General features: G+C 36.0%; 3 protein-coding genes across 5 annotated transcripts in view; 1 reads left to right on the top strand and 2 right to left on the bottom strand.

Annotated features, from left to right (window-relative positions):
- The window catches only part of LOC129263517 (carbohydrate sulfotransferase 3-like), a 7,516-nt gene extending 2,125 nt beyond the window's left edge, over positions 1–5,391 (bottom strand). The window contains exon 1 of the mRNA XM_064103897.1: positions 1–5,391. This exon is cut by the window's left edge and continues 2,125 nt beyond it. Within this exon, the coding sequence (XP_063959967.1) occupies positions 998–2,488 (1,491 nt within the window). The 5' untranslated portion in view covers positions 2,489–5,391 and the 3' untranslated portion in view covers positions 1–997.
- Positions 5,392–13,065: 7,674 nt separating this feature from the next.
- Positions 13,066–22,190, top strand: LOC129253957 (solute carrier organic anion transporter family member 4A1-like). The gene is made up of 10 exons (XM_064103865.1): positions 13,066–13,701; positions 14,616–14,712; positions 15,492–15,613; positions 15,812–15,967; positions 17,007–17,111; positions 18,490–18,688; positions 19,535–19,691; positions 20,388–20,569; positions 21,016–21,080; positions 21,601–22,190. Exons 1-10 carry the CDS (start codon positions 13,215–13,217, stop codon positions 22,005–22,007), a joined length of 1,977 nt encoding a protein of 658 aa, XP_063959935.1. The 5' UTR covers positions 13,066–13,214; the 3' UTR covers positions 22,008–22,190.
- A 9,996-nt stretch (positions 22,191–32,186) lies between these two features.
- Positions 32,187–66,039, bottom strand: LOC129263477 (acyl-coenzyme A diphosphatase NUDT19-like). 3 transcript variants are annotated; one of them, XM_064103872.1, is made up of 5 exons: positions 65,911–66,039; positions 54,657–55,361; positions 47,613–47,704; positions 42,431–42,546; positions 32,187–36,767 (listed from the first exon to the last, which is right to left on the bottom strand). In XM_064103872.1, exons 1-5 carry the CDS (start codon positions 65,992–65,994, stop codon positions 36,535–36,537), a joined length of 1,230 nt encoding a protein of 409 aa, XP_063959942.1. In that variant the 5' UTR covers positions 65,995–66,039; the 3' UTR covers positions 32,187–36,534. The 3 variants fall into 3 exon arrangements, with proteins under 3 accessions (XP_063959942.1, XP_063959951.1, XP_063959957.1); XM_064103881.1 differs by lacking the exon at positions 65,911–66,039 and adding an exon at positions 65,600–65,741; XM_064103887.1 differs by lacking the exon at positions 65,911–66,039 and adding an exon at positions 65,170–65,373.
- Between the last annotated feature and the right edge of the window lie 6,050 nt (positions 66,040–72,089).

Here is a 72,089-nt window from a genome sequence, read left to right as displayed (position 1 = left end):
TTAATTTTGTTTTCTATTCATTATCGGGTGTGAAATCATTTGTCTATTGATATACAAAAGGTACAGTGAAAACCATTCTCAATTTTCTAAGAAAATGACATTTCATTGAATTTTTACCATTCGCTATGTAGGAATGCTGCTCGCATATGACGTCACAAATCAAATAATTGAAATTCTATTAACTTTTTAATCATTTGATGAATTTTTCTCAAACCTTCGGCAATATTTTCTATTATTTTTTCTGCTATTTTTACAATAAAGTTTTTGTCAGGGTGAACTTCCCCTTTAAGCGACTCTTTTTTTAACACGTACACACGTTCGTATCAATAATGCATGGAGCATTTTCATTTAGTTGATGCAAGATAAAAAAGCATTGTAGATAATGAATGCCTTTCAGGGAATCAATCCCCGGACATTCATCGTGTAGTCGGGCGCCTTAGACCACGTGGCTTTGAAATGCCCTTATTTTCTTATCCGATTGTGCTAAATTTTTCAGCGTTATGTTTGATTTTCCTCCTTATATTCAAATCAACTTTTATTGGGAGGACCTTTAATAATCTTCATATTAGCTATTCGCATGGTTTATCGTTCTATACATGGGCCATATGAAGAAATTTGTACTTAAAAGCAATTCAAAGAATCGAAGTCCTAATTGCGCCTTCTGATTGGTTGGAAATAAAGTGTCGTTTGACTTAAGAAGGGGTTACGTAGTTCAACTTGCAGGCCCCAGATGCTGGCCAGTCACTCGAGTCTCGAACACTAAATGAGCATTAGTTTGCAAACAAGAGAACTGATCAATAGGCCTACATCTTAATAATATTTTGCTTTTATTGGTAGGATCTAGGGATATAGAAGTTTTTGGAACATAATCTTTGAAACCGCAGCAGTAGCAGATCGACAACATAATGCTCGTAGCCAATTATACAGAAAAGTTGATGAAATAGTAGATTATTTCGTATAAATATTGAATAAATAACTATTTTACACAAGCCTACCATCAATGCTGTAAATTATCATAAAGCTCATAACCTAATATTTTCATTACATCTGAGCATTCAGCTTCGATCTGCTGGATCTCAATATAACCTAGATCATGCATCCAATGTGTCGCTGTAAGATTTGAATTTTTCTTCATGGCGAATGTTCCTTGAGCACTACTTTTCGCCTGCGTGTTTTGGGAGACCCATTTTTTCACGCTGTGCGGGAGTTTAAGTCCTGCGAAATTGTACAGGTCTTCGGTTACTCTAATCGGATCATTTGCAAAATCCTCGTACTTCAACAGATAGTAGCGGTCAATGAGCCAGTCAGATGTCTTTGCAGAAGTGTTTGTCGTCTCCCGCAACCATCTACACATGCCTATGATGGAGTCGCTGTGCATTATATCAAAGTTAAAAAGTTGGAGCGGCTCTAGGCGACCGACTTTAGAGTATTTGGGATGGGCCTTTTCGTTCTTTGCGATGTTATACAGGTAATTTATTCGAGATGCTGCAGAGCCGCGAGGATCACGAACTAGATGGATCACTTTCACGTTGACGTGGTCGTCTACGATGAGGGGTTTAATGGTGTCGAAGTCACCACGGATCAGCTTAGCAGCAAGATGACCTTCGAAACTCTTACAGACGTTACTCAACCACTCTGCATTAGGGATTTTACACCCGTTACCTGTTCTCTTGCAAATTGCACGGTTGAGCATCTTTCCTCCCCAGTGGTTCGTCAGGTTAACAACACCGATGAATTCATCGCTAAAATCACACTTGGCGAAGTCTCTCATGACCTTCGTCTGGTAGAAATAGGTTTCCGGAGCAAATGGCCCAGGTAAACGCCATAGTGTCACCATCTTCTCCACCACCCATAGCGGTTCAAACATAAAGAAAATACCAGGGTTCTGGTTGAAGAGCTCACCGATGACACTTGAGCCGAATCTCCACTGGGCGAGGATGATAATTACAACGAGTTCGCTACGGGATGAAACCGAAACCGTCCTGTGAATAACGCCACTAGAATTTCCGCCCCTCGGATTTTCTTCTACCCGTCTTCCTTCAGGTGCCCGATCAGTACCATTCTCTGCACTTTCTGTCTCGTATGCGTCGTTCCATTCACTGTCACTTTCCGTATCATTCTCCCAGACAGAAGAAAATACACTGTCATTATCTACAGAATCACTGCGATGAGTTTTTACGCGTATCTCGCCTTTATACATCCACACAGCGTTCCTAGTTTTCGTATACTCTTCCAGAAATCTGGCATTGTTTAAGGTGTAGTACACCAGAGCCAACAGAATTCCACATAGCAGTAGGTTAATCCGGGTTTTTAATTTCATAATGGCCTTTAGCGTGGTTCCTTCAGATCCGGCAACTGGTTGGTGGTGGTAAGAAACACAAAGTATATTCGCGTGCTTTACACTTTCATGGTGCACATTACACTGTAAGACGCTTGCCTTTGCAAGCAATTCCCTGTCTTGATACACTGTTGACTGGTAATTGTCCATGTCTTTATTTGTTTAAGACCGATCCGTGACCCCGAATAACACATTTCTTAGTATTCACTTTCTCCTAGAGCAAACATTCTCTCCCGTGCTACAGGTAAAACACTGCCATTTCAATAAGCCATCGAAATAAAGAAAACGAGTGTCGGAGAAAGCAAGGACTCCATAATAAAGAGTAGACCGCGATTGATTGTTGTATACCATTACGTAATCGTTTTGAACCACTCATCCGTACAGTCATCTCACTAGGTGTCACGCGCGTAAGACATTCCCCATAGACTTGTGTGTTAAAATCAATGGCACTTATGAAAAATTCATAGAAAATAAACGTGAAATAAGAGGGTCGAATGTTTACTACCATTAGATAGGATATATATGTGACATTCCATATCTGACCAGGGAAGGGTATCGTAGCCAGCTCATTTTAAAGATAAATCGCAATATGAAGATAACTATGATTGGATCAAATTTATCAACTAAAACAATAAAATAGCCCTAATTCTTCCGCCAGTCAAAAATATTTCCAGTCATTTTATGCAAGCAGTAAATGTTAATATTCAGACCATAAAACAGAAATTGTTACAGAGCACTGTTTAAAAATCAATTTGTAAATCAAACTAAATAATGAAAGTTCGATTTCGAGCTGAAATATGTTTTGTATATTGACTTCAAAATTGGATATTTTAAGCTCCATATTGAGCAAGATATGTAAATCACCTAAAAGGCAGTGCGAGCGCGAAGCGCGAGCGAAAATTTTATAGTGACATGAAAGATTTTGAAAATTATTTTCCAAGTCTTCCCCTCATCTTATTTTAATCACTCGTCTCCTTCCTTTTATGTTTCCACTTCTTTTTTCTCCTCTCTTTTCCCTTCTTTTTCTTTTTTTCTTTCTTTCCCCGTTTTCTTTTTTTTTGCTCCGCCAATGGGGGTGGGGGGGGGGTGGGGCTCGGCCCCCCTTGGATCCGTCTATGGGGTTCTACTTTTAACCAATCAAACATCAGAATCCGTCGCTGTGATTTAAGAGTACATGTAGTCGGAATTGGCAAACATGCTTCAAAATGGCTGATTTAGTGGATAACTCCATTTTTTATACACAAATTTTTAGATTTCCCCTTTATTTTTTTTACGTATTTCACATTATCTCCTCCTGACCTTGACATATGTGGTATGAATTATATTTTCCCATGACATATGTTGTGCTCAGAAGGAGGCAAGATGCAATTTGAAAGATAATGAGGAAAATCTGAAAATTTGTGTACAAAACAAATGGAAAGTTGTCCACAAAATCAGTCATTTTGAAGCATTTTTGCCAATTTGAGGATCCCCATGGAAAGTACAAGACTTTTTAAACGTCCATAACTTGCTTATTTCATAACCGATTTTGATGAAACTCTTTTTAAATTGTTCCTCTCATTTTACTCTTTCCAATAAGATTGCTTCTCTTCTTGGGTTTTGGTTTCCTTAAAATTGTGATTGTGACGTCAAATGTACTTATGTCTGCCTGCGATTTCAGGAATTAGGCTTGGCAACAGGGTTGAGCTCAATTACTTTCTTTAGTTATAATTACCCGGGTTTTGTTTTCAATTACAATTACCAATTACTTTTGTCAATTTTATTTCCTTTATATAAAGTCATAAATTAAATCAATTTGTATTTCGAACGTAGAGCCACTTACCTCAACATAAATCGAAGTTAGAGAGAAACTGACAAGGTGAAGGTTTGTTAATTTAGAGGGCACTGATCCTGCTTATCATTTCCTTTAATATTAAATAAATTGACATTATCATTAATGTGTAAATCTGCATGCTCTCTTCATTTATAGAAAACATGACATACATGTAAACTCAACTTGTGACCTCCTTCATCAGGGGGCCGTTTATTAAAGCTCTTCGTATAATTGAGATAAGAGCGACTTCAAGACGACAAATGGCCCAAGCCACTGAAAAATACAATAAAAAACGGGTATTTTTGCTAATGTGTTGATTGCATTGAGATGTTCTTTACAAGAAATAGCAAACTTGTTCTAATTTTGAAATAATATAGCTGAATGCTTCTAGTAGATGGAAATTCATATAAAAGGCAGTGAGATCTCCTAGAAGGGACATTACAAATTAAGAAGTAACCTCCGTGTGAAATCTGTGGAAATGACCTCTTGATTTAACCAGCTGTTTGCCATTTAAAAACGACGGCAATTATCAGATCTCATCAAGACCTGTTTTGTCTAGAACATTTTCAATAATCATTGCGAGAACCGTTTGTCATCACAAAATTTATAATCTACAAGACTACAATATTTTAACCTATCTTTACAATTGAAATGAAATGAAAAAAAAAAACCACAATTATATCCATTACTTGCAGGAGATTCAAAATTGAATCATATAACATAACGTAATCAAATTTAAATGAAAGTTTTTTCAAAATTTTGAATGTTCCATCATCTCTAAAAATAATTATTCACAGTCTTTCCTTTCAGTGAAATTTTGTTTCCTTTGCATTTGCGAGTTTATGTGATATTGCAACGGTTTATTTTTGTCTGTGATGGCTTATAGTATTTCTTTAATCTCATCTCACCTCAACCCAGTGTGTAAAATAGTTTTCATTGAATAAATCTCGATTCATTCCTCGTTTTGATGTGACAATTTATTTTTTTCTTATTACCATTCTTCTAAAGTTTCTTTTCGTTATTGATACATCTCATTTTTCTCTTATTTCAAATGACTGAAGCGACTTTTTTCAAGGCTCGTTCACTACGCTCACTCGTCGCAGGCTTTCACTTTCTCCCGTACTTGAAAGATGTTTTTGGATACCATTTCGTCTTCTAACTTTTGAAAATTTGCTCACTTGCTTCGCTCACTCGCATATATATACGCACTGTAATTGTCCAGTCTAATCAAGTTGTTTATATCACCAAAAAAAAAAACATCACACCAGCCATCAAAAAAGAAAATTTTGATAGGCCTGTTATGTCATCCCAAAATGGATATTATGAACAAGTTTTATGTACCCCGTCGTGTACATAATCCTTTGATTAGGGAGATGCCCCCAAAATTTGAGGTTTAGGTCAATATATTCCTGTAACCCCCCCCCCCCCTGCTCGGATTATACTTACGCCACTGGCATACGTTATACAGAATAACATCGAAGATGTAATCTCTCTCGTGTACCTTTTTCCCCTGCTTTTTCTTTCTACATTTTTTGTCAGGGCTTTTTAATTCACAATAATATATAATATACTGCAAGAAAAACACGCGCTTGTATTTGCGTCAATTACTCGTGAGAAGGTAAGTAACACATGATAACATTGTCATGATATAATTGATAGGTAGAAATTATTATCCATGTAAAATTAGTGTTTTGGAACATAAAGCAGGATATGCTTTATTACTGATTCAGACCAAGCTTCTTGTTTAGACTAATGCCAACAATATTTCCACGAATTAGTGATTTATGCAGATTATAATCCTAAAACTGGTAAAGGCTTGTGGGCAATTTCAATTTTATGCCTGTAAACAAAATACACATAGCTATACAAAACTCCTCAATGTTTTCACGAAGTTGAATAAACCACTTTATTAATTCGTAATTTATAAAAAGGAAACGAATTTTCAAGCCTTGAATTGTCACTAAGAAATAAAATATAATTTCTAAACCGTATTTATGTGAAAATAAATATGATCCATGATCCCAGACATGTATTTCGTTTAAATTCACATGAATCGCCCGGCGTCGTAGGCCTATAGTGGCTGTCCGCCACCGGTGATATTATAGTACTCCATTTGTTACACTATTGTAATTGTATTTTGTAATTGAAAAAAATTAAAGGGAAAGTAATTGTAATTGGATTAAATTTATGTCAATTATTTTTAATTACATTCAATTACTTTACTCACTTTACTTAATTTATTATGTAATTTACTCTGAATTGCTTATTTTTCTTTCCCTTTAGCTATCTATCCTGCATGGCTGATTTTGTGGACAACTCTCCATTTATTTTGTACACAATTTTTTAGATTTTTCCTATTGTCTTTTAAATTGCATATTGCCTCATTCCGAGCATAACATATGTCAAGGCCAGGAGGAGATGATGTGAAATAATGTAAAATAATGGGGAAAATCTAAAAATTTGTATACAAAACAAATGGAGGGTTGTCCACAAAATCAGCCATTTTAAAGCATGTTTGCCAATTTGAGGATCCCCATAGAAAGTACAACAAGACTGTTTGAACGTCAATAACTTGCCTATTTCATAACCGATTTCGATGACCCCCCCCCAAAAAAAAAAAAAAAAAAATTAATAAAATAAAAAAGTCAACCATTCTGGCTCAATTTAATATTATCTAGGCCTAATGTGTTTACTATAATAATGAATGGATATTAAACAAATAATGATGATGATATTGGTAATAACTTAAAACTTTTGTAATATATGGTCTGACTCCTGGCCATATTGACCAAACGCTTCAGTCTCTATGCATTGCTTAAAGTTGCGTCGATTAGGAGAGGCCATCTTTTAAAGGGAGAAGAGTCTAATTTTGTTGGGACATAAACGGGGGCCGCCGACGATGAAGTGTACAGAAAGGATCGGAATGCATTTGGAGGTGGTGTGTTTGTTGCAGTGAAGAGGGACTTGGCTTCAAGCAGGCGTCCTGAGTTTGATTGCTCTGCAGAAGTATGCTGGGCTTCCATAGACTTTGTCAAAGGAGGGCTGCTCTATCTTGGTAGCTTCTACAGACCACCTGGTTCTAAGGATGAGGTGATTGACGAATTACAAGGTAGCATTAGTACTATCTTTCGATAGCACAGGAAATTGCCTGCTTTAGTCCTAGCGGGATATTTTAATCTACCGGATATTGACTGGTGTAAAGTTGTAATATCGAATCCTAGAACTCATGCAAGTCATTCTCACTTCCTCAACTTTGTGAATGGATGTAGTTTAACCCAGATGGGTAGGGAGCCAACAAGACCGGCCTCTGGAAATATCTTAGATCTTATACTCACAACTACACCTGATGCTGTGAATAATACCCAAACAAAACCTGGAATCAGTGACCATGACATCACCCTATTTGACATCAATATGCGACCCAAACTCCAAAGAAAACCAGTGCGGAGAATTTACCACTATAACAAAGCTGACAAACAAGACATTAAGGAGCGCTGCTCTCAGATGTCATATGACTACTTTGAAAGATCTCCTGAAGACATCTCTGTAGAAGATAATTGGATGTTCTTCAAGACTTCTCTTTTGTCAATCATGTCTCACATTTCCCACAAGAACTCGAGGCCCAAGACAAGCCACTCGTACATCACCCCGAAGATCATACGGGAGATGGATAAGAGGGACAGGCTATACAAGAAGGCAAGACGTTCAAGGTCACATTCAGATTGGGAAACATACAAAACAAAGAGAAATTCTGTTCAAAGACCAAAAGAATCGGTTCACAGTGAATACCTTCAAAATGTTGTTGGAGGAAGTCTTATGACTGACGCAAAGAAATTCTGGAGGTACGTCAAAGCCCAGCGGAGAGAGTCGGTAGGAATCCCAACTATGAAAGTAGGAAATGTTTCCTATGTATCCAGTGAGGAGAAAGCTAATGCTCTAAATGCTCAGTTCTCTTCAGTTTTTACACATGATAATACTTCATCGGTACTACCAGACAAGGGTTCCTCACCGTACACACCAATTGAAGATCTCTTCATCAGCTTACGAGGAGTGAATAAACAACTGAAAGAACTTAACACCAACAAAGCCAGTGGTCTAGATGAAATACCTGCTAGAATGTTAAGAGACTATGCTGATGAGATTAGCCCAGTCCTTACTCATCTCTTCCAACAATCCTATGATGAGGGAATTCTTCCAAGTGATTGGCTAAGAGCTCAAGTGGCCAGCATTTAAAAGTCTGGCGACAAGAGTAACCCAGCCAATTATAGACCGGTGTCACTCACATGCATCTGCTGCAAGATCCTAGAGCACATTTTATTGAGCCACACGTCAAAGTACTTGGAAAAGAATAACATCATCAACCCAAACCAACATGGATTAAGGAAGGGATTGCCATGCGAAAAGCAACTTGTTGAGGCCATCAATGACTGGGCATACAACATCGACCAGCAATGTCAGACAGACGCCTTCTTTCTCGACTTTAGTAAGGCCTTCGATAAGCTATCACACAGGAAGCTGCTCTACAAATTGGAGTATTATGGCATTACTGGTCAAATGCATGGATAGATCAAAGCTTTTCTATCAGGCAGATATCAGTCAGTTCATGTCGATGGAACATCCTCAACACGAGCCAGTGTTCTCTCAGGCGTGCCGCAAGGCTCAGTACTCGGGCTTGTGTTATTCCTGTTGTACATCAATGACATCTGTGAATGCATCTCATTACCAATCAGACTCTTTGTTGATGACTGTGTGCTGTATCGCAAGGTCGAGAAAAGAGATGACCACGCAATTCTCCAGCGAGATCTTTCAAAATCGGATTGGGCAAAACTGTGGGATATGTCCTTCAATGTCAAGAAGTGTGCCCACATGTGTATCTCATTGAAACGACAACCCTTGGCTTGCAACTTTACCATCAGTGACCAACCTGTTCCAACGGCAACCTCCTGTAAATACCTCGGTGTGACCATTACAGACAACCTGAGTTGGAACCCCCATGCACAGAAGATATCCTCCAAAGCTGCTCGTACTCCTGGAATCATACGTCATTGGGTTAATGTGACCTAAAAGTGAGAGACATTGCGTACAAGCAACTTGTCAGACCTCAACTTGAGTATGCTTCATGTGCATGGAATCCTCACATTATTGAGAACATTCAGCGTCAGGGTGTTAGATTTGTGCTTCACGACTATAGCAGAGAATCCAGTGTAACATCGATGTTGTCAACTCTTCACTGGAATACTCTTCAACACAGACGCTTTCTTAGCCAATGTGAGATGTTCTACAAAATTCATCACAATTTTGTTTACATCAACATGTCACATCAGATTAAGCTAAGCAGCAATTCTCGTCCACAACGTTCACAACACACTGGACATCAGGTCAAGTACACCCAGCCTTTTTGTAGAGTGAACTGCTACATGTACAGTTATGTTCCCAAGAACCATACGTATTTGGAATACTCTCCCAATGCTGCTGTAACTTCGACCTCTATAGCTGGCTTCCGGGGAGCAACATTGCCTATCATTCAGCATATGTTGCCTCCCTCTCCTCTTAAGATGCTGTAAGAGGGGCACACACGCACCACCTGCACACTGCACCTAGCACACTGTATATAGTGCACCAATAATACCACCACAGGATCACCACATCGCCTGAAGCACTGGCAGCACCTGATACAGCACAACCCTCTCCAGGACAGCGTGTACGCGTTTTGGGAGAGTACTTCAAGGTTCAAGGAGCCGGGTAGTAAGGGGGGCTGCATGTGCACAGCCCCTACTTTTTTCATGTATAAAATCTTGTATGTAGGCCTATATTGGCGAGTGTAGCCAACATAGTTAAGTAGAATGACATGTTCAAAATGAGGATGATCTTGAGCTCTATATTGGTCCTTACCCTCCCTGCAGATCCTGGCACCTGCTCCTGCACAGCACTGCCTGGAGGATGACTGGGCTGGTTCACGACTCATGCACTGGCAACGTCGTGCATTACACTGCCTGGAGGATGACTGGGCTGGGTCACGACTCATGCACTGGCAACGTCGTTGGCGAGCGGGCTCCAAATTTTGCGGATCCCGAATCCGTACGAGTCTCGGGGTCCAAACTTACGGTTGACCAAAGAAAAGCCTCATTAAAAGCATGATTCAATCGCAGAAGGTTCGCATACTCATATAAAAAGGATTGCACGCGAAACGTTTCCAATATTTTAGAAAAGATGATAACGAAAAACAAGTGGTTCTCGGTAGATCCGTTCGACAGGTGACTGATTCTTAATTTTATTGATATCCAATGATATCGATATGCGAAATCGTTGGAGGCGAGCTTTGTTGTCTGACAAGTTTTCAGTTCTGATAACTTTCCATGATTTTGATTGGCTGAGAAGCACTGTTAATGTGGTAACTGGTGGAAATAGTCTTGTCAGATAAAACGTCGGCAAGGCCCAAAATGACCTAGGTGCCGTGGCGCTGGCAACCAAGCTTGTTCTGAGACTTAGAGCACGGGCCACATAAAGGTCCAAATTTGGAGTCCTTACAAACGCCAGCACGTAAACTCTATCTTGTATTGAATAAATATGAAAATGACATTTACATCAATATTGCCAATCGTGAGCAGTGTTTAAAAATGAATGAACGAACTGTATCAAAGTTATTACAGGTAGTATAAGCCTGTTTCTAACATTTGGCCTGATGTTAGGCCTAACCAAAAATACATGATGTCGGCTTTATAAGCCGATTTTGCATAATCGGCTCCGACATCATTTATATTTTGGTTAGGCCTACATTAGGCCAAATGTTAGAAAAAAACTTTTGCTTTTCGAGATATAGACTCCAGTGGCATTATGTTATGTTGCATTGAGGTTTCTTTTTTAAGCTTTAACCGAACAGCAAGAAGTTGGACCACGTCATCTATGAGACATTATTGAAAAGTTAAAAAAAGACCTTAGCTCTCGATAATTAATGTCTTCAGAAAGTATTGAAAATTGTTCTGTGTTTGAATAAAGTAATTGGAAGAATTGTATAACTGTTTTTTTATGTTGACAAGAAACCAGTCAAATTTGTGAATGAAAATGGCAAAAAATAAGTACATGGTATTATATACTAATGTACATGTAGAGTGTGTACCATGTTAACAATGATTCAGATGATGAGAACAAACATTCCACTCATTACAGCAATGCCCCACTTTTCGCTGGAGAACGCGAACGCATATTTACGACGGTAGTTGATTTTGGAAGAGACTTTTGTGCCCTTCGTAAAAGGCTGTCCTGCAATTTAAATTGTGTAACATATGAGGATTTTGTTTAGCTTTCGCATCTGCAACGGAAACAGAAATCTGCGGTTCGTGTGCAAAATACTATCCGATTTAGGACGACTTTCCAGAGCCACATTTGGTTCCTCCCAGAGCTCGAGAGGCCGCCCGGGGGACCACTTCCATTGACGAGTGGATACCAGGCGCGACCACGCGTAAAAGGGAAAGAGTGGGCAAGTACGTTACGAATAGGCCTATATGTAACGTTATAAGGGTGTCAAAAACGATGTTTAAATGCTGAAAAAATGGATACATTTCCAACACAAGCCAAATACTTGTTAAGGGATGCATTTTTATAATCTGGAAAAGACTCGCTTCCCTTGTTTAGGGTGCTTTTCGAAACCCCATGGTCGCGCCTGGTACCCACTCGTCAATGGAAGTGGTCCCCCCGAAAATTTGAATCTTATCCCCCATTTCGGGGGAAAGTAAAACATAATGCCCATTACATTGTGTGTGCTAGAGGCATATCGTTTGTTGTAGGAGGAGCAGGGAAAGGAGAAAAAAAACGCAAAGTCGGATGGGTTTCAGACGGATAGGCCTATTGCATATGCTGTGTACATATCAGCGCATGCGAAATGGTTTAGCTGGAGAGGTGATCTGACACATGGAATATATTGCCAGTGATCCACCAATAATCCACATTAGATGCAACATCGATTCGATGGACTGTAATAATATATTTCCAAGTCTGAATTCAGTAAGTTTTTCCTCAATATGTACTCGATTTGTTTAAAAAACCACTTATCCATGTCATAATCTACATTTCGAATGTCTCCAGCCAGCTGGAGTCATGATAGTCATGATAGTACAGCCCCGCCGCGAGCTCAGGCAGGCATATACTATGATGACCAGTCGTACATGCATGAAAGCGGGATTTCAACAATTTGGAATAGCATGCTGGTATCGCATGAAAGAATTTTGCACACGAAAAGCAGATCTATATAGGGCCTGTAACACAAAGCTTACATTGACGAGTGGATACCATGCGTGACCCCCCCCCCCAAAAAAAAAAAAAAAAAGTAAAAAGGATGTCTTTTTCAAGATAGGGCGCGTTACGTACGTAACGTTAAAAGGGTGTCAAAACACTAAAATATTGAAGAAAAAAAAGGGTATCTATTTTCACTAGGAAAATTTGCGAGGGTTTTAAAAAATAAGACTAAAATGTTTTATAAAGGATGTACTTTTTGCCCCAATAGTCAACACTACGTGTTTAGAGTACGATTTGCGCGAGGTGTGGGATGTGGGGCCGTATAGGTAAAACCGACGACCGACGTCCATGACATATATATAAATAACGCTGTACTTTTTTAGGGGTCGATTCAGGGAATACTTGCCAAGAGTATCGTTTTGTTTCCAATACTTGTTAAGGGTAGGGTTTTACACGCCAATACTTAATGTTAAGGGGTGCATTTTCAGAATATGGAAAATGTGTGTGTAGTAGACAGCTGGCAGCCGTCTGTTTCGAGGATTTTTTTTTTAAACATTTTTTATTTTTTATTTCGCCTCGTATAGTGGAGCCAACGGAGTTCAGCTGAACAACCAACATAACAGAGACCGAAGCTTTTGGTCTAGTGTTTAGGGTGCTTTTCGAGACCCAATGGTCGCGCATGGTATCCACTCGTCAATGGAACTGCCCCCCCCCCCCGGGTTTAAACTGTTCCTTCATCCGCCATATCTGGCCCCTCAAAATATTTTGCTCATTGCGCTAATGTAATGGTTATAATTTTGAAATGTTTATTTGGCTTTTCCTTGTCAGGCGATGCTGGTTACCGGCTTCGTTACAAGTTCCCTGACCTCCATCGAACGTCGCTTCCAGCTACGTAGTCGAGATCTGGGAATCATAATCAGTAGTTTCGACGTAACTAGCATCATCCTCGTCCTCTTCGTCACTTTTGTTGGTGGTCGTGGCAACAAGCCGCGCTGGCTTGGGACTGGATGTATCATCATCGGCGCCGGTGCGCTCATCTACGCCCTCCCGCACGTCACCACGGGAAACTACCGTTACACGACATCGAGGGTGTCGCCGACATGCGGAGTGGATGCCGAAGCCGCGGCTGCCGCCGGTGGCGACGTCACGATGTCGTGTGATGATGTCATGGATGAGAGGCCGTCGAGTTTAGCGCAGTATATGTACGTTTTCATGGCTGGACAAACGTTAATGGCCATTGGATCGCTTCCGCTGAATACCTTGGGAGTTTCTATGCTGGATGAAAGTGTGTGCTTGGAACAGACAGGATTGTACATGGGTAAGTGAGTGTTATACAGGAGCATTTCTTGAGAAATTCTGTGATTTTCACCAACATAAGCTTATTTATATAAGGTTATATCTGATTAGCTGAGAGCTAATAAGTCAGAGAGAATCACCAACAAAATATTTCATGAAACAATTCCTTAGTGTTGGTTTAGGGGATTTCTTTCTTTCTTTCTTTCTTTTTATTTATTTAGTTATTTATCTATCTATTTGTTTATTCATTTTATTTATTAGCTGTCTTTCTGTCTTCCTGTCTTAACTTTATTGAGTTTTCTGTCTTTATTTTTTTATGTTAACATATTTCTAAAATAAATTATTTTCATAACATATTATGTTATCATTTATGTTATTTTTTATAATTTTTCTTATCTTGTTTTTTTGTTTGGGGGTAGAAGAAAAATTATTTTGGGCATTGGTGCACCAATTCTTTTGAAGGTTGTTTGTGTTGTAAGTAACCCTATGTCATCACTATTCTTTTTTCCTAATCCTTTTCTTTGACCAAATGTTTTTGCAATATTTTCAATTGAAATTGGATTGAAATAGAAACAGCAACATTTAAACATCCTCATGTTTCATCAATATACCATTGGTCTAAAACTTAATCACACTCTTAATCACAAACAACCATAGTTAAAAAGAACCACAAGAACAAGAGTAAAATTTATGGTGGTGATCAAGATGACTAGTAATCATGATGATGATGATGACACCATAGAAATAATGATAACAAGTCATTAAAGAAATAATGATTACAAGACAAGAAATTGCTATGATTCTTTGCAACATATTAATGTATTATGACAGAAATAAAACTGGTATATATATATTTTTTTTATTCATGTGGTAATCATGAGGTAATAATGGATTAGTGTATGATATCTTCCTTTTTTGTGTGTGTGTCATTCACAGGTATATTTTTGGCTGTGGCATCTTTGGGACCTGCAGCTGGCTACATGTTGATGGGTGTCTTTCTAAATATATTCACCAATTTTTCAAATCCGTTCAGGTAACACTAAAAATCAAACACTTATTTATTTTCTGCGATGTATTAGCTACAAGGGTAAGGGCAATATGCTTTCTAGTTATTTCAGATTTCAATTTATGTGAGTTGTTTGTTAGTTCATAGCACAGAGATTGTTTGATCAAACCCTATGTATTATTATTGTGTGAAATATGTTAGATGTGCCAAAAAAAAACATTGATTTAATTGATTTCTAAACTGCTTGATCCATAGCTTTATGTCTTAGATTTAACTTAACTTTAGCTTGTATTCTTGTTACAGTCAGTTGTGTTATCAGTTCTTGTTTCTCTCACAAATATTTTTTTTGCGTAATGATACCTGAAGTCATAAAGAATTAATAAAGGATAATAGACGATTGTAGGGCTAATGATTCTGTTTACTAATGTTTTGAAAGAAGTTCTTTTGAATCTTCATACATATAGCTGCACCATTTTAAATGCTGACAAGGACATGATGTCTTATAGGTACTACGTTTATCCAACAATCAAACTGTCATCAAATACATGTTCTAAAACCTGAATGGTAAGGTTATGCACTAAAAAAACTTTCTCTTGCCCAGCTCTGCCTTCAAGACATGTTTTGTGAATTTTGTGAATTAATTTTTTTATACCACTGTGTAGTACTATCTGTTATTAAAACTTTTACCAAATACTAACATGAATATTAAGCTATCATTGAAATAATACCCCTTCTCTTACCAAGCCCTGACTTTTATTCATGTTTTGTGAAATGTTTGTTTTAATTTTTCTTGTTCCACTGTGTAGTACTGATATTAGCACATCGGATCCCGGCTGGGTGGGTGCTTGGTGGATAGGCTTCATCATAGCCGCAGTTCCAGCTTTCCTTTTCGGGATTCCGCTTAGCTTGTTCCCACGAGAATTACCAGGTAGGCCATCACCCAGAAATGCAAAACAATGATTATGGAGATCATGAAAAGTTAAAAGCCACCCAGAAAAAGCAAAACAATGAGTATAAAGGTAATGAAAAAGGTAATGCATGCTGATGTTTGACAGACAGTATCCAGGATATTGCTTGAGCAGAAGTGATTATATATTAATACATTTTTACAAACTTTGTGCTTTAGATACTGCCAGAATAAGAGCGGGTAAAGAAAGTCAAGTTCATGCACGAGGAGGGGCTCATGAGACAGAACGACCAGGCTTTGGTTCAAGACCAACTGATTTCATCATCTCACTCAAATACCTTGCTGTCAATCCGACAGTAATGTGTACTATCTTAGGTAAGACAATTGAGAGTTCAAGAATGATTCTGGGCAGTATTCTCAACACACTAATCATCCCACCGCTGCCACCATAATTTGGCTGGGGCCTGGGGCAGATCCAGGATATCATATGGGATATATTTATGAGACTTAACGACCAGGGTTTGGTTCATGACCAAATGATTTGTTCAGCTCACTCAAATATCTTGCTGTCGACTCGACAGTAATATGTATTATCTTAGGTAAGACAATTGAGGATTCAAAAATAATTTGTTTGTTGATGGAGGCCACGGTAGATCTAGATTTCATAACAGATTTATTTGTGAGACTAGGGTTTGTTTTTTAAGGCCAACTGATTTCATCATCTCACTCAAATGCCTTGCTGTCAGCCCGACAGTAATATGTACTATATTAGGTAAGACTCCAGAGAAAGTTTTAAGAATAATTCTGGTCACATAGGGCAGTATTCTCAACACACCACCATCCCACCGCTGCCACCATAATTTGGTGGGGGGCCAGGGGCAGATCCAGGATTGTTATGAGACTTAACAACCAGGGTTTGGTTCACAACCTAATGATTTTATCAGCTCACTCAAATACCTTGCTGCGAACTCGACGGTAATGTGTATAGGTAAGATCATTGAGAATTCAAGAATTATTCTTTGCTTCATCATGCAAAGAGTTGCATTCAATCTGATCAATCATAACTATGGTAAGCCAGCAAAGTTTTGAATGCGTAGACTTATTCAAATTGATGTATATGATTTACACTCATACATCATTGTCTAGACAAATTAAAGAGGTCCTTGATGTTTCCAGAACGACGTGTAAATTTTCTGTTTGAAGAAATATGACAAATAAGGATTTTCATAGTCATGCTTGAATAGATCAAATACAACTCTTTGTAAGACCGGGCCCAGATCACATAGGACAGTAGTCTCATCATACCAAATCATCCCACTGCTGCCACCATAATTTGGTGGGGTCTCAGACTTTTGGTACAATGGTTGAGACAGGTGATAAATGCTAAAATCATATTCTCTTGCCTTGAATACAGGCATCTGTGCAGATACCATGCTTGTTTCAGGTTGTGCAGCCTTCATGCCCAAGTTTACACAGAATCAGTTTCGTCAGACAGCAAGTGCAGCAAATTTTCTAATTGGTAAGTTGACAACTAAACAATTACTCTATTTCAACCAAACCAATACCTAGGAAGAGAGCGGATTGCAAAGATGCTTCATGCATCTCCTCATGGCCGTACACATGAATTGTTGTCATGGGGGGGGGGGGCAAAACACCTTTAAAAAATTGAAGAAATTCCGAAGCAAGGGGGTGATGCGACAGAGCTTGTCCTAAGAGGTTTTGTTGGTTTTTTTGCATTTTCGTAAGTGAAATTCAGGGATTTCATGCACACTTTGGGGGGATTTTATGAACAAATTTTCAATAAAACAATGTTCAGTTTTATTCTGCTTCAATTTCAATTTTGAATTTCCTGCTTCTTTTCTTTGGTTTGTACATGTTCATTATTCACTATTGGGCATAAAAGCAAAAGCTGCAGCTACTTTGTGAACATGCAACTTAATTACCATCAACAAAACTGTCTGCTTGAAAATAGCCCCAGCTCTCTTATTACCACCCATTCCCCACAATTGAAATTCAATTATCCCAATATTAAGTAACAATGTCGTTATATGTGTGGTACGATGTGTAGGACAATGATAAGTTGGATTCAAAGCCATTATATTTCCATTTCATATCCTCGAGGTACACATATTGGTTAGCTTGGCAAAGCTACCCTAAGGATTATTACTCCAGGGCTCAATGAAAATGATAAGATTTCTTGCACTTTTAATGAAGTTTTATATCCTATTATATATTCCAAGTACAATTTGTACAAAACCAAATAGTAATTTAGCTGGGATCATTTGTAACTTTCGAAGACTACCATTGGCGTCTGGGATTGAAATAAACCCACTTTGCCCTTATATTGGTTTGCTTCTCTTAGAATATCTTGAAATGTATATGTTTACAAATCAATAAGTGATATGTTTTCCCTGATAATATCCTAAATGTTTCAACCATCTCATAATGTTTTACTCCATAATTCTTGTAACTTTGTTTTACACAAACCCAAAACAGACTATTGGAAAATATTGACACATTAGAGAAGGCCTTAAAAACATCATCCCAGAGTTTCTGTATTTTTAAGTTCAAATCTCTTATTTACTCTCTAATCTTGTTGTGTATATATTGTAAAAATGTTTTTCCTTAATATTTTTTTTATCAATATCTTTATTGCAGGTAAATTGTATTGGTAGTTTGCATTTCCTGCTTCATTTCTTGCTTGATATGTTAACATTAAATCCCTCTGTAAAACAATGTTAGGTTATCAATGCTGAGTAGGGCAAACCTGTCTTTTTACTGATCTTTTCTTTGTAATTGTAAATATGTATCATTGTAATTGTTTTTTATTTGACAAAAATATATACAATTCAATAAAATCCTTAAATATAATATTATACAATCCTTCATTTGGACAGGTATCGCAATGCTTCCGGGTTTATCCGGGGGCGTTCTCCTTGGTGGTATTCTGACCAAGAAATTCAACTTGAAGGTCCGTGGTATGCTGACGTTTGCTATCGTTTCTGGCTTGGTGACCATTGTGCTACTAGGGACCGTGCTCTTGCGTTGCCCCCAGCTGCCGGTAATAGGTGTAACGGCCTCCTACGATGGACACAAGTAAGTGTCACATTTCCATCAAATCATCAGTCTTTATAATGTTCCTGTCATTAAGGTGTTATCAGTTAAGGACACGTCCTGGTCAGTATGCAAATGAGGGAACCAATGATATTACCCACTCACTATTTCCTTTGTATTTTATTATATGAAATATTTAGATTTTCTCCTGAATGTGAGGTAAAACGTCAAAGTAGAGTCCATGGATTAATATTGCCATGAATGAAAATGAAAACAAAAATATTAAGTTAAAAGATGTATTTCAAAATCTAAGTCATGAAAAAAAATTTACTAATCAAAAGCATTTAAAACTTGTAAAAGATAGTCATGATATCATTGGAAAATATTTTTGTGTGGGCAACATGAACTTGAAATGTGAACTTGAGATAGTAAAATGAAGATTGTTGGGATTGTGTATTCCTTTTTATATTCATGAAAAAGTAACAAGAATAATTTACATAGGACATTTTATTGATGAAGATACCATCACCATTGTTATTTTGCCAATTAGAATAATGCATCTCTTGATTGGGATGATATATGTGGTGCTGCTGCTCATGAGCAATTATTTGTTGGTTTGTGGAGAGTTAGATCATATTAGAAAGTGGATAATATCTGTTCAAAATGACAGTGTTGATGATGAACAAAATATGTAATTTTTTTTCCATCTTGCTGATGATTAATTATAGTAACATGAGGTCACATTAGTTTGCTTTTTAGTTGATTTTATTCATTATAATCAGAACTTATCCACATGTGTGTCTGTTCTAAGATGTTTTGATATGAGCCATTACTTTAAGATAATGACAAACTTTGATTTCAATCTTCTCTTCCACTATTTTTTGATAGTCTGATGGAGTATCATCAAGATAAACGTCTCGATGATGAATGCAACTTGGGTTGTACTTGTAATACCGAGCAGTACAATCCAGTATGCGTTGAAGGTGGCATTGCCGAGTATTTTGACCCATGCTATGCTGGATGTAAAGTGGATTATGGGAATGGGGTAAGTGATATTAGCATTTGCCTTCTTTTATCGTATGGAAAGATACAATAATGGTACAAAATTGTATGGAATATAATTGTGGAAAAATAGTTAAGGAAGGAGGGCACCAAGTTTTTGATTATTTGGATTATGATCATGAAACCGAGAAAAATACAAAAAAGAGTGAATTTTTCCATCTCTAGAAGTTTAGCTCCAGTGGATATTTAGATCAATGGGTGAATGAGTGAAGTATGCCACAGCAGTCTAGTAAACTCTGTTGTAATTATTGCAAGCCAAATATCTAAACACTTAGTTTACATTATATATTCCATGTCTACTTTTTTATATTAATTTTCATGTTCCAAATGTAAAGAAGTTAATTATCATTCAGGTATTTTTCAATGATAATAATAATAATGATAATTTAAAAAAAAATGATAATTGATAATAATAATAGTAATAATGATGATGATGATAATAATAATGATGATAACATAAGTTACAAAGTACCACACCTACTCTGCAGAGTGCTTTAGACACATAGAAAGTTCAGAAGAAAATGGAAGGTTTTGAGCAAACTTCTCAATATCTAAGAATTTGTCAATAATAATAATACTAGCAATAATGATAATAATAATAATTAGTAATAATAATAACCCCACAATGTTTTAACTATAGAAGGGTTTTTTTCTCTCTTTTTTTTCCTTCCGTTATCAGACATATGGTGATTGCGAATGCTTGAGGAATTTCATCTCGGCTAACCTGACTGCATCGACCCAGGTCCAACACGGCCCGTGTGAATCGGACTGCTTCCTCCTGCCCATCTTTGTTGCTGGTGCTGCATTCTTATTGTTCTTCCATTTTCTACCAGGAGTAGCACTGGTCAATACTCTACTCAGGTCAGATGATGGTGATAGTCACAACACAAATCTAATAAAAAATTTACTAGATAAATTAACTGATTTTCATTGAAATATCATTTGATCGGGTGCCATCAAATATCTGCTTTCTTGTCTTATAACAACCTTCTCAGTAGGATGAAAATTTCAGGATGCAATATTTGTCATGAACTTTCTGATATTCAATCACTAAATATGTAAAATAAGTGCCCAAATATTTATTGTAAAGAAAAATATAAGCATTATTAAGAGAGGGCACTAGATTGAATTTCAAATCCTGACGGCTGGAAAAATTCTCATGGGTACAAATGGATACAATGTCTATAACGTTTTTGTAATATTGAAATGTTTGATCTTACATGCTTATGGTTCATATTACCTACCCGTTGCCTGAGCCTTAGACAGGTTTTAAAATGATAATGATTTGTATGTGACCATTCTTTCAGATGTGTTCCAGATTCTCAGAGGCCAATGGCTCTAGGAGTCAACTCTATTTTGAACAAACTATTAGGTAAGTTCTCCTCCCCTCCTTTAATTTCTTCCTTTCATTAATATGGAATTTAATTCTGAAATGTGATTTTAAAAAGGTGGCTCAATGTCAGGTTTTATTACATCTTTCAAGGTTGACTTCAAATATATCACCAATAGTGGAAACGGTTTAATGTTGCGATTTATGTAAAAGTGATACAACTGTATATTCATGTAATGTATTATCCGCAACATATGCAACCATGTGATCTTGTCATGTTTTCTATGTTGGGGACTATGTTTATCATTACATTGTGTCTTGAAATATGATTGTTTCATGTTGATTTATATGTATATTTTGTGGTTTCTATAATTGAATAAAAATGAACTTGAACTTGATTTATGGTACTACATTTATTACATATCTTTCTTGTTTGTATATTGTGAACAATTTTGATTAAGATTGCCTTGAATGGTAAAGTAATGAGTCTAAATGATGTCAAATGCAGTGCTTAAGTGGTAATATAAGAATTGCTTCCCATGCACCTCCCTTGTCTCTACAGGTGCTACCCCAGGCCCCATTCTAGTTGGAGTCATGATGGATGGAGCTTGCCTGCAATGGCAGCAGACCTGTAGCAGTGAAGGAAGCACAGAGGGTGCTTGTTGGATATACAACGACGAGAACCTGTCCTGGCGGATGTTCGGTCTTGGTCTCATCATGAAAGTAACGGCTGTGGCCCTCTTTAGCCTCGCCCTTTTTTTCTACCGTCCCGCTACACCCGGCAACGGTGGCACCATGGATGAGGCCAATGAAGCGGTTGCAACGGCATCGGAAAGCACAATACGGGTTCCTGAAGCTGGCATGGGTCGAGCTTCACCAGACCTGGCCGTGCAGCAGGATGAAATTGTTCCACTCGATGGAATACAGTTGTACAAATGCGGTTTAGCCCGAGAGGAAGACTCCAGGTAGTAGTTAATTCACATATTTTCCACAAGCACGTATTCCTGACCCATTTGTAATTAGTGAGCATCATTGGCGGCGGAAGCCAAAAATTTTAGGGGGGGACCAAAAAAATTTTTTGACAAGCAAAAAAAAAAAAAAGGTTATCAACAAAAAATTTTAGGGGGGACGCAAGAAATAAAATTGACAAGCAAAAAAAAAAAGTTATCAACAAAAAATTTAGGGGGGGACCATCCCCCCCCCACCTAAAATTTAGGGGGGGGGACACGTCCCCCCCTCCCCCCGCTTCCGCCGCCTATGGTGAGCATTGATGGATCCATTGCGTGGCATCTAGGATATTTCCTGATCTGGGGCCCGTAACACGAAGCTTAGCAATCATGGTAGAATATTTTTCAATGATTGATTGCATTGCCTACAGTGTACAACTAATCGTGAAAATCAAGCTTGTGATTAATCGCTAACCTTTGTGCTTATACGGGACCCTGATTAGAATACCAGTATGCCGTAGATGGGATTCACATTCCCATGCATATTGTGTATTCCTGATTTTGACTGACGATTGGACCATCCCGTGAGTGACCTTCACTTTAAAGGGCTACCAGCCAAAGCAAATAATCATTTCTACTTTTCTGAAACAAATTATTATCATATATATATATATATATATACATATTCCTTGTAGAATTTTGTCCCAAACTGGTGCTTTCCTGTAAACCATTTCAATATTAGAATATCTGTGTTTTGTCAGAGATTTATCTCTCATTGTCCATATCAAATCTGGCAGCTTGTGTCTCTTTTTTTTATTCATGATGTAGATAATGAACAAAAGCGTTAAACTAGCTCGCAACACTACAGACCGCATTAACCAGCTTTTAATGCTGCTCTACATTTTTGACTGCTGAAATATATTGCCATTATTGATATTTGCTATATGTCAAGTATTTCATCATCCCTTGAAAATGCGTTCTTGCTGCCTATCTCTTGTTTTTAACTGTGTGGAAATTACTATTTTTCCCAGGAGCTGCTACAGTAAAATGTAACGAAGGTAAATTTCTCTAGTTTTTTTTTAATTAACTGATATAAAGCCCTGTTCCCTGTACCAATCTACATGACATTTGCTTCCTTTTTTTACCCCTGTGAAATGGAAATATCAGCAGCATTTCTGTAATATTGACGTATCCTAGTGTGGAAATTTGTTTTGTAATATCAAATATTAACAAATGATGTAATTAGAAAGTTTTGAAATGGTCCTGTGATAGTGAAAGCTTGTCAGAAGTGAATATAGTCCAAATTAACTATTGGTACATATAAGGACTGATGGTAATCATTTGTATATTACAATGCATGTATAGATTATTTCCACCAGCGTGGTTCGTAGAGGTTGTAACCCCAAAATCAATTCTTGTGGTAAAAAACTGTCGGCACAATCTATCCACAATATTATCCACACAAGACATGCTTGATTATGTTAAAATAATGATGGTGAAATAAATAATGCAAATTCAAGTGATAAAATTTAGCCTACGACCAAGAGGGTGCACTTGTATTGAACTTGGGTCTTCCTTCTATCAAATAATATATATCGCATATATTTATGCGATACAGGCATATGCGAAATATGAATTCAAATTCTATCAGGTGAAAATGTCTAGCATGACCAACATGACTTTGATTGATATTGAGTGAGGAAAACAATGTTAGTTGCATTTTAAACATTAATTATAACAGAGACATCATACTACCTTTATGGTAGTGATAATGTCTTGTTGATCTTTTGTCATTTGAGTATTTAAGATATGTAATGAATACTTAATATTATATAAGTTACAGGTAAACTATATAGACCAGTGAGCAACCTTTGACCTTGATGATGCCCCCAGTACCCGGCCCCCCACTCTGGGGTCGGAAGGACTGCATGCGTGTTCTCGAAATGTCCGGTAAAGGGGTACTTTTTTGCGGAACAAGTCCGGCCCGCGAATTGTAAAAAAGGGGGTGTTTTTGTATTTTCACCCGGAGATTTCGGACAAGTCCGGCCCGTGAATTGTAAAAAAGGGGGTGTTTTTGTATTTTCACCTGGAGATTTCTTTTAAAAGGGGGTGTTATTTTATCTCTCTCTTTGGACTCCTGAGAAATTTTAAAAGGGGGTTATAAAATATCTTTAATAACATAGAAAAATTGATCAAATCCCGGGATCAAATTCCTGAAATTCCTGCTAGTTTAGAAGGCTCATTCAGGATTATTTCATTTTGAAAAAGTAAAGTACGGACCTTTTGTTGGAATGAGAGCTCACCTGAGATAGGGGGTACATTGAGTAGTGTTCTGGATTTAGGGGGGTCTCCAAGGCAGAAAAAGCCTGCGAAAAGCCCTCGAAAGTGGGGTTCAGAAATTTTGGCAGACCTTCGATAGGGGGTGCTTTCAAAGGGAGGGAACGAGCATAGGCGTACCCTAAATAACATGAGTGGGGGGGCCGGGCCCCAGTAATCAGATGGTATACAAATAGCGAATAGGCACGAGTGCGATGGTGCAAGATTTTGCGTAAGGTGAAAGAAAGATACTCTATTCAATTACGCGTTGCAGAGTCTTTCTTTCAGCAAATGAGAAATGTTGCATCATCGCAGAAATAAGAATATTCGCTATTTGTATAATCAATTTTGATTTTCTACTTGCAAAGAAGAAATGACAGCCATCTTTTATCTTCATACCACAAAATGAATTTCAAAAATCACAAGATACATGCTATTTGATCCCATCATGAGAGCTGCCCATTTGATCTCTAAATTTCAGAATACAGATTTTACATTTTTATCAGATTATCCTCTATTTTGCTATATACATGTGTGTTGGTAATAGGTGTGTGTTTTTGTTTTGAGTAGAAGTCGACTGGCTTGATTGGTTATTATTATTCAAAGTGTGATTATGAAAGATGGAAATTTGATTGTATTCTTTGAGCTAGGTGATTTACTTGTATTGTAGGTCTAGATTCATTGGTCACTTTTAAACATTTCATTTTGAACTCACCCAATGAGGGGGGATTGGATGTCATACCGAATCCTGTTAAGCATCTATGAAATCAAATTTTAAATCATAAACAGAAAACTGTACATACTATGCTTGTACTTCTTTTAATACCTTTTATTAATGTTTCATATCTTGCGTTTGCACAGGCTCTCACATCTTATTTTTGGATTTTATTATTTTTTTTATGTAGTTCTTTACTCCGATTACAAAACTCTAAGAAAGTGACCCTGACACAGTCCTTCCCTTAGCACATAATGTGGGATGATAATTTGATTGGATACAAGAGCGATCTTTTCACCCTCACTCCATCTTTTATCTGTATTCAAATTTATATCTTTTACTTGATTTTTGTTGTTTTTCTGTGCAGACTTCACTGTGTCCTACACTTAGTGTACGAAACCTAATTGTTTCTTAGATTTCTGTGTTTATATATGATCAAACAGGCCTCAATGAGACATACCATTGTATCCCCCCCAAAAAAAAAAAAAAAAAAAATCATTGTAGCTTAAATGTTTTCTCTGGATAGAATATATAAGCTTGTGCATGTACATGTATAATTGCTGCTTGTGTATTTGTTAATGTGTGAAAACTACCGATCAAGACACCAGGCCTATGATTGCTAATACTGCAAGTATACGGTATATGTTTATCAAATCGCCATAGTAATGTAGCATACCTCTGCCCTGAAGGCATCATTTAATGTGATTTTGCTTCTCCTAAACAATCTTGATTACATTATACTTTCTTACGATTTCAAATTTATCCTACCAACATTGAAAACAATATAGCTTCATTAATCATGGCTGCCATTGATTCAAAATCCTCAAGCAACATTTGTGATTGAGAGTTGGGACATAGCTTCTTACATGTACAAAGTGTATGTATTGGGAAACACATTACTATTTTCTATGATTATTATTTTGTCAAAGTATATTTGGGAGATTTGTTGGGAAGGGAGAAGTTATTGCCGGTGAGGTATTCGGAACTGACTCGAAATTGACTTACTAAATGTTTCCCCATACAAACTCTGAACAATTGTTACTAGTGTACAGGATTTGCATTATTTCTTAATCAGTTGAAACTGAATCCTTGTATTACCACCATAGACTATTAAAGACATTGGTTAAAGTTGATTTGACTTTTAAAAATCTGAGCCGCGAGGTCCCACTTGTCACCTGTGTCTGTGATATGTCACAAAAATGAAGCCAAGAAAAAAAAATCGCCTTTCGAAAATCATTATTTAGTGCTTCAAAAAAGTGAAATATAAAGTGATCGGAAACACCATCTTAATTTTATCACATACACTTAAGTGTTCCATTATTATCGGCACAATAGAAATTACACAAAATCTTTGATTATAACGTATCAAGAGCACTTCTTTTGATTTTTTTGTTGGTTTCAGAGTTTTTAGGTTGATAGGCATGCATGTACATATTTCATCTTTCCTTTTGTTTTTGTTAAATTACATGTCTACAGTACGTATAAAAAAAAAGTTTACACTTAAAAAAAAATCCTGTAAATTTATACATTTGTAATATCCTAAAGATTTTTCCACATTCTAACATTAGTACAGATCCATTTAAGCAAATGACGATATACATGTAACTGTTAAAAAATATTTGCGTGTGAGTGAGCACCACTTACTTTTTAAAAGTTAGTGAAAAACGATTTGCGCAGAACTTTGAAATAGTTATGTGAATAAAAGTAACCTTAATCATGAAGAACATTTGGAATTTAGCTAGGAAAATTGATTTGAAGATATCTTTTACCTTTTTTAACTTGTTTCCTTGCCCAAAACACTTCGAAGAGTGCATTGCGCCCCATCCCACTCCCCCATACACTGAGGCCATCGTGACGATATTTGCTTTACACTGAGCTGTGATTTATGTGGAAGAACCGTGCGTAGTGTAGTGGTTCTGACTCTCGCCTTGTAAACAGAGGGTCGTGTGTTCGAATTCCCCGCGGTCTAGCGTCCTTTTGCACGGCGTTAATCCACACTTTGCCACTCTTGACCCAGGTGCTAAATGGGTACCCGGTAGGATGCGAAATACATTGTATGTTTGAATTTGCCAGCACCATAATAAGGCTGCGATGAATGCAAGGAATGCTCCCCAGGGAGTGTAAATTGTGCTTTTTTCGTGCGGGATTGAAATGAATCCAATGACCGGGGTAATAATACGCTGTAACGCGCTTTGAGCCATTCTGGGAAAAGGGCTGTATAAAAATTGGCTATTATTATTTACATGAAATGGCTTAGGCTTGATTTTCATTTTGTTAATCATCGTCAAGCTTGGAAAAAGTGTGGAGAAACAAGTATTAAATGAAAAGTAAACCCACTTTAAATGATAAAAACTTAGTGATAAAATGCTGGAGATGTCTGATATAAGTTTGTGTTCAGATTCAGTCCTCAGATCCAGCTGGCACAAAAAGGGTAGAGGTTGAGCTTACTAAGTGTTGAAATTTCAATTTGGGTTGCAAAATTGTTGCAAAATGCTTGAATGTATCTGTTTCGCAGGGTAAGTTTGATTTCGCCCTTTCCCCTTGACACAGCGTGAAAACAAGCATTTCTGCGCAAACAGATTTCTGCGAGCTGTACAAAAATGGACAGTGCTCACTCAAAGTGTAACATTCTGTAAAAACTTTTACGTTCATTGGATAGATGAGACCCAAACCCAAGATTATATGTGAAAAAATTACCCACAAGTTATATATTTTTTAATTCCCAGGGCTTTTTCAAAGTGTAAACTTTTTTTGATACGCACTGTATAACGTTAACTTATGCCTTTAAGAATAGCAACCTGGGACCAAACTGCCGCACAGAAACGTCGTTAGCGCTAACGGTAGACCCAGTCACATCTTTCAGATTTTGATGTCAAATGTTGATCTACAATGTAAATAACACGTTGTTGTGACATTTGACATCTCTGCTATATCACCGGTCGTAAAAGGGCCTCTGTTAGCACTTTGCTAGCATTATCAACGTTTCTTTGCAGCAGATACAGTTCAATAGAATTGGTCAAGGGCGAGGCCCCTTCTTACAAAGAGTTGCAATTGATCCGATCAATCACAACTATGGCAAGCCAGTAACGTCAACATCTAAAATGCATGTTTGTTTTTAGATATGATGTATATTGACACTGTTGTCTTGACAATTCAGTGTGCTCCCCCGAAGGATGATACGCAAATTTCCTGTGGAAAAAATTATGACGATGATGGATTTCTGTATAGTTGAGGTTGATCGGATCAATCGTAACTCTTTTTGTGAGACGGGGCCCAGGTTTCCAGCTAGTTGAAGCTACTGTGAGGAATAACTGAAATGATGCATTTTAATTGGCCAAGAGTAGATATTGTAACTCTAACACTTTAACACTCTAACACAAGTTTTCTGATGCTTCCAGTCACATCAAGGAAACATACTCGATGCCGATCAGAGCTATTACATTATTTTGGATGGCATATCATCGGTCTGTTTGTAGTGGGATTTGGCGTGTGACTGCAACCAGATACACGGCCTAGATGCCTGGAGCTGGTTCTTGGGGACTTTTGCCAAAGAAATAAAGCAGCTACTCTGTAATTATAGTAAATCTCAATCATGCAATATTTAGACCACTTTTTTGATAAACTCATATAAAGTGATATGGTTGCTCATCATTCAATAAAAGTTCTCTTTCGGAATAGCCAAGATGATTCAGTATCTTATGTCATATGACCAAAGCAAAACATCTCAGAATTCATGAATGAAGGCACCCATTCCAATCTGTACCGTAACAGAAATCCCACGGCCTTAAAGCTTTTGCATGGTCAAGTGCAGTCAAACTTGTCTTAGCAGCCAACTGTCTGTAGTAAAAACCTGTCTTAAAGTGGCCACCAAATACTTTCTCCCAATTGAAAGGAGTATGTATGTTTTAAAGAACCTGTCTATAAAGTCTCTAGTGGCCACTTTTTCTGTTTCCCCTGGGTGGCCTTAATAAAAGTTTAACTTTACCTATTTTTCCCGTTGTAAAATGTATGTGGTCTTCAAGTTCCGTAAACACCCAAGGATCTGACACAATCTTAAAGGAGAATTAAACTCTTGGAGCAAGTTAGCTTTTGTGAAAGCAGAAAAATCTAAGAATAAGATCAACAGAAGTTTGAGTAAAATAGGACTAGAAATAGAAGAGTTATGAGCATTTGAATGTCGAGATCACTAATGCTATGGAGATCCTCCCATTGGCAATGCGACCAAGATCTATGATGTCACAAATGAACAACTCTCCCCTTTTGGACACTGAAAATATACCCCAAAACATCTCTTTTTGCTCATTCTAATCATATGACAAACGATTCATCAATGATATAATGTTGTGAAACCTCTGTACTTGTCCTCTCATAAAGAGAACACCTAACCTTGTGATAGACTCTATAAAAGTGAGAATATAAGTGAAATAAGTACTTAAAGGACAAGTCCACCCCAACAAAAAGTTGATTTGAAAAAAGGAGAAAAATCCAACTAGCAAAACACTGAAAATTTCATCAAAATCGGATGTAAAATAAGAAAGTTATGACATTTTAAAGTTTCGCTTAATTTCACAAAACAGTTATATGCACATCCTGGTCGGTATGCAAATTGGCAGACTGATGACGTCACTCACTCACTATTTCTTTTGTATTTTATTATATGAAACATGAAATATTCTAATTTTCTCCTCCTTGTCAAGTGAAACAAAGTCTCATTTCTCCCTGAACATGTCGAATTACCATTATTTTAAAAGTTTATGGTTAAGTTAAGTTGGTCCTTCTTGTCAAATCTGTAAAAATTGAAATATTTTATTATTCAAACAATAAAAAACAAAAGAAATAGTGAGTGATGGACATCATCGACTCTCTCATTTGCATATCACTGAGTTGTGCATTTAACAGTCTTGTGAAAAATAAGCGAAACTTAAAAATGTCATAACTTTCTTATTTTACATCCGATTTCGATGAAATTTGCAGCGTTATGTTTGTTTGATTTTTCTCTATCGATTCAAATCAACAATTTTCTGGGGTGGACTTGACCTTTAAGTAATGAGGGAGTTGTACGTGTGTGACATCACAGATCTTGGTCGCATTGCCAATAGGAGGATCTACATGGCATTAGTGATCTCAATATTCAAATGCTCATAACTTTCTTATTATTCATTCAATCTTCCTCAAACTTTCAACAATATGTTTCTTTGATTTTTCTCTTTGATATGGATTCAGCTGGTTTCAAGGGTTTAATTCTCCTTTAAATAAAATATTTGTAGATGGTATACCGGTGAAGCAGTTCATATCTCATTCTGATGGAATATATGAAAATATATTTTAACATACTAACTAAGTATTGCCACTGCTAGAGCGATATCCAAGATGCCCATCTTTCTCTTGCCTGGGTTTGTAGATGACATATCTCCGGAGCTTCAAGGTAATTCATTTTGATGGAATAGGTTCTTAATAAAAGTGATTGTTATTTCAAACCCACTTTGATGAGGCAAGAGTGATAGTCTAGATATTTCTGTTGCCTATACTGTCCATCCCTTGTGCTATGCTAGGTAGTGTATGTACAGTGATCATACATGTGTTTAATAGATGACTCTGGAGGCATTATTCCATGCATGATTGTCTGTGGTTTATGTTCAAGCTTTGTCCAAGATGATTTTAAATGTAAAGGTATATGTATGTAGACAACCCAAAACCAATATGCAGGTCATGTTGAAAGGGAAGTTTCTCTAAAAAAAACCAACAACAGTAATTTGGTGTTCAGAAAGTAAAAAATAGCTAAATTGCTTACGTGGAAGGGTAATTCCTCTTCTTCATACTCTCAAATTTGAAGCTGTAAAAGTATTTTTTTTAAAGAAAAAAGACGGGATAGTTAACACTATTTTTTTAGCGTGCTTTGATGCTGCATCGATATGGCACAATATGTATTAGGTACATACATGTATTATGCTTGAATGAACCTCAAACTATCTCTAAACCTTTTCTCATTCTTTTCAGCTCTCACTGGATTTTTTTTTTACACCTGAGAAGTAACTGATGATTCTCAGTTTGGAATTTGTGAAATGCACTGTCTATCATTTTATAGCTGAGGATGTGATTTTATAAGATCTTTGAAAATCTCAAAATTCATTTTGATCGAGTTATTGTTGGTTTGGCGGTGGTAGGTCACAAATATATGTTTTTTCTTAATTGATTTTTGGGATAACAGTATTGTACACGTAACTCTACATACTGTACGTCCAATCTTTTGGGGCCAAAGAAATCTAGTCCGCTTTAAAAGGAGAAATTTGACTTAGATGAGCTATATATAACACATGATTTGAATAGTCGGGTTTTAAAAAATTGTTCTGACTCGTAGGGGAATATTTGACTTATGGAAAGTCGACTAAAAGGCGGAGTTACCTGTACATGATAAGGCTTTCAACATTATTTTTTCGACCTTGTATGGTTTGAAAAGAAACATAGTATCCATTGATGATATTTTTGAAAAGTGTTTTACATGTACCTTTATCATTTTGTATCACACTCATAAATGAGGCACACCATTTGCTGCGTTTGCATTGGTTCCTGTGCCTGTAGAGTTTGTGGGGAAAAAATGTCGCAATCACAAATTTGCCTTTGAAATTTGTTTTAACAATTGAAATAAGGAAAAATTAGGATAAAAAGGAACAAATCAAAGAATACTGGTATTAACATTAGATACTATATTTATATTTGAAAAGAGAATGTTCTGTATCAAAGTCAAACAAGAGCCTCTATTTTCAGTGTTTGTCTGTATCTCTCAGGTATGAATAAGTAACAGAGAATAAATGTATTGATATATCACATTTAGAGTATAACAAATAAAAATTGGTAGATTTCATTGTGTTTCTAGAAGTTTTGTGTCTTGCATTCCTTATTTTAATGTACTATTTATTTGACCATTGTTACCTGTCTGGTAACCACGGGTGGATCCAGGGGGAGGCTGATCCAGAAATAATGTGATTACAATCAGTGACGTCAACCTTATTTCTTCACGGTTTTTTTTTTTACTGCCACACAAAATTATTTCAGATTTGCTGCCCCCCCCCCCCCCACCTTAAATATGGAATCCACCTCTGCCTGCAAAAACACTAACGTGACAAAGATATTTGCCTGGTCTCAACAAAAACAATGAGATTAGTGTTGATGGAAATCAAGACATGTACATTTATTAAAGCAAAGGATTAATTAATACTCTTTCACCATTCTGGATCAAAAGTTGCTGCTTAAAAGGACAAGTCCACCCCAACCAAAAATTTATTTGAATAAAAAGAGAAAAATCCAACAAGCATAACACTGAAAATTTCATCAAAATTGGATGTAAAATAAGAAAGTTATGACATTTTAAAGTTTCGCTTAATTTCACAAAACAGTCATATGCACATCCTGGTAGGTATGCAAATGAAGAGACTGATGATGTCATCCACTCACTATTTCTTTTGTATTTTATTATGTGAAATATGAAATATTCTAATTTTCTCCTCATTGCCAAGTGAAACAACGATTAACTCCTCCCTGAACACGTGGAATTAGCATTGTTTAATTTCATATGGTTCAGTCAAGTTGGTCCGGATTGTCAAATTTGTAAAAAATGAAATATTGTATAATTCGAACAATAAAAAACAAAATAAATAGTGATAGTCATCATCGACTGACTCATTTGCATGTCACTGAGTTGTGCATATCACTGTTTTGTGAAAAATAAGCGAAACTTTAAAATGCCATAACTTTCTGATTTGACATCCGATTTTGAAGAAATTTTCAGCTTTATGTTAGTCTGATTTTTCTCTACTTATTCAAATGAACATTTTTCTGGGGTGGACTTAACCTTTAAGCTAGGGTTACATGGGAACCGGATCAGCTGCAAATTCATACGAATACACGTATGCGGGTGGTTTCGGGAGTATTCTGTTCTCCCTCTGTGAATGCGAAAAAATTTGGGATTCTGAAACATTCAAAACCATCCAAATCAGGCCGTATTCAGGCAGAATTGGTCCAAATTCATTCAGAAGAATTCAGTTTTAGTGTAACCCTAGCATTTCGAAAATAAAATTGGTTGTTGCCAGAATATAGTGGGAAAATTAAATGGTTAAAGGTTTGGTGGACAGTATTGTTATTTTTTATAGTACAATATGAAAGACCTAGACGTATTTTTAATGATGATTGCAAGTGTATTCTGCATTATGGATGGATGTTCTACTGCACTAATTGCCCATTTTTATCACCTCTATTTTCATAAATCAAATTATGAAAAATAGAATTTGCAATGAATAAAATAAATAAATCCATTGAAGAATAGCAATACATTAAGAAAAAAGGCAATCACACACGTACTACACTAATATATATAATTCATTGCCAGAGCTTGTATTCATGCTATTGATATTTGATATACAATTTTTTATTTCATAAAATACTAAACATGGTGAAATATCAATTTTAATATTTCAAGTATATTTCATACATTTTACTGAAAACATGTAAGTTAAAGCAACAATTTCATCATAAACATTTATGAGAATACAGCAGAAGATATATAGCAATGTGTTAAAACAGCAAATACTTGAGACCAACTTGAAATTCCTTTAGTATATTCAGAATAGAAATAAGACTAAGTTTTATGAAATGCAAGCTTTATTTCTTATTCTACATACATGTACATAATACACTGTATTCTGCCTCAATACATATTTCAATTTTTTGGGGAAAAATGGTATTAAAGGCACTTTTAAACAACTTTCTAAAGTGGCAAATAACTTTGAATAAATTTATCAATACTAGTATTACTATTCTGGGTTCTAAAGGAATCATGAGTAGCAGTCCTAGTAGTAGTAGATAATCAGTGTCATTATTAGTAGCAGTCCTAGTAGTAGTAGATAATCAGTATCATTATTAGTAGCAGTCCTAGTAGTAGTAGATAATCAGTATCATTATTAGTAGCAGTCCTAGTAGTAGTAGATAATCAGTATCATTATTAGTAGCAGTCCTAGTAGTAGTACTTAGATAATCAGTATCATTATTAGTAGCAGTCCTAGTAGTAGTAGATAATCAGTATCATTATTAGTAGCAGTCCTAGTAGTAGTAGATAATCAGTATCATTATAAGTAGCAGTCCTAGTAGTAGATAATCAGTATCATTATTAGTAGCAGTCCTAGTAGTAGTAGATAATCAGTATCATTATTAGTAGCAGTCCTAGTAGTAGTAGATAATCAGTATCATTATTAGTAGCAGTCCTAGTAGTAGTAGATAATCAGTATCATTATTAGTAGCAGTCCTAGTAGTAGTAGATAATCAGTATCATTATTAGTAGCAGTCCTAGTAGTAGTAGATAATCAGTATCATTATTAGTAGCAGTCCTAGTAGTAGTAGATAATCAGTATCATTATTAGTAGCAGTCCTAGTAGTAGTAGATAATCAGTATCATTATTAGAAGCAGTCCTAGTAGTTGTAGATAATCAGTATCATTATTAGTAGCAGTCCTAGTAGTAGTAGATAATCAGTATCATTATTAGAAGCAGTCCTAGTAGTAGTAGATAATCAGTATCATTATTAGTAGCAGTCCTAGTAGTAGTAGATAATCAGTATCATTATTAGTAGCAGTCCTAGTAGTAGTAGATAATCAGTATCATTATTAGTAGCAGTCCTAGTAGTAGTAGATAATCAGTATCATTATTAGTAGCAGTCCTAGTAGTAGTAGATAATCAGTATCATTATTAGAAGCAGTCCTAGTAGTAGTAGATAATCAGTATCATTATTAGTAGCAGTCCTAGTAGTAGTAGATAATCAGTATCATTATTAGAAGCAGTCCTAGTAGTAGTAGATAATCAGTATCATTATTAGAAGCAGTCCTAGTAGTAGTAGATAATCAGTATCATTATTAGAAGCAGTCCTAGTAGTAGTAGATAATCAGTATCATTATTAGTAGCAGTCCTAGTAGTAGTAGATAATCAGTATCATTATTAGTAGCAGTCCTAGTAGTAGTAGATAATCAGTATCATTATTAGTAGCAGTCCTAGTAGTAGTAGATAATCAGTATCATTATTAGTAGCAGTCCTAGTAGTAGTAGATAATCAGTATCATTATTATTATAATCACCATTTTTGTATTACACTGTATACCTGGCACTTATTTTCAACATTGTAAAATGATTAATCACTAAATCTTAGTACCGGTAATCATAGTCCACTGAGTTATCAATAATAAACATGTTGCTAATGGACGGAACATGACATAACTCCATCTATAGTTTATAAGGGGGAATACTTATCAAGGGTTGAAAAAAGGGGTTTTGTAGGTTTACATTGGCATAGAGTATCATCATGGGGGAAGTGAGAGAAGGTGTGATGGAGTGGGGAAATTCAAAATTTCAACCTTTTTTTCTTTATAAAAAATGCTAACGAAATAAAGAAACAAGTTGCAGATTTCTGAGAAAAGAGAGGCGGAATTATTTCCTTTTGCCACTCTTGTGGCCCCTACCTCACCCCCTCTATCATTGCCCCATATGTTTTATACACAACGCCATGCAGATACATGAAAGTTCACCTACCTAATGCTGAACTTGTACAAAATTGAGCGTTTCAAAAAATCTCTTCTAAGTGTCCTGTCTTCCCCTTGTAGTGTCTTTACTACAGAAATCAATTCATTCATTTTCATTTCATTCATTTCATTTTCAACAAAATATAATCAAATAAATACAATCATAACAAGTCAACATCATAAAAATATATACCAAGGTCATTAAATCAACTTGAAAAAGACATGTTATAAGAAAGTATATAACACATCTTTTGCATAATCTGCTCTTAAAAAATATAGCAGATTAAATGCAATTTTGGTTCAATTTGGGGAATATTCAACTTTTGTGACATCATCTTATGCAAGTTTTTAATATTAAATCACTTTAATCAGTTAAAATGGAATATTTGTCTATATTAGTTTTGCTTGGAAGGTGAAGGGGATACATTCTGCTCTCTCACGATCCCAGGAAATTTATGCAGGTACAGTTTATGCGGATTCCCAGATTAATATAGATATCACTTTACTCCCTCTTTAATCTGCTCTCATCATTAATCTGGCAAGGTATAATTTAGGAGATCATGGAACAACTCTTACCATGAAAAACATCACAAACTTGAGTATTCTCAAAGATGTTTTGGAAAAAATAGACCGTTTCACAAAATTGTCCATGAATGACAACTCTACCATCGATAGACACTTACCATGGTGACAATATTCAACAACCACCACATGAGGCCATTCCATAAAGAGTTACAATTATTGCAACTCTGCCTGCCGTTATGGAAACTTTGGTGGTATCATGGCCCAGCAGCCAATCAAGTTACAATAATTGTAAGTCTTTGTGAAACAGGCCCAAGGCAGTAGAAATCTGCCCTATAATTCAAATATATCATATCATGGGGACATTAGAAGAGCCATTCTTTGGTTTAGAAGCTTTACTCTTGTTACCTCTCAAAGAGTTCCTTCCGATTAAATTTACTCATAATTTGGAATTACTCTCCAGTTCCTCAATAGGAGGAATATGATCATCTATGGGACTGACCTGACCAGTGGGTTGTGTGTATGAGCTCAAGATATCAGTAACTGTTGCGGTCCGAAACACCAATCTGTTTGTAATCTCTATCTTGTTGCTATCATCAATAGTGGTGTTCAATTCTAGCATACAGTCTTTATCTGTTTCCTCCTTGGGATGTTCTGGATAATATGCATCACCTAATTATTAGTTATATACAAAATATAAATGAAAATCTATTAGTAAATAAAACATCAGATTTTACAGTCAGGGGAATTCTGGAAAGTATGGTACTATTAGGTTTGGTACTTTTTTGGGGGGTTGTTCTAAACGAACAGAGATTACTGCCGTGATCTGGCAGAACTACGTATTTCCTTTTACGCGATTCTGAGATATTCAAGCTTAAAAATATAAAATTGCTTCTTTAGCTTTCTTTGAAAAAATGGAGAATGGTGTATCAGAATTTTTTGTTTTCCTTTGTCCTGTGGGACACATTTATAAGGAATTGGGACAAAAAATAGTTGATTTCCTCATTAAATCTTGTAATTTTCTTCAATTGTTAAAACTTACGAGCTCTTATACCTGGTTAAATCGACGACTACACTCCTACATGTAGCTTTTGATCAGGCAAAACTACGTATGTCCTGCGCATTGCAAAGTTTTATCAGGCAAAACTACTTATGTCCTGTGCATTGCAAAGTTTTATCGGGCAAAACTACATGTACGTATAATGGATCATATTACTAGGGAGTCCCTGGTATTAACAAACACTTATGAATTCAATATAAAAAATATTCTAATAAAATTCATCAAACTTTCACCAAAAATACACAGATACCTACAGATTAGAAACATTTAGATTGCCAAATTCGTTTTTTTACAATATCTGCTTCCAATCGCACCCCCTTCGCATGTGAAATATTTTGGTCACTTGAAAATTATATTGTATTACCGCACGCATGTTTTCTGTGGGAAAAATTGAGACTGAAAGAACAAAATCACTGATTCGGTCTATCAGCAGATCTACCATGTTATAGATCTAGATCTAACAGTAAAATTATAGCTATGTTGGAACGCTATCATGTTGTTTATTACAAAGACTTTGTGTAAAGGTAAGTTAACTTGTAATGTTTTAGATCGCTAATTCTAAAAGTTAATTCTTATTCTTCTAGTCTTGACGCTAACTAATGTTTAGCAGAAGTTTCCCTTTGGAAAATATGGCACAATGCGACTAATAAGCCAGTTCACGGTTAGCTCATGATCAACTTTTCTCAAATGACCTTTGTGATTTTTCATTAGGATAACCACTATCATTTTCAAATGAAGATGTTGTGTAAGCTTTACGGTAGAGTATTCAAATTCTAAGAACAAAAGCCATTGTATAGACCAGGTGACTAGAATAGTACATCAGGGATAAAGTTTGGAAATCTGTTTTATTGTCTGCCTTTGGCACATTTGACTATTGTTTAGGCTACTGTCAAATACCAGTGATTATGAAGGCTCTATTTATTACTCTTCAGCTTGGATGTGATAAAATGAATATTTTGAAAGGAATACATGAATAATCATCAAATCACAAATGCCTATGTCAGTGAATTTGAAAGCCACCTTCATGGTTTATCTCAAGTGACCTTTTTCTGCTTGTGCGCAGTTAACAACCGTGAACAGGCTTATTCTACTTACAGTGTAGATCTAGAGTCTAGATTTAACTAAAGAGTTAGATCAAAATTTACATGCATAGATCTATTAAAAAATAGTTTATAAACCCTTACTTACTCTAGGCCTACCTTAAAGTTTAGAGATGAGGGTAGGTGTAAGACCTCTATAAACGTATAATTTAACTTAGATCTAGTCTTTGATAAACTCTCATGTTTATCATCTGAACAATGAAGCATACATACAGTCTAGCTTACCTTGTTTCAGTTGGGAAATTTTGATTTTCTCTAAAGCTAAATTCAAATCTGTGTCCCTCTCCAGGCTCTGGAATTTAAAGCCATGGCACCACAGTGACTGTGAGGAGTTTAAATGGCGGTTCCTTATTGCGCTAACTAACATGCAGTAAACTCCCGACCGTTACAATGCAGAAATGTGGGAGATACGTAGTTTTGCCTGATTAATCAAATTCTACTTTCAAAGCTATTGTTCTAATATAACTATGTAAGTAGACTTACGTAGTTTTGCCTTTTCATTATCGTAAAAAATTGAAAATCTACTTTTGTAAGTCGACTTACGTAGTTCTGCCTTTTAAATTTTCTGATTTTTTAGACAATTTTACAAAAACTGGTTTTCGAATCTCAAAAAATGGTGAGATTTAGAACTTGAAATTTTACCAGATGAAAGAGCATATACAAAGAAACTCTAAGAAACAGAAAAACACCAAAAAATGACTTACACACTTTTGCCAGATCACGGCCGATTACCCCATGCTAACATTTACAACTTAAATTTCCACAATAAATGGAAGGTTACTCATAATGATATTCCGCATTTATATAGCGCTTAACCCTATAGCACCTACAGATTCCTATGCATAATGGCAATTACTCACTGGAGGAACCAATAAAACTGGTAATAAGTAGGCATTGTTCCAAACAAATTGAAATAGTTTTTTATAAATTTACTTTTGTTCATTACAAGTTATATTTATTTTGTAGCATAGGACCTGTTGAATAGAATGGTACATGGCAAAGTTCAATCAGTTGTACGAATATTGACCTTTGACAATCGTTTGCAGAGCGAGAAGAAAAAAAACAAAAGTTCGGGTTTCAGCCGCCCCAGTCCCACGCCTTCAAAAAAATGTAAAGTATCACTGACAGAATACTAAAGTTTTCGCCAAATCTTGGATCAAATATGTCAAAAATTAATTCCAACTCACATCTAGTTGTCACTCTGTGTGATATCCAACGTTTTGATTAACATATAGCAACGCCCGAGCTTCTTCGGCGAAGTAAGTGGTTTTTTCCGAGACATGGACGCAGCCATCTTTGCTGAGATTGACTGCGCAACAGTCTGGAACTTGCTACACACCGATGCATGTCAATCGGTTTTTCTCTATTATACTCAATAGGAGCATACACTTTTCTATGCAGATCTATATAGCAGCCAACCTATACGGTATGCACACGCAATATTACCACGGTAAATCATAGACAAGAGATACTATAGCGCAAATAAAACGTACGGGCGGTGAAGGGCGGTTCAGTGTGTAATAGGAAGGGCGGTCTCGGGCGGTTCAGGTGCTATAGGGTTAACACATCAAAACGACGTCTTTAAGCGCTTTAAAGATATATTATTACCCCGGTCATCGGATACTTGCATGCCCGCATACAATGTATGCACCTTCTCCACTCCCTGGGGAGCATTCCAACAAGAGTTCCAAGACTCAATTGCTAGGCATACTACATAGGCTTTCGCATCCTACCGGGTACCCATTTAACACCTGGGTGGAGAGTGGCAAATTGTGGATTGACGCCTTGCCAAAGGACGCTAGGCCATGGCGAGATTCAAACACACGACCCTCTGATTCCAAGGCGAGAGTCAGAACCGCTACACCACGGCGCTTCCACTAAGCTATGTGACAAAAGTAAGACCAGACAAATCTGATGCTTTAAAAAAACTGTGAGAGCTGGTTTAGCCCGGCTGACTCGCAGTCTTAACTTTGATAGCTCTGCCTATTCAAATCCGATAATTATCTATGTAAAATGAAGTATATTAGGTCACAATTACTTCAACCAACCTAGAAATTTATGTGGGAAGCCCTCATCAGCTCCATGGGCTTTCTCAAGCCCAATCAGTCATAATATTCCCTATGCTACATGATGTCTTGTGATCACTAGCAAACAATTGTTGCCAATGAGTATTCATCGACTTTTTTCGTTCTTTTTTATTCAATTTTAGTCATAGTTACACCTTTCCTGACCAAAGGCCCATTTCATATAGACTTGTTATTATAACAAATGCACAATTTCTATAACAAGTTTATAATCAGCCAATCAAATTGAATGATTTCAGTAGCTTTAAACTGTTATTGAAACAGGACCAAGGAGTAGTTTTAACCCTTCTTTAACTGGGGGGGGGTCAAATTGACCCCCCCCCCCCTTCAACAAATTTTGTCACTACGCCATTGTGCAAAATTTTGTGACCATGTTGCTTGCTGACTTTTTACTTTGAAGTCTTGTATATCTTTGACACTGAATTTGCGGCAACCGGGTATGTGGTTCCGAAATTACGCAACATTTTGTAAGTGCGCGTCAGACCCAAAATTGCTCAAAAACGCGATTCCATGTACAATAAGTCAATGCAAATTGGGTTTTTCAACCAAAAATCATAAACATATTATTACCTGTATCTCTACTTTTGTTGCTTTAAATGGATTTATTTTAAGCTATTTATGATCGCAAAAGCCTCCCCAACAAAAAAAAACAAAGAAATACATATAAATTTAAAAAACAATATAATACATAAAAAATTAATTATATTTGGCAATGTTTTTTTAAGATATTTGTAAGAATTATTCTAATTTGTAAAAATGAATACTCTAACCAAAATTTAGCATTCTACTAGCTATATAAAGTGAGTCAAAGGCAAAAACATACACAAAAAACAAATTTCATTCGCTTATCTGCATAATTAATAAGAAATATAAACAATTTCTTTGCGCGCGCAAATTTTCGCGGCAATCACGCAATCAGCGGCCGAGATCTGAAGGGGGGTTAAATTGACCCCCCCCCCCCCCCCCCGTATATCCTGGTCTGAAATAGCCAAGTTGAAATAGGGTTAAAGTGGACATTCGTATTCAAGTTAAAGGGATGGTCCGGGCTGAAAGTATTTATAGCTTAATAAATAGAGTAGAATTCACTGAGCAACATGTTAAAAATTTCATCAAAATCGGATAACAAATAACAAAGTTATTGAATTTTAAAGTTTAGCAATATTTTGTGAAAACGGCCGTCATGAATATTCATTAGGTGGGCTGAAGATGTCACATCCCCACTTGTTCTTTTGTACTTTATTATATGAAATTAGGTTTATTCAAATATTTTCGTCCAAGAACTAGAAAAATTGGATTAACAACTGATTTAGTGCATTAGATATTTACTGCTGCAACTTATTTCATTATAAGGGAGACATATTATTCACACAAGTATGAAATAATGAAAAAAATATGATTTTATGTAATAAAATAAGAAAACGGAAAGTGGGGATGTGACATCATCAGCGAACCTAATGAATATTCATGACGACTGTTTTCACAAAATATTGCTAAACTTTAAACTTTAATAACTTTATTATTTGTTATCCGATTTTGATGAAATTTTTCGGCATTTTGCTCAGTGAATTCTACTTTATGTATTAAGATGTAAATATTTTCAGCCCAGACCATCAATTTAAGGTAAAGTTGAGAGGGAGGGGGGTCTGATCATTTCTAGGCTTGAGAAAGTCCACTGGAGTGGAGCAAAGCTTGTCACACAAAAATCAAGGTTGCTAGCAGTCTTAAATTTTTCATTAACTCTTTGTGCGCTGGACCATGAACCCCTCTGTGCTGAATTATTTTCAGGGAGGGAAACAATGCATTGTTTGCTTGAGCGTGAAATGCGAAGTTCGCACGGCACCAAGTGTGCATACGTGCGAAGTACGCATGGAAAGGGTTAAATGACCACAACCAAACAATAAAGGTTGTCTGTTTTCACTGTTCATGTATGCTCCCTCTATCATTAAAATGAATCATTAAAGCTTACAGTTTTGCTCCATAATAAAAATTGATCAGAATATCAAAGCAATAAAAAAAGCATAAAAGGGTGGTCTTAAATTGTGAGTTTGAATAGATATTCTTTCACGTTTACAAAAAGTTCCTTATACATACCTGGTAATAAAGAGACAACACCATCTTCAAGATTACATCTAACTGGTAGGTACCGCTCTGTGCCATCATATGCTCTACTCTTTGAAAACTGATAGAGCTGGTCAAAACATTCAAACCTGTTAAATTAGAATGAAAACAGAAAATATTAACAGTTCAGTTGAATATTCAGTATCAGTACAAAGGCCCATGTCACCAATAGTCTATGATCCGATTTCAGTAAGAACAGGGCTTTGCAATTATACTTCTAATAGAACAAATGGAATGATCTTTTGAAGTTCAGAAAAATAATAAATCTAGATAAATCACAAGCCTTTAGTTTAGAGTAATGGTCAAATTAGCTTGAAATACGAGCTGATAAAACTTTTCATATGACACGATTTTATAATCATATGAACTACATGTAACAATGAGTCAAAGGATGTTTTGGAACTCTGGACAATAGTATATACAGTGTATTTCATGTTACACATTCTATTCAAAAGTCTGGTAATAGACCAATTGTATGGTGTGTGTGTGTGTGTGTGTATCAACATCGGTAGAGGCACTGGCCGTAAAACATTAGCTTCATTAGATGAATAGAATAGTTTGGCTTCATAATCCATGTACTGTATGTTTTGAGAAACCTTCATGAATGTAAAATACACACCAAGATGAAACTGTTAAAGGTCAAGTCCACCCCAGTAAAATGTTGATTTGAATATTTAGAGAAAAATCAAACAAGCATAACGCTGAAAATTTCATCAAGATCAGATGTAAAATTAGAAAGTTATGGCATTTCAAAGTTTCGCGTATTTTTCACAAAACAGTGATATGTGTGATGTGACGAGCACAATAAATAATACGTCTTGACTCTAAGAGATACAGTTGCTGAGTGTGTTTATTAAGGTGCCAATTGACTAGCACGAATGTATCAATCTCAACAGTAGATGGCGCAATACAAAGTATCCAGAATACAAACATACCAATAATATGCACAACTCAGTGACATGCAATGAGTCAGTCGATGATGTCTATCACTCACTATTTCTTTTGTTTTCTATTGTTTGAATTATTATTTTTTTCTTTTTTGAATCTTTATTGCTTCAATAAAACAAAATATATGTACAATATTCATCGTGTACAACAAGATACATTAAGATACATCAATATTCATCGTAATCAAGATAAAGTACATCATTAAATACATAACAAATAAAAGCAAGTCTCAAATTGGTTCAAAATTTAATAGTAAAAGGTCTCCATTTTTTATAATGTAGCATCTCCTTGCCCTTTTTTAAAGCAATAAACTTTTCAACATTTTCAACAAATTTCAACTCATTTATGAATAAATGTAACGATAGTTGTCCTTCTTGACATTTTTTTCTGAAAATCAAGTAGTTTGCAAATAAAATTATTGTGTTTGAGAGATGTTGAAACTTACTTGGAACACCAAAACATATATCAATATTTGAAAATTTGTGACAACTTATATTGTGGAAATTCAACCAAGTATTTACCTCCGTCCAAAACTTAGAAACAATAGGGCATAAACAGAATAAGTGTATCAAAGTTTGTGGTTCAGTTTTTACAAAAATTACACAATGGTGAATTCTTCACACCTATCTTAAATAAATACTCATTAGTTGATATACGACGGTGAATAAACTTATACTGGAACATTCTGATTTTTTAATCCAAAGTAACCCAATAATTAGTCAAAAATCTATTTTGCCATTGGATCAAAAGACTTAGATCTACATTTAGATCATCAGACCATTTTTCACACTGCTTGGTTTCTGATATATCTAAACAATGTTTTTTTTTTAAGTTTTGGAATAATACTAAATACATGTAAATATACAAATTTTTGAATTATTAGAGATTTGATGAGTTATCTTCCCAGCTAATGATAACGTTCTCATATTCCATACTTTCAGTAGATTGTCAGCCTGTTGTATTTCATCATCGAAATTTAAATGATATATGTCCAATTCATCAGAAACAGGTATTTTTATTCCTAGATAAGAGAATGCATCTTTTACCCATTTAACTTTACTTTCTTTGAAATTATTATTTTTAACACTATCTAGCCGTATTACGCTATCTTTTCCATGTTTATGTTTAAACCTGACATATTTCCAAAATGAGTTAGGATAGAACAACAATTTTCAAGATTTTTCTCCGTAGCTGATAAGTATATGATTGTATCATCTGCATATTGGCTTAATCGTATTTCTTTATTTTCAAACTGAATCCCTTGTATCTCTGTAGATCTGTCTTATCAATGCCCCTAAAATTTTGGCCCCTATTATAAAAAGATATGGGGAGAGTGGTCACCCCTGCCTTACCCCTCTCTCAATATAAACAAGTGGAACGCCTCTGGCAGTCTCGCCTGCATTACGCGATTTAATATAGCAGCAGTGCTAACTTTGAAAACTACTATAAAATAATCATTCACAAAACACCATTCATATAATGACATAATACCACATTGACCATAAATGACATTTGAACGATGACTTAAGACTTGTCAACTACACCCATGTCCACATTTCATTCACTCTATCCATAAACTTTCAAAGTTATGATGGCAATTCAACAATTACCCCAACATGGCCTAAGTTTATTGACCTTAACTGACCTTTGACCTTGGTTTTGTGACCTGAAACTCACAGGGGATGTTCAGTGATACTTGATTACTCTTGTATCCCAAGTTTTATGAACTAGATCCATAAACTTTCATAGTTAGGATGGTAATTCAACAAATACCCCCAACATGGGCAAAGTTTATTAACCTTAACTGACCTTTGACCTTGGTTTTGTGACCTGAAACTCACAGGGGATGTTCAGTGATACTTGATTACTCTTGTATCCCAAGTTTTATGAACTAGATCCATAAACTTTCATAGTTAGGATGGTAATTCAACAAATACCCCCAACTTGGCCAAAGTTTTTTGTTGAAGTTTCTTTTTTCTAAGTTTAAGAAATATTTAGTATTCTTTTCACCTTCCGCAACCCATAATGCTCTGGTGCGGACCATTACTCCTTTCATGTAACTTTCATGAAGATTTATCAAATCAGCTTCCTCACATTTCATACATTCTTTAAGTTCTTCATTATTTGGATCTTGCTGTAATAATCGTCTTAAAAAATCAATGTTTTTTGTCTTTTTTTCTATTTTCTGTTTTCTTTCATATTTGGAAATTGTGATTACTTTTTGTTTAATATATTTTAAAAATTCCTTTTTTTTTTGTAACATCAGATATGTCATTTTCCCCTAAAAATGTTGTTATCGTTGTTCTTATATCGTCTTAAATTATACTTTCATTCATAAACAGTGAATTGTTTAATTTCCAAAATCCATGCCCTCTCCTTGGAACCAAGCTATTTATTTTGATACTGATTGCCGAATGATTGCTCCGATAACCATATTTCATATCACATTCATCAATAAAGTCTCTCAATGAGCTGGATATTAGAAAAAAATCTATTCTGCTTTGAGAAAAATTAGACTGCCATGTGTACTGAGTCGGATTGTTTTGAGTGGTCCGGATGCATCTTCTTTAGGCCCTTCTTTGTATTTTATTACTCTCGGGACCGAGTTGGGGATGAACGCGAATTTATTTCCATTCCGTAATTCTTTGACCTTTGCCATCAGTCGTTGGTGATCCTTCCTCGTGTCTAGGTGAACATCGTTGCTAATTCTGATTCTTGCGCCATGAATACGAACATCTTTAAGCGCCGGGCTCTTCTTCAAGATTGCCTCGCGATCAGTGAAGCGTAGTAGTTTAACATGAATGGGCCTTGGTCGCTTGACCGAGGACGGGATATGCGTGGTGTACGGTGGGCACGTTCTACTTCGACGTTTTCCATATGCAAATGAGATGCAAAAAATTGACGGGCGTATTTTGCACAGTCCTGACGTGGAATTCTCCTCACCCTCTGGTATGCCATGAAGGATTACATTGTTTTGTTTACTTCTATTCACCAAATCAACAACGCTCTTTCTCATCTCATTTACATAGCCGTAATCTGCTTTAATTGTGTTGATTCTATCAATTTCTATCTTAATTTCTTCAACTTCAGACTCTAGAAATCCGGTACCGTTCTCTAAATCAGAAACCCTTGTATCTAAGGATTGCAGCTTCACTTCAATATTAGTGATTTTGTCATTTATCATATCGACTTTCTTGCTCACATTTTCAAGCACAGAGACTTTGTTTAGAATATCATGTAGCATCGATTCAATGTTATCTGAACGTACCTCTGAACGAGTCTCAGCTTTTCCTTGTATGTTGGGAGGGGCTTCGTCAAGAGATATGTCTATTTCAGTGTTATCCTCCGAATTAGCCGATCTCAGCCGCTTAAATCCAAACATGGTGTAATCCAACAGTGGTAGTAGAATTCAAAGTCCAAAAATTTAGACCGATTTAAAACAATTTTTATTGCAGCTCCTTACACTATACGTCCTACGCTTCAATTTATCAGGGCGCCCTCTCCTTCCATTTATCAGGGCGCCCTTGTTTGAATTATACAATATTTCAATTTTTACAGATTTGACAATAAGGACCTACTTGACTGAACAATATAGTATTATAAACAATGCTAATTCCATATGTTCAGGGAGGAATTAATCGTTGTATCACTTGACAGTGAGAAGAAAATTAGAATATTTCATATAATAAAATACAAAAGAAATAGTGAGTGGATGACGTCATTAGTTTCCTCATTTGCATACCGATCAGGATGTGCATATAACTGTTTTGTGAAATTAAGCGAAACTTTAAAATGTCATAACTTTCTTATTTTACATCCGATTTTGATGAAATTTTCAGTGTTATGCTTGTTGGAGTTTTCTCTTTTTATTCAAATCAACTTTTTTTTGGGGGTGGACTAGTCCTTTAACAATTACAAAATTCTAACTGAATTCAACACATAACCAAACAGTACATGTATTAAATCAACAGTAAACAGCAAACAAGCATCTGCCAAATTAATCTGGTATAAAACACATCTCTAAAGAGTGTTGTGGATTCAAAGCCTATTCTAGGCATAAAAAATATGCTACATGTACACTCAACCCTGCAAGTTGTACAGTGTATGTGAATTTATTCCTTGAAACTCACATGGAACAGCTTCTGATAAAATAATTGTCCAGTACAGTATAGGCAGGTAGGCCTATTGTCATCGGTTTATAAATTACCTGAGAAGTCGCCTGAACTCGTACACTTGGGGTGGTGGAAGATATGTCTTTGCATTTGAAAACAGCTGCAAACTTTCCAATGGTGTAACCCACTGTAGTTTTGGGGAATGGGAAGGATAGGGATTGAAAATAAAACCAATCAGTAATTACAAGTGAATAATGAATTACATGTAGGCAAACCAATTAGAATAAAAAATAATTCATGAATATTAACTTTCCTGTATCACAAAATGAAAATGAATCTTTTGGCATTAGATTGTCTCACAAAAAGTCACGTCATCACAATGATACCTGTTTGTATCCAATTTTTTTTAAAACTTATTGCACGAATTAGAAAATAGAAATTGAAGCAGAAACTATCATGAAATTGCCACAGCGCACAAGGAGCATAATGGCATGAAATGTTGAAAGGGGTCCCCTAAAAAAAAAACTTTTTAGGCTTGCTTAAAAGGTCAAATCCAGTTCTGGGGGGGGGGGGGGGAGGTGTTACACCCACAAATGTAATAAACACCCACAAATGTAATAACGCCCACAAATGTAATAACACCCACAAATGTAATAACACTTTACCCAAAAATGTAATAATTTCACCCACAAATGTAAAAATGCCTTTTACCCACAAATGTTCTAATTTTTGATCGCCCACAAATGTAATGACTTTACCCACAAATGTAATAAATTTGAAGGGATTTTTGGCGAATCTGTTCTGAACTAAAACCCTATAGTAATGCGTTCATATAGCGCAAAGTCACAGTCTTTTTCTTCCAGACCCGGTTAACATTTAAAGGACAAGTCCGCCCCAACAGAAAGTTGATTTGAATAAAAAGAGAAAAATCCAACAAGCATAACACTGAAAATTTCATCAAAATCAGATGTAAAATAAGAGTTATGACATTTTAAAGTTTCTCCTAATTTCACAAAAGAGTTATATGTACATCCTGGCTGGTCTGCAAATGAGGAGACTATGACGTCATCCACACACTATTTCTTTTTTTATTTTATTATATGAAATATTCTAATTTTCTCCTCATTGTCAAGTGATACGATTAATTCCTCCCTGAACATGTGGAATTAGCATTGTTTAATACTATATTGTTCAGTCAAGTTGGTCCTTATTGTCAAATCTATAAAAAATGAAATACTGTATAATTCAAACAATAAAAAACAAAAGAAATAGTGAGTGATGGACATCATCAACTGACTCACCTAGTTGTGCATATCACTGTTTTGTGAAAAATAAGCAAACCTTTAAAATGTCATAACTTTCTTATTTTACATCCAATTATGATGAAATATTCAGCACTATGCTAGTTTGATTTTTCTCTATTCAAGCCAGTATTATCCTGGGTTGGACTTGACTTATAAACAAAGATCCCAAAATTAATTTTTCTTAATGTTGAATACCATAGAAATATCACATAATCTTTCCTCCAGACCCAGATATTTTAAATAGCAAATAATAATAGAAATAATAAATAAATAACAATAAAAACAAACGAAGATCCCACAATCTTATTAATGTTGAATAACATGGAAATATAGCGTAGTCTTTAATACAGACCAAGTTATTGGCGTGTGAAACCCTACCCTTAACAAGTATTGGAAACAAAACGAAACTATTGGCAAGAGTTCCCTGAATTGAAACCCAAAACAAGTACAGCGATATTTCAATGTTATGTCACGGACGTTGGTTTTACCTTTACCTACATCATTGGGTTTACTAGCGCAATTCGTACTCTAAACACGTAGTGTTGACTCTTGGGGCAAAAAGTACATCCTTTATAAGACATTTTAGTATACCCTCGCAAATTTGACCCTAAACACGTAGCTTTCCTATCGAAAATAGATACCCTTTTTTCATTATTTTAGTGATTTTGACACCCTTATTACGTTACGTACGTAACGTGCCCTATCTTGGAAAAGACATCCTTTTTACGTGTTTTTGGGGTCGCACATGGTATCCACTCGTCAATGTGAGTGCCCCCCCCCCCCGGGTCATTTGCATGTCACTGAGTTGTGCATATCTCTGTTGTGAAAAATAAGCGAAACTTTAAAATGCCATAACTTTCTTATTTTACATGCGATTTTGATGAAAATTTCAGCACTATGCTAGTTTGATTTTTCTCTTTTTATTGAAATCAACATTTTCCTGGGGTGGACTTGACCTTTAAATAAACTGGTCTGGTAAAACTGAGTATGCGTTATCACAGGGTTTTATAGTTTGGAAGATGGTGGGGACTAAGTTTTAAGATTAATGTTTCGCTTAATTCGTATTTTTAAAAGAACCGAGTGTGGGGTAAAGACAATGCTCTAAACCCAAGCATTATAACTGACTTTAATTTTGAAGATTGGCCTTGGCTTTGAAGTTTTTTTTATTTTTGTTCATTTTGTAAATAACCATGTCTAAACGAAAGACTAAGCTTAATACTCCTCTTATTCCACAGGAATAATGTTATGAGAGGGTCTTGATTTTTTAAGATTGTTTAAATTATTTTTTATAATGACTGGGTCTGAAATAAAGACAATGCTCTAAACACATGCTTTTCTACATGGTCCTAGTTCGGAGGATTGTTTGTTCTTAGATTCGTTTTTGGGGGGTTGGGTTTTATTGCTTTTTATTCTTAAAATAACTTTGTCTGGAGGATAGTCTACAATTGATCTTCATGTTATTCCACAGGAATTAGAGTGTTGGATATTTGTTTTATAATATTTTTAAAAACTATTTTATTTTTCTTTAAATAATAACCAAGGCTGGAGAAAGGATGTTTGCGTTACCCATGCATTATTACAATGTTTTGTAGGGGTCTTACCGGTAGTTTGTATTAAAAAAACTGGGAGTGGGGTAAAGACAAAGCTCTAAACCCATATTTCTTTACTGGGTGTAAATTTTGAAGATTGGTTTTAGATTTGAAGTTTTTTATTCATTTTTTAAATAACCGGGTCTGGAGGAAAGAATACGCTTTAAAATTTGTGTTATTCCACAAGAATAAGAATATGATAGGGCAGGGATTCTCAAATGGTGGCGCACCGAGCCTTGCGGAGTGGCGTTTGGGAGCAGGTATAAAAAAGAGAGAAAAAATAAGGTAAAATTGGTGAGAAAAAATGTATCTACCAGTAACCTGGAAATGAGGATTTGGTGATCATTTTAATACAAAGAGAAAACAAAAACTCTTTACTTGACACTTAATTGCTAATTGATTTCCTCAAATTTTGTCCAATTTAGCACTCGATAACCCCTATTATGGAGGATCGATGGCAGAGGCGTCGATCCTGGGGGGGGGGGGCGATCGCCCCACCAATGAAAATATTGGGGGGGGGGCAAACATATCGTTTTGCCCCCCCCCCCCCTCCCAATAATTCCGGATGTGCAAAAATAAAATAAGATTGTAATGTTCAGCAAGCAAGATTGAGATACACAACTCGTTCTTTATTTCAAATCGTTCTCAAAATGTCTGCTTTTCAGATTGGAATATAAAAATTTTCAGCTCGCGCTTCGCGCTCGCATCATTTCTGTAGCAAAAACCCATACTTTCCATGATTAAATAGGTGAATAGAATGTCCTGTTTTCAGTAAATCTCAAAAGGAACTCCCGTTTCGCTTTGCAATAATCTTTTGTTGGATATATAGCGTGTTCTTTATCAAAAACGTCCATTAACTGTCAATTTTTTCAGCTCGAAATATCAACATTTTCAGCTCGCGCTTTACGCTCGCATCTATTGTTCTTTTAGATACCAATCTTAATCATTGGTACCAATAATGCTTAGAATATCAAGCTTTCAGGTCAGAATATAAATAAATTTTAGTCCTAAACAGGTACCCTTTTCCTGTTTAAAGGTCAGCTCGCGCTTCTCGCTCGCATTAATTTGTTGGTGAGATACTTGTCGGTATCTCATAAGTCATATATATATATATATATATATATATATATATATGATATATGCCTATGTATGGGTGAGGTTGTTTGTTTTGTATGATCGAGCGCCTTTGGAACGTTTGGATTCATGATTTTGCCCCCCCCCAATCTAAAAAATGGATCGACGCCCCTGATCGATGGAGTTCTCCTTTTTATTCATTCTATGCTGTACAAAGTTTATGTGCCACATAAGTGATTTGGAAACCCGTTTGTAGGATTTCTCTTTCAACGGCGAGAAATTTTGCATTTCCAGAGTATACGTTTTGGTTAGGAGTTAAACATCAAATAATAGGATATTCAAAGTACATCCTGATCATAAAAGATTATGAATTTGGGACATTACAAACAGAAACTTTGTTTCCGGAGCCGATTAAAATCCGAAGTTGTAAAAGTGAAATACATGTATGGTCAGATGTATTGCCTGCCGTGATTGCCTGCATGTACTCTTGCTTAACACGAGTTGTAGAGAGAGAGGGGCAGTTTGGGGCGTTAGTGCAGTGCAAAGCCTAATTTTCAGCCCTTGCAAAATCGGGGAACGTAACTTCAGCCACTGGCGTACAGATGTGGGTGGGGATGGGGGCCCCCCAAGTGTTTCATGGCCAAGAAAAAAAAAGAGAAAAGGAAAGGGAAAGAGTGGAACATTGTATTTTCTTAATATTATGTCAAAATATAGATTTTTGTATTGAAAAGATCAATATTTTTGCTTCAGCTGCCATATCTAGCCCCCTCATTTTTTTTTACTCATTACACCACTTGCTTCAGCCAATAGATCTGGTGCAAAACAGTTTGAACTAGTGGTATCATTGGTATGTTGTGAAAAAGTCACTGGTAATTTTTCTTTTAATATTGATATTGTGTAGTTTGTTGGCATTTGTATTTCTTCTGTTGATATTAATTAGAGCCCCTCTGGGCAATTTAAAAGGCCTCATATTCCAAAACTTCTGGGGGCTCTGCCCCCTCGACCCCCACCAGGGGTCTCTGGATCCCCTCCGCTGATACATTGCTGGTTTGCGTAATGGATAGTGGAGCATTACAGATTCTCAACAAGAAATTGGCGCTTCAAAAAAAGTAATTGAGAATGGCTGTGATAGGGTCTTACTTTAGGTTTTGTTTTCGTAATTTTTTCAATGACTAGGTCTGGAATAAAGACAACCTCTAAACCTCAGTTTTATTACAGGTTCTTAGTTTTAAGGATTTGTTGGTCTTATAGATTTTGAGGTTTTTTATCATTACTATTAGCATTATTTTGAAGAAAAAAATACTGGTTGAAAGACTAAGATTATGAGGTCTTTATAGTGTTTTTTATTATTATTCATAATTTTGAAATAACAGGGTTTGGAGGAAAGACTATGCTATATTTCCATTTTATTCAACATTAATAAGTCTTTATACTGTTTTTGTTGTTGTATTGTTATTCATAATTTTGAAACAACTGGGTCTGGCTGAAAGACTACACTATATTTCCATGTTATTCAACATTAATAAGATTCTGGGGTCTTTATACTGGTTTTTTGGTATTGTTATTTATCATTTTGAATAACTGGGTTTAGAGGAAAGACTATGCTATATTTTTATGTTATTCAACATGACTTTTTTTTTGTTGAAATAATCGGGTCTGGAGGAAAGACTACATTTTATTATCATGTTATTCAACATTAATAAGATTGTGTGGCCATTTTTTGGAAGATTTGTTGAATGTTTAAAAATAACCTTTGTGCTGTATGAATGCATTACTACAGGGTTTTAGTTTAGAACAAATTCATCATAAATATCCCTTCAAATTTATTACATTTGTGGGTAAAGTCATACATGTAATTACATTTGTGGGTGATAAAAAAATATTACATTTGTGGGTAAAGTGCATTATTACATTTGTGGGTGAAATTATTACATTTGTGGGTAAAGTGTTATTACATTCGAGGGTGTTATTACATTTGTGGGTAAAGTCTTGTTACATTTGTGAGTGTTATTACATTTGTGGGTAAAGTCTTGTTACCTTTGTGGGTGTTATTACATTTGTGGGTAAAGTCTTGTTACATTTGTGAGTGTTATTACATTTGAGGGTAAAGTCTTGTTACATTTGTGAGTGTTATTACATTTGAGGGTAAAGTCTTGTTACATTTGTGGGTGTTATTACATTTGTAGGTGTAACAGGGTGTAGGGTGACATTTTGTGCACTAAATGACAAGAATAAAAAAATCTTTTAAAACTTGCTCAAAATGTCAAATCCACAATTCCAAGGGGGGGGGTGTCATTTTGTGCAATAAATTACTAAAACATGAAATGTTTGCACGCCATCATTTCATGATTTTTTTTCAAGTATTTTTGTGCAACTTTTTTGACCAAATTAACAATGCAAGACAAGGCAGTTCCCAAAGTATCCAACAATATAGTGTGTGTCAGACACAAAATCACAAAACAATGTAATTTCATATACATGTATGTTCAAATGCAAATTCTGTTTCTAGCCAAAATTCATAACTACAATCTATTGATTTCATATTGTTTATGATCTGAAAAGTATCACCACTATCAGCAAGTTAATTTGAAGAAAAAAAAACAATTCAATAAGACCAAAAAACAAAGAAACATAAGAACATCCAAAAACAAAGTACATTCACAATCCTAAAATAGGTCTCTAAATAAAACAAATCAGGAGTTCAAGGGCTTTATGTACTGTTACAGAATTTCATGAATGTTTAGGATGATCAGTCAGTTTTATCACTGGGCCTGAAAAGAAGTCAGAACATTGTAAAGCCAAATATGTGCTGTACAATATAAACCCTGAGATGGGCAGTTGCCAGGGCCTGAATCTTCCTGGCATTCCTGTAAAATATCCAGTAACTATTAGGGTTAATATCACACAGTAATATTACACAATTGGATTCCTAGAAATCTTATCAAAATCTGACTCTTAGTCTGATGTACAGATCTGGAATTCATACATGTATGTAATTTGTTTTTCATATACATATACACGTACATGAATTTCTTAAACCTAAAAAAGAGAGGGTTTACTTTACTGAGACACTGAAAAACCAAAAATGTCATTCATAAATAGTTAATAATTGGCTTTAATATAGCACAGGAAAAAGATGTTATTTTTCTCTGTATTTCATTATTATTCTCACTTTGGTTTGCACAATTTCACTTGTATCCTCTAGGGCCTCTGGTAGTTCGTCCATGCAGGTAATGTAGAATATTGTGTCAAAACGTCTGGTTGTGAAGTCCGAAGGAGTTAACCAATTTGACCATTCCCCTAATGACCAAACATCTGGGACACCGCCTACTTCAGTGCAAAGGGACATAAAGCTACTGGCATCGTTGCGGACTCGTTCTCGCCAGAGCGCTAGATCTGCATTGCCTTTTGCTTTACAGCTGCTGAGTGTCACCGTATCTGGGTTTGACAATATGTCTCTAGCTTTCTTGAGTAACAGGATCCCACACTCTTCAAAAGTCTCCCGGATGGCACATATCCTAAAGGCAACATCAATAGGAACTGGAGACTGGTGATCGCTTGCAAGAATGGAAGGTCTTATCCCTTCTATACTGACCATCCTACCAAAGTCCTCTTTTTTGTGAACATTGCCATACTTCTTAAAGATATCCAACCAAGCTGGACTAAAATCTGCCTTGTCTATCTGTCCACCGGGGAAGACCTGAGCAGATGGGAAAAAACCTGCTTTGGCATTTCTCTGAAGCATGAGAATTTGGTAATCAAAGGTGAATTTCTTGTTGCCTATGTAGTTGGAAATAGGAGTCTTTGACCTGGCTGCAATGATCAGTGTCGCTGCCTCCTTCCAGTATTTCATAGTACCTGCCATTGTTAGATGTATCTAGATTCAATGATAAAAGAATAAAAGCAAATTGAGAAACACTAATCACTGAGATCACTAAATTGCACACATAAACTACGGCCTGAGAGAAATTCATTATTTGACTGTTAAATGGATGCTGGATTCTCAATCTTTTTTATGGCTATTTCATAAGTAGTATTATAATTCAAGAGTAGGGCAAGTCCAAGAAAAGGTCACCCTAGAAGGAAAAATTTCATCTTTAATTTAAGAAGTTATCTTTGGTGGGGTAAGAACGCCCAAATGTTGAATTTTAAAATTTCATTAAGAAAAAAATGATAATATGCTAATTTGGGGCACCTAATTTGCATGATTGGTAAAATGGGCATTACGTATGGGACAATTATAAAAACTCATAGAAAATCAAAAAAAAACTTGTGAGATTTAGTCATAGGTGGGACATGGGCCCCCTAACATCTTATTACTTTTGGGGGAAAAAAGTGGTGTCATCTAATTAAATATGCAAATTAGGTCTTGTCCAAGAATGGAATGTCCCATATAACATTTTGAGGATGTTTTTTGAAGTTATTTCTCATAATACAATAATTGTAGTGTTGCATCTCTGGGAAGTTCTAATTTATTAAGTATGAAAATGTTATACCACAAAAAGTTTCAAAAATAGTTTACTTTTTAATTAAAAGTTAATTAAAAAATTGTTACGTATGGGACAACATGTTACGTATGGGACATTTACACACAATGTCAATGGGAAGATTTTGTACTAAGTGAATGGAAAAAAACAAATTTCAAGAGTGCTCTAAAAAGTGATTATTTACCTTTTCTTTAGTTTTTAAAGACTGATTTGTTATGAATACTGATTAATGAAAACAATCGAAGCAAAAAAAATGTGAAAATGGACAAATATGAAAAAATAAAATACAATAGAAACACATAAGTAATTCATGAAACTATGAAAAACAAGAAAAAAAATTGTTGAAATGGCTAATTTCCTTTTCAGTCATATCAAATATGTCTCAATAGAACATTTTAAAAGAAAAATCTCTTTTATTTCCTTATTTTAAAATATTTTAATTTTTGAAATTGTGGGGAAAATTGTGTACTTTCTCTATGGGGACAAAATGTCCCATGGATACGTAACTGTCCCATACGTAACATGTCATTTATTTGTTTAATTAGAGTCTGTAATTAGAGGGTTTTGGCTTATGACATGAAACTTGCCTCAGATATACTAGAGTGTTGTGAATTCTATCACACTAAGTTACAAGTTGTCAAATGGAATACTTTCAGAGAATTCTCAACTTGAAAAAATGTTTTAAAAATTGTCTTTTTTCTGCGTCCCATACGTAACGGCACATCTTTTCTCTCTAAAAGGTCAAGGTGAAGGTCATATGTCACCATTTTTTGCATGATTATTCTTCTCCTAGATGTCTACCATCATGAGGGTATTCATGCTAATCAAAGTAATTTAACACTATTTTTCAGGTCATTAAAGCCTCTGAAATGTCCCATACGTAACGCGCGCGAATTCTTGGACTTGCCCAGTATCTCTGCCTTTACATGCAAAAGTATGGCTGTTCTGTAATGATGAAATCAACAAAATATACCAGTAGTTGAGACTATTATCACTTCAGTTTCCCATGCACGAGGATCCTTGAGCTGTGTTCTGAAAATCATTTTTTTTTATATGTATAGTTTTTTTATAATATCTATCTTATTGTAATTTTGATTTGAAGACATTCTTGTGACTGGTTGAAGTGCTCATATCGTGCCCATGGACCGGCAAGCAAGACAAAAACTTAAAGTCGCTCAAGCCAATTGCATATCTCATTTGACAACAAAAATTAAAATTAAAATACACAATTTTCAGAATACTGACCCAGGTTCAAGTCTGGTTGTACATTTATGCATAATTTGTTTTAACCTTTCATCTTACTATCTTTTATGATGAGTACAAGATATTGCAAATGCTAAGAAAACTATTTTTTTTTTTTTTTTGGGGGGGGGAGGTGTTTGTTTTTTATTTTTTGTGAAATTCCTAACTATGGGGGGCACCCTTCATCAAACTTTCCATGAATTCCTGACTTTTTTAAATATAATTCAAGCTCAATCTTAATGACGATCATGTCAATCTTTGTTAAAGGGATGGTCTGGGTTGAAAATATTTGTATTTAAATAAATAGAGTAAAATTCAAAGAGAAAAATGCTGAAAATATCATCAAAATCGGATAACAAATAACAAAGTTATTGAATTCTAAAATTCATAAATATTACATCGTCATGAATATTCATTAGGTGGGCTGATGACGTCACATCCCCACTTTCCTTTTTCTTAAGTTATTACATGAAATCATAAATGTTTCATTTCTTCATACATGTGTAAATGATGTGTCTCCATTTTGATGAAATAGGTTGCAGCAATGAATATCTAATCATAAATGTACTTAATCAGTTGTCAATCGAATTGTTCTAGTTTTCGGTAGAAAATTTTTGAATAAAACCAATTTCATATAATAATTAAAATACAAAACAAGTAGGGATATGACATCATCATCCCACCTAATGAATATTCATAAAGACATGCCTAGTACTGTTTCACCGGAATAATGCAAGTCTTTAAAATTCAATAACTTCGTTATTTGTTATCCAATTTTGATCAAATTTTTAGTATTTTGCTTTGTGAATTTTACTCTATTTATTGAGATAATTTATATCTACTGGACCATCCCTTTAAAGGTCAAGTCCACCCCAGAAAAATGTTGATTTGAATAAATAGAGAAAAATCAAACTAGCATAAGACTGAAAATTTCATCAAAATAGGATTTAAAATAAGAAAGTTATGACATTTTAAAGTTTTGTTTATTTTTCACAAAACATTGATATGCACAACTCGGTGACATGCAAATGAGACGGTCGATGATGTCCCTCACTCACTATCTCTTTTGTTTTTTATTGTTTGAATGATATAATATTTCATTTTTTACAGATTGGACAATAAGGACTGACTTGACTGAACCATACAGTATTGAACAATGCTTACGCCACATGTTCAGGGGGGAATAAATCGTTGTTTCACTTGACAATCGGGAGAAAATTAGAATATTTCATATTTCATACAATAAAATACAAAAGAAATAGTGAGTGGATTACGTCATCAGTCTCCTCATTTGCATACCGATCAGGATGTGCATATAACTGTTTTATGAAATTAAGCAAAACTTTAAAATGTCATAACTTTCTTATTTTACATCCGATTTTGATGAAATTACTTATCAAGTTTGTTGGATTTTTCTCTTTTTATTCAAATCAATTTTTTGTTGGGGTGGACTTGTCCTTTAAGTAATCATAGTCACTGGCGGACCCAGGGGGACACAGCCGGCCCATACCCCCCCACCCCCCAGGCATAAGCAATTTTGTGTCTCGCCCACTTACGAAAATAACCAGAAATATTGTGATTTGCGAGGGCACGCAACATAATTGTATCGAAACTTTATTGTGAAATGACTGGGATGGAATAACACTTGTCATAACAGTCTTGCCCATAAACTTTAATGTTGACCTCAAAATGAACTTTGACCATATACCATGTGACCTCCAAACACAATAACATGCAGGTCTCCTAAGTACACCTTCAACCCAAGTTTGGTCGAAAAGTGACTTACGGTTGCAGAGTTATGTGTCGTTTATAAGAGAGTCTTGCATGTAAACTTAACGTTGACCTGAAAATGACCTTTGACCTTACCATGTGACGTCTAACTGCAGCATAACATGCAGGTCTCCCAAGTCCATCTACCAACCAAGTTTGGTTGAAAAGCGACTTACGGTTGTGGAGTTATGTGTCATTAGGTTTGTGACGGACGGACGACGGACAACATTTTGATCCCTAAGTCTCGCCTTCACCTCTGGTGGGCGAGACAAAAATAAATGATGCAATGAATTTCAATTTTGAAGCTTGCAATAGGTTTGTATCAAAACCATGATACTTAAAAAAGCATATTTTAAGCGTCAGACCAAAAGACGTTAAAAGATGGGAGTTGCTGCTACCCTGTTTGGCGTTCAACGATTAAAGGGATAGAGCCTCGTCGATCTGGCGCTGCATAGCGGCTGCCGGGCCCACGATCAATTGGGCAAAGCAAATTTTTGGAGTATTTCATTTCATGTCTATTTCGAACAATAAATTATGGATATTTATCTTGTCTTCCTTCATATGTTTTGTTTAGTTTTGTGCATGGTAATCAGATTTTAATTGTGAAGGAAGTTCTGACACGGTTATGTTTAATGAATTGCTATTGGGAGATTGTTTCCAACAACTGAAAACATTGAAGTGTTTTCCATGCTCTCATTATACTTGAGATGGATTTTTGTTCATATACTTGAATTGAATATTTCTACCTGGTTTTGGAATACAATAAGTAAAATATTCATGTGCAAGGTATTTGTCATTTCATGCTGGTTTAAAAGGTGGCTGGTATGTTGGTCAAGGATAGAAAGCAGGTATACTGTAAAGAATATGATCACTCTTATATCAGCCAGACAATTGAATAATTACTAGAGGCAAAGAATGCCAAAATTGCTGCAAGTGCGGAGGACGAACAAAAAAAAGAAATATACGTTCTGGCCTGATCGAAAAGGGACCTGTTAATAGTGGTTTACAGTTAGCCATGAAGATGATGCATATTTCAATCAAAATAATGCGAGCGCAAAGCGCGAGCTGAAAATGTTTGAAATTCTGACCTTAAAAATGAACATAAAGCACTTTGTGTAATCATGATTAGAATAAGTAATATAGGTACACAGTGCTAGCACGAAGCGCGAGCGGATAAAAATTGAGATTTATAGACCTAAAAACGGAACACTATTTTATATTCATGTTTTCTAAATCATGAAAAGGATGGGTAATTGGTTATCGTCTTACATTTATAATGCAGGCACGAAGCCCGAGAAGAAAATTTTTTGATATTCTGATCTGAAGCGATATAATTTAAGCATGTTTTCAATAAGCAGCGTATCTCAATAATCATGCGTGTTCTAGATTTGGATCTCGAATCTGAGCATTCTAAATACAATTTTATCACGGAAATCAATAATGCGAGCGCAAAGCTCGCATTATTGTCAGTGCATTTCTTCAGCGAAACATCAGCCCTTGTCCAAGAAAGACTAAGACATTATGCTACTTGGCTTTAGTATGCCCCATTTTAGATTATGCATGTGTTGTGTGGGACCCTTACACCCAAGAGAATATCCATCGACTGGAAATGGTCCAGCGCCGTTTTGCTAGGTTTGTTGTTGGTGACTTCAAACGCACAAGCAGCGTCACATCGATGCTTGGTCAACACTCTTGGAGCGTAGGGCACAATACAAAATGATGATGATGCATCGTATCGTCAATCAGCATATAGAAATTTGACATACATTCCTGACTCCGGCGATGACATCAAGCCGTGGACACTCCAAGCGATTCCAAATGCCTTTTGCAAGGACTCTCATCTATCAGAAGTCCTTCTTTCCAGAAACCATCAGGTTATGGAATTCCTTGACAGATGAACTACCTAATGTCACCTCTGTTAGCCTCTTCAAACAAGAGGTACAGAGCATCCTGCTCCGCTAAGAGAGGAGCATGGTTTTTTAGAGCTCTGCACTTACAAGTAGTAACTTTTTAGAATATTTAAAAATGGCACTGTACATACTCCACACCAGACCTGCCAAATATAGTACGACAATACACCAGTCGGTGGACTGTACTTTATCATCAAAAGAAGAAGCGCAAACTGAAAATATTGGATATTCCGATGTGAAAACGGTCAATTTAAACACTATTTAAAGCGCTGTCTAGGAAAATAATTGTGAAGTGGACATGGATCGCTCTTAAAATAAATGAGAATGCAAAGCACGAGTTGAAGTTATACTGGCCTAGGACCGGGATATTCTAAGGACATTTTTTCATCATTTGAATGACTGTCTTCCAATTCCTCTTCACAAGCACGAAAAGAAACATGTTGACCTTTCATTCTGAAAAAAAGTGACAATTTTATTACGGTATTAGGAATTAATGAAAATGTTATTATCTTATTCACTAACCTAATAAGACTAATGAGATCGCAAAATTTGTTGATATTAAAGCCTTAAAACTGGACATTTTAAGCACTTTTGTAATTATGAATTGGATGCATTAATTATCATAGGCCTACTTTTAAAAATTAATGCGAATGGCAATTGCGAGCAATTTTTTTCTTACAAACTGTCATGAAAAGGGGATTTTAAGTAGTTTGATTATATATTTAGGTATACATAACTCACCAGGGGGGGGGGGGGGTGACCAGGACCCCTGGATCCGCCTATGGTAGCGATGGTGGTAGGAGAAAGAAAGCATTTGAATTATTCAGCTCAGTGTTAAACAGGGAAAATAGGAAATGGCTAAATTTTGAAAATCATTCATGTGGAGCCCTATTCAAGTTTAGTTTCAGGGGCGGATCCAGGATTTTCTAAAGTGGGGGCATTCAATACAAAAAATAAACAAGACCCCCCCCCCCTTCCCTAATAGGTGATTTATAAGGAATAATTTTGCTAGGAAAAAAATCATTCTACACAAGTTTCGTTCCAAGGAAAAGTTGACAAAAAAGTCCTCACACTTGAGTATGAACGACAAAATTCCATTAACAAATATTTGCTATATTAGGGGAGGGGGCACCTTTTTCTTTCTCCCCTTTCCTTATTCATCATCCATTCCATAGGCAGATCCAGGTGGGGGCCCAATTAAGGGGCGGCGCCCCCCCCCCCTCCTTCTGGCGGTGCGAAAAATCAAAATTAAAAAGAAAGGTTATAATGCTGATAGTTAAAGAAAAAATCGGATTTTAACGGCCGATTGGGGAGAAAATTGTATCCCCCCTATTGGCAAAAGTTAGATCTGCACCGCGTATTTGCCTGTCATACCTCCCAGTAAATGAAACAACAAAATCACCAAACCACCGTTGCACTAGTACTAAAATTTCTGCGAGTTTTTTTAAATATGTTTGTTTTTAATGGTATTCATTAATAAGTGGAGGTTCGCATCCTGAGAATGTGAAATGAAAAGAAAAAGAAAAAAAATGTGCACTGTACAGGAAATACTAAACGTCTTTTTAAATTCCAATTTAGATGATTACTTCTTTACTCAAAGTCATTAAAATAAAAAAAAGCATTTTTATACCTTAATTTGTTCATCATGAATACAATGAAGCCGGCACTTATATGCTTTGTTTTGGATTAATCTTTATAATATAATTCATTTACTTCACATAAAATTCACACATACATACATGTACATAAACAGGAAAATATCACAGAAAATAATCTAACAAATTAATTGCAGTTGTATAAAAACATCATAGAAAATAACATGGCAGATAAATTTTATCTGGACAGGCACACTGTTTCATTCGATCATAAAACAATCGCGCTGTTTCACTCCTTGTACACGCACAACTCTATCATTATTGTTTAATCTTCATCTTTCCTCAATGGCAAGGACACCAGCATAATTCATTCACTTCAAATAGAATTCATACATACATAAACAGGAAAATATCACAGAAATTAATATAAATTAATTTCAGTTGTATAAAACATCATAGAAAATAACATGCACGTGCGCGGAGAATGAATTACATTCGGCGGCTGAGTAAAGTCTAGCGAGAAAGGCGCGTCACCAACGAACTTCACTATAGAACATCACTACTTGCCTAGGTAACAAACGTTGATTGACGGCGCATTTACTTTTTTTTAGTAGTATGAAAAAGTTAAGGCATGTATAAACTTCATTTTAGTTTGAATTCATTCAAAAAACAATTTCTTCTATTATAGATGTTGCAAAAATATTCCATATGTGGAAAACATAAATTTTAAAACATTTATTGCTATATTTTTGGCATGAAAAAAGGATTTTTTACGTGAAAATCAGTATATGTGTGGGCACGTGATCTGCCGTTTAAGACATGAAGTATATTTTTTATGATTTTATTGTGAGCATACATGCAGTACTTTTGTACTGCAGGATTTTTGTGTATTTTTATGAATTTCCAGACCAAGTTCAACAGCGCCATCTCGAGCTTGCAATAATGCAGGCGACCGCACGCATATATCCCCATAGCGATTACACGTGAGAATACTCTGTGGATTTATTGTGGATTTAACCTCCAAACGGCACTTTCGATACCACATGAAATGAAGGTAAGACACTTCATCCCACATAATTCAATTCTAATATCGTAAACTTTAGTAATATTTTCATTTAGACTAATTTATTATAAATTTGCTGAGGAAAAAGCATTTCAACAACACTGTTCAGAGCACTCATTCTATGAAGTGAACAAGGTTATGATATAACTAGGGTTATCAATAACCCAGGGAGCTCTTTCCCGCTTCGCGGGCCGGAGCCCAGGAGTCAAACATGCATTAGACATAGACACAGGACTTGAGTAGATTGGGGTCTCAATAACTTACTAAAAAAAATGTGAAAACAGAAATTATGCACTTACCACGATTATATGGATGAAGGTCTATCGTGTGACAGCATCCTGACATCGAGGTACAGACTGGAACCTCAAAAAAATGAAAAGTTCTGTCGCGATACCTCTCCTACCCCAGTCTCGATCGGCCATTTTGTTATGAAATTTGAAAGAATTAAGAGAGGTATCGCGACAGAACTTTTCTTTCTTTTTTTAGGTTCCAGTCTGTGCCTCGATGTCAGGATGCGGTCACACGATAGACCTTCATCCATATAATCGTGGTAAGTGCAGAATTTCTGTTTTCACATTTTTTTTGGTAAGTTATTGAGACCCCAATCTACTCAAGTCCTGTGTCTATGTCTAATGCACGGTTGACTCCTGGGCTCCGGCCCGCGAAGCGGGAAAGAGCTCCCTGGGTTATTGATAAACCTAGTTATATCATAACCTTGTTCACTTCATAGAATGTTCACAAGGTTATATCATAACCTTGTTCACTTCATAGAATTTTTTTTAGGGGCACTCTTTTAGTCAAAGAGTTGTCAATGACTGGAACAATCTTCCTGAGTCAGTGGTCACTGCACCTAGTCTAAATACATTTAAAAGAACATTGGACATTCATTGGTCCAATCTTCACTATGTATATAGCACGTGATCCAACTCTTTAGCGTACCCTCAAAGCTGTATCGTCTGTATTTCCTTAAGAAGAAGCGACCGGAAGACTTACAGGACTACCTTCTCTTCCGTATATTGCTGATGCTGATGCTGAATGAGTGCTCTGAACATAGCTCAGTGTTGGAGCTCGGTTCAGCGGTCTTTTTAAGCTCTCAACACCAACACCGTACTTAAAATCACCCATTGGGTGATTTCAAGTCCGGTGTTGGCCTTGGTGTTGAACTTTGGATTACTTCGATCTCCTGGCCTAGGCCGATGTAGGCCTAGCTCCAAAACTTATTCAGAGTTTGTAAAACTGATCCAGATCACATTATTGACATCTCAACAACTAGTGAGTGACTTTTTGGGACCATCATTAAATTGACCTAACACCAACACCAAAAGGTCAACACTGAACTTCGCGGGCCGGAGCTCCCTGCATGCCCTGGGTTATTGATAATCCTAGTTATATATCATAACCTTACCTTCGTAACCTTGTTCATAGAATGAGTGCTCTGAACCCAGCTCAGTGTTGGAGCTCGGTTCAGCGGCCTTTTTAAGCTCTCAAGTCACCAACACCGAACACCGTACTTGAAATCACCCATTGGGTGATTTCAAGTACGGTGTTGGCCTTGGTGTTGAACTTTGGATTGCTTCCCTTGGCATGCTTGGGCTAGGGCCTAGCTCCAAAAACTTACTCAGTCTCAGAGTCAGAGTTTGTAAAACTGATCCAGCTCCAGATCACATTATTGACATCTCAACAACTAGTGAGTGACTTTTTGGGACCATCTTCATTAAATTGACCTAACACCAACACCAAAAGGTCAACACTGAACTTGAAATCACCCAATTGTGTGACTGGAGTTTGGACGTGGAGCTCCACCGCTACCCTGCCAGCCACTGGACAGCCGAGGCAACGATGCCATGGCCCATGGCATGCCCTGGCCGCCCGATCATAGCCGGCAGATCCCCGATAATCCTGACCCCACCACGGCGCGGCCGCCTCGACCCTACTCACCCACTGGCTTAAATAAGATTAAGAACAATTTACCGAGGACTCTCCTTATCGAGTATCTTGGCCCCTCAGTCCCAGAGGAATTAAGTCTAAACTTAAAGTTTAATACTTACAGCTAGCCAGGCCCAGGCCAGAGGTTCAAGAGTCGGTGTGGTCACACTGCGCCTACCGTACCGAGCGATGTTCGTACGGGCCGCGCTCTAGAGCTAGAGATATCTCTATGGCTCCACTATACACTCAAAGCAAGATACCACTGGTACTCACTGCACTAGCACTACCGCTACACTACGCTCCACCTACCCGAACTTCGAGACCGTGAACTCAATCTGATATTCTGAGTGACAAAGGTGGAATTTTATGGGAGGGGATATAAAATTCATACAATATCACGGTCTTTAAAAACAATTAAAACTAATATTCTTACTTTACACAAAGTTTCATTTCTTTTCCATGCTTCTATCAGTCTCAAAATTGGTGATTTAGAGCCAACATGAAGTTCCTCACACATATAAATAATTCGCTGCCGATTTCAAAAAAAAAAACCATCGCATGCGGATGCGATATGCGCGAGGGTCCGAGCTCGGACCGGACCCGGCCCCTCCCGCATATCGCATCCGCATGCGATGGTTTTTTTTTTTGAAATCGGCAGCGAATTATTTATATGTGTGAGGAACTTCATGTTGGCTCTAAATCACCAATTTTGAGACTGATAGAAGCATGGAAAAGAAATCTCATAACAAACTATTCAAATGTGAATAGAATCTATTCAAATTTGAATCGAAAAACTCATCCGAGGGACACTTACCAGATTCTATTCAAAATGAATAGAAAAATCTTGTCAAAAAAATTAGACCGAAATCTAGTCAAAATTTGAATCGAAAACTCATCAGTTTTTTACTAGTATACTGTTAATTAATGAATAGTTCATCGAATCAATCGACTGAATAGTTAACCTATTCATTTTGAATAGAAAAACTCTTTGTTTTGACAAGTTATAGATTCATTTAATGAATAGATTTTTGATTCATTTTGTTGAAAACTATTAACCTCATACGGTGGACAAACCCAATAAAGAGTCCATTACAATGCTTGCTATGTTTTAAACTTCAATTTTTAATGCCATTAATCAACATCATCAATACAATCATAATGTAAATGTTATGAAGTTCATCAGCTCACACACAAACAAAATCTATTGGCATATAGCCAAAACATATGCAGCAAATATCAAAAAGGATAATATTAATCAATGATAATATCAATAATGAAATAATAAGACATAATATATATATATATATACAGTGCGTATTAAAAAAAACGGGACAGTTTTGAAAATTCTTTAAAAAATTTTTCTTCAAATTATGATATTCATATTTTGATGTTAAAATATGCTCTGAAATATTATCTTTGAAATGCCATTTAAAGAAATAATTTTTGTTCATGCTTGAGCAAACACGGGACGTTTTTAGCGCCAAAATGGCAGAATATGAGTAGTATGATGATCAGATTTCTTGCTAATCAGCAGACTTCCTCTTAACTTTTTCATTATCTGTGCCATAACTTTCGATTATGCGGTCAAACTTTATTTACAAATTTATTTATTTACTCGAGTTATTTTTTTTCATTTAAACTTCTTTTACCTTTGAATTTTCCTTCATAAGTAAGAAAAGAAGACCTTTTGTCAACCCATACAAGAAGATTTGCATTATTAATTGCGAAAACCTGTACTTATTCAAATAAAAAAAAACAAATTATGTTATGGTACCCTTAAAAGACATGAATCCATTTTTCAAGGGGTTATTGATTTCTTGACCAAGTTTAATTATGTGCTTGACAGGATAACTAGGAAAGGATATTCAATGGCAATGGTGTATTGAGTCAATTTTGAAGGAGCTAGGTATGGCAGATTGGGTAAAATGTATTAAAAAATTGTAAGCGAGCGGGGTGTGCAAGCAAAAATTTCCACCTTTTTATTAAACTATCCAATTTTGAGACAGATTCTGAAATAATATTCAGAAAATAATATCATATTTCACTTTCTATCTTTCCTTTTATTTCCTTTCCACTTTTTTCTTGGTCATTATTAGTATTATTATTTTTTTTTGGGGGGGGGGACATCCCCGAGCCCCCGCCCATCTGTATGGCACTGTTTAAAGGCACCATAACGTTTGTAGCACACAATGAAAGGATTTGAAAAAAAAACACGCTTTCCCATACTTCGTTTGAAAAAAAAATGTTTTTGCTTAAAGAAGGAATATTCAAAGCTAAAAGAGAACATATTTTAAAAAAAATTTAAAAAATTCAAGCAAGTAAAGATTTGAAAATGAATTTTGACCGCATAATTAGAAAATTATGGCAGAGATAATGAAAAAGTTGAGAGGAGGTCTGCTGATTAGCAAGAAGTCCGATCATCATATTTTCATTTTATGCCATTTTTGCGCAAGCCTCCTTTTTAAAACCCAGACAAAAACATTCCGTGTTCGGTAAAGCATGAACAAAACTAATTTTTTAAATGGCATTTGAAAGATAAGACTTCAGAGCACCTATTAACACCGAAACATAGACATCACAATTTGAAACAAATGAAAATTTTAGACTTTTCAAGTGTGTCCGTTTTTTTATACGCACTGTATAAAGAGCAGCACTCTCGTTCTGGTGATGCCAAATTCAAATGTTAAAGTAGACAATGAAAGAAAATTATAGCTATGGATAATTCATGTCTAAAAGTACCCTAATATCTTGTAGATAGCCTGAAGATTTTGGTAAATGTCATACCAGGTGCTAAAACAATTTAAATGAAATCGAAATTTTTATTAAGTACCAGAACATCGGAAGAAATACGGCAATGTTCTAATGATGCCACAGAAGGGAGTATACCAACCCAAGCAGACGATGTCTATAGCTTATGGATACATTTTCAGTGCTCTTAATTCTCTGAAAATGGGTTTATTTTATTGCAAACTTGGGTTTTTGCCTATGCCATTAGAAAGAAGTTTCACAGACCGTGGAAAGTAAAATGTCCTGCTCAAAAACGTTCACTGCAAGGATAAATTACCTTTCTGAAAAGGTACAAATTCCACTTTCGCATTTGAAAGTCCCACAATACAATACGGTTGTATACTATAATGGTCACACCGCCATGGCCGCTGTATATAATATGCAGTTTTCACCTAGTTACCTATGTCGAGAGCAAAGTCAGCGAATGCCGTCAATTATCCCTGTTCATCGGCCTGTTCAACACACAAGTGAAATATCAGGGGTCTGTCTAAGTTTCTCTTTGCATTTGTTTCCCTTACACCTATGACAAACTAATTATACAGGATAAAACGTTGCTTTGAAATTGTGTACGTTATAGTAGGACGTCGTCTGCTTGGGGAAATTTGCTCCTTTCTGTGACGTCACACATTTCAACTGTGTTCGACAGGATTGGGCGTAGATCGGAACCCAGTGTTCACTATACATTTGAATCAGTATTATTTTTATACCTGATAATTTTCGAAGAGAAAATGCTTACCAATTGTGTCACTATGGTTACCCCCTAGTAATTTTGTTGCCAATTGATGCAGTTTTAAGTCTTCAGACTGCTATTTTAATGCCACATACAGATGAGTAAATAATTCATAATGGGGAATTAAACCCAGAAATCTACATGTGACTATCAGAAGAGTACTTATATATACATAAATTAGTAAAAGTTTGAGCAAAATCAGATGAACAATCCAGGAGTTAAGGTCTTTAGAAGTTTGACACAACAACTACAGACACTTCGAAGATGATTTTAGACTAGTCATCCACTACTCAACTATCCCTTTAAAGCGCATCACATATTCATCAAAATTGTGACACACATCAACTTTAAAAAATTGTGATTTCCTACATTCATTCAAACATATATACATTTCTGCTCTGAAGTATTAAAAGGCTGAATCCGGTCCAGATTAAGTTAATTTCAGCCGGAGAAAGAGTAACTATTTTCAAATGTTAAGAAATCGGCAGCGAATTATTTGTGAGGAACTACATGTTGGCTCTATAAATCACCAATTTTGAGACTGATAGAAGCATGGAGTAGTATTTTTTTCTATCTGCTTCATATAACAAAGTGCTGGCACATCGAAGCCTACCCAGGGGCGGCTGAAGTCACGCAACCCCTATTTCGCATTTTAACAATTTATAGGAAAATCTGTCAATTTGCATGGAGCCCCCATTGAGGCAAAAAGGTGTTCAAGTTCTGCTATATATCAACCATTTCATTGCCATAATCCACTTGGTGACAAAAGAGTAACATTTATTCTCTCAGTTACATATAAAGAAGTGCTGGTACAGCAAAGCGTACCCCGGTCAACGGGGCCGCCCCGAAATTACCCAACCCTTTTCTGTATTTTACCTTTTTATTAGAAAATCTGCGAATTTGGAGCCCACATTGAGGCACAAAGATGTTTCTCCTAAATAGCAAACCACTTTCATTATCTTAAAACCACTTGGATGCAAAAACTAGTATTTTCTCTATACGCGTTGAAGCCTATCCCCTCAGGGGGCAGCTGAATTAAGTCACCCAACCCCTTTTTCATATTTTGCCAATTTCTAGGAAAATTCGCCATTTTGGAGCCCCATTGAGACAAACATGACAAACGACGTTTCTGCATGCTTTGCAGAAAAGTCACTTTTATTGTTTTGTAACTCCTGGGAGACGAAAAGGTAGGATTTTCTCTATCAGCTTCATTTGAAGACGTGCTCGCACACCGGAGCCTACCCCCGTCAGGGGCTCCCGAAATCACCAACCCCTTATTTCCGTATTTTCCTTTTTTATTAGAAAATCTGCGAATTTGGAGCCCATGAGGCAAATTAAAATATGTTTCTCCTATATATAGCAAACCAATTTCATTGTCTTTAAACCACTTGGATACGAAAAAGTAGTATTTTCTCTATCTGCTACACAAGCCTTACCCCCTCAGGGCACGGCTAAGGTCACCCAACCCCTATTTCGTATATTGCCCATTTCTAGGAAAATTCGCCATTTTGGAGCCTCATTGAGACAAATGGCGTTTCTGCTTTGCAGAAAGTCACTTTTATTATTTTGTAACTCATGGGAGACGAAAAGGTAGGATTTTCTTCATTTGAAGACGTGACGTGCTCGCACACAGAAGCCTACCCCCGTCAGAGGCTGCCGAATCCCCCCCCCCTTTTTGCCTATTGTCCCACTTTATCAGTTTATTGAATAATTCGCAGTTTTTGACCCCCTCGTTCAGGCAAATAGCATTCCTGCAATATAATGAAGCCAATTAATTTTTTTAAAGCAACTTAAAGATGAAATAAGAGGCTTTCCTCTATCAGCTACATGCACAAAACGTGCTGGCGCATCGAAGCTACTCAATTCAGGGGATGCTGAAGTCACCCCACCTTTTTGCCTATTTTCCCTCTTTTTTGGAAAATTCGCAGTGTTTAGTCCCATTGGTGCAAAAAGGTATTTCTACTATGAAGTAAAACCACTTTTATTATTTTTAATCCCCTGGGCTTGGGGATGAAAGAGTAGGCATTTTTAAATAAAGAAGTGCTGGCACATCGAAGCCTACCCTCTTCAGGGGCTGCCGAATATTAAGTCACCCCCATCCTGTTTGTCCATTTTGTCTTATTATTAGAAAATTCGTCATTTTTGAGTAACCATTGAGGCAAAGGGCGTTTCTGATATAAAAGTAAAGTCACTTTTATTTTTTGAACCACTTGAAAATTAAAAAGAAGGATCTATATATATATATATATATATATATATATATATATATATATATATATATATATATATATATGCTACATATAAAAAGGTGCTGGTACATCTACGCCTATCCTCTTCAGTGGCTTCAAATTGGCATATTTTTCCATAAATTGGCAAAATATGGAAAGGGGACGAGGGACTTCAAAAGCCCCCTGAGGGGTAGGCTTCGGTGTGCTAGCACTGCGTTTATTATGTAGCAGATGGAAAAAAGACGACTTTTTCCTATCCAAGTGGTTTTAAGACAATGAAAGTGGCTTGCAATATAGGAGAAACATCTTTTTGCCTCAATGTGGGCTCCAAATTCGCAGATTTTCTAATAAAAAGGTAAAATACGGAAAAGGGGTGGGTGTTTTCTGGAGCCCCTGACGGGGGTAGGCTTTGCTGTACCAGCACTTCTTTATAAATTATGTAACTGATAGAGGAAAAAACAAATCTTTCGTCTCCGTGTGGTTTTAAGACAGTGAAAATTTATTGCTTTTTAGCAGAAACACCCTTTAGCCTCAGTGGGGCTCCGAATTTGCAGATTTTTCCATAAATTTGCAAAATACGGAAAAAGGGGATGGTGTTTTCGGTAACCCACTGACTGGGGTGGCCTCGATTTTCCAGCAATTCTTATATGTATCAGATAGAAGAATGTATACTCTTTTGTCTCCAAGTGGTTTAAAACAATAAAAGTGGCTTCACTACATAGTAAAAACACTTTTTTCATCAATGTGGCTCCAAAATGTCGAATTTTCCAAGAAATGGGCAAAATAGGAAAAAGGGACTGGGTGACTTGGGGCAGCCCCCTGAGAGGGTAGGCTTTGCTGTGCCCTCACTTCTTTAAATGTAGCTGA

Source organism: Lytechinus pictus, chromosome 1 (genome assembly GCF_037042905.1).
Source record: "Lytechinus pictus isolate F3 Inbred chromosome 1, Lp3.0, whole genome shotgun sequence".
NCBI lineage: Eukaryota > Metazoa > Echinodermata > Echinoidea > Temnopleuroida > Toxopneustidae > Lytechinus > Lytechinus pictus.
Note: the sequence above shows the minus strand (reverse complement) of the source record. Positions and strands in the feature narration are given on the sequence as shown.

Bases quoted from the DNA above. Each gene is read 5' to 3' on its own strand.
- LOC129253957 (XM_064103865.1), top strand. From the start codon at position 13,215: ATGCTGGTTACCGGCTTCGTTACAAGTTCCCTGACCTCCATCGAACGT. The intron at 19,692-20,387 runs GTAAGTGATATT...TTCCGTTATCAG, and splicing joins AAGTGGATTATGGGAATGGG to ACATATGGTGATTGCGAATG. The intron at 20,570-21,015 runs GTCAGATGATGG...CCATTCTTTCAG, and splicing joins CTGGTCAATACTCTACTCAG to ATGTGTTCCAGATTCTCAGA.
- LOC129263477 (XM_064103872.1), bottom strand. From the start codon at position 65,994: ATGTGTGAGGAACTTCATGTTGGCTCTAAATCACCAATTTTGAGACTG. The intron at 42,547-47,612 runs GTAATTTATAAA...CTAATTTAACAG, and splicing joins GAGTTCAGGCGACTTCTCAG to GTTTGAATGTTTTGACCAGC. The intron at 36,768-42,430 runs GTATGTATAAGG...ACTAATAATTAG, and splicing joins TGTTGTCTCTTTATTACCAG to GTGATGCATATTATCCAGAA.